At 42.1% G+C, this 72,089-nt stretch overlaps 2 long non-coding RNA genes across 3 annotated transcripts; one reads left to right on the plus strand and one right to left on the minus strand.

Annotated features, from left to right (window-relative positions):
- Positions 1-5,582: 5,582 nt before the first annotated feature.
- LOC111092217 lies at positions 5,583-45,062 on the minus strand. Of its 2 annotated transcripts, XR_005377847.1 has the most exons (8): positions 44,992-45,062; positions 30,617-30,698; positions 28,246-28,308; positions 24,227-24,368; positions 11,444-11,968; positions 10,316-10,422; positions 9,710-9,886; positions 5,583-6,603 (listed from the first exon to the last, which is right to left on the minus strand). It is a non-coding gene; the product is annotated as an uncharacterized LOC111092217 (long non-coding RNA). The 2 variants fall into 2 exon arrangements; XR_005377846.1 differs by lacking the exon at positions 11,444-11,968.
- A 3,360-nt stretch (positions 45,063-48,422) lies between these two features.
- LOC119865547 lies at positions 48,423-53,568 on the plus strand. The gene is made up of 3 exons (XR_005377382.1): positions 48,423-48,592; positions 53,055-53,177; positions 53,451-53,568. It is a non-coding gene; the product is annotated as an uncharacterized LOC119865547 (long non-coding RNA).
- The last annotated feature ends 18,521 nt before the right edge of the window (positions 53,569-72,089 follow it).

Here is a 72,089-nt window from a genome sequence, read left to right on the forward strand (position 1 = left end):
AAATAAAATCTTTTGAAAAAAAAAAGAGAGATGACAAGCACTTACGAGTACTGTCACAGAGCTACGAGGGCGTGGATGCTGGGATGAGGTGGTCTGGGCTCCAATCCCACCTCTGCCACTTGGCAGCCACATGACCTTGGTTATGTTATTCAACCTCGCTATGTTTCTGTTCCTCATCTGTCAAATGGGCACTCATCAGAGATCTGAGGGTAAAACAAATTAATGTAAAGTACTTAAAACAGACACTGGCATATAGTAAGGGCTATTGGAAATTGTTGCTGTTTTTACTAGATGCCAAGTGCTGTGCCAGGATATCTCATTTTGCTTTTCAGGCAACCTTGTCAGGTGACTTGATCTACATTTGAAAGACAAACTCAGATAAGGAGAGGCTGAGCATCCAGGAGGCTGGGTGTTGGTAGGAATGAACTCATGTGAAGACAAAATCTGATTTGGGCAGGCAGAGGGTCTGTAACTGAAGCTTATGCTGGAGAGGTTTGGAGGGTCGGGAGTAAGACAGATCCTGCATCATGGGAGGATGGAAGGAGGTGACCCGAGACCGTCTGGGGCTACAATCTGCCTCTTTATTTTTTTTAACCCTACTGTGTGACCTTGGGAGTATGATTTAAGTGCCTTGAGCTTCAGTCTCATCGGTAAAATGGAGATAAACTGACATATTGCCACGGTTTATTTTATGTTTGAGTGCACTTATATGTAAAAATCATTTATCTTTATAAGTGTAAAAAGCATTTTTACATGTGCGGCTTTGTACATGTTACGAGAATCTGTCTGGTTTGTATTACGTTTCTTCAACTCTAAGCCGCTGGTACTTGTAGCGCCCACCATCGATTTAACAGCAGGTGGTTAGAGGCCAAAGAAATACTGCCACTTTAAATGTAAATGTTACATTTAAAATGAATCCTTATTACAGAAATGATCAAATATAAAATGAGAGTCCTTCTAAGAACAGAGAAATGGAGTAGTGGAATCTCATTACATCCTCTCTCCTCCGTCCCTGCTGGTAAACTCTCCTTCTAAATGACAGACCTCCTCTCTGGGGCCTAACCCACAGCCCTGGGCTTGCCCAGACTCCGCCTGTGGTGGCCCCGAAGGCAAGGTCTGCAGCGGAGAGTGGGATCTCATGGTGATGCCGCAAACAGACCAGCCCCAGGGAGGTGGAGACTGCCGTAGGGGTGCATGAATTCCTCCGCTTTGAAGAACTTCAGAGTTAAACATCATTAAATCATTAAACAGTCCACCCAAGGGGAGTTAATACACAGAGAAGCAAAGCTAATTTGGGCTCTCAGGTGACTAACTCAGAATTGCCCACTTAAACTCTGACCCTTTAATTCATAGAAATATGTCCTAGAATGTATTTCTCCGGAGAAGACTTTTCTTGCCTGCTTCAAAGTCTGGTCCTCTCTGCTAGCCAGGGTAGAGGGCTGAGGTAGCCTCACTGGAGCTGGTCTTAGCATCCAGAAAAATCTCCATTAATAATCTGCACAGCGGTGGGCTCTCTTGGTGAGAATACAAATTATCAGCGACCTCTGGGGACCCCTCGCCAGCCTCCGATTGTAATGGATTTCAAATGCAGGTCTCTCTTGTCAGGACATCCTGAGATGAGATTAAATCCACCCTTCCCATCTGGGGGTGATCTTGCTCCCCTATTCTGCCCCAGAGGACATTTGGAAAAATTTGGAGATAGTTTTGGTTGTCTCTTGACTTAGGAGGGAGGCTGCTACTGGCCTCTGGTGGGTAGAGGCCAAGAGTGCACAGGCCAGCCCCCACCAAGTGTCAATAGTTGCTGAAACAGAGGAGCGCTGGGTTAACCGCCAGAAGGTGACCTCTTGCAAGGCCAATCTTCTCCATAGGCAGAGGGATGTAGAAAGCCCCCACTCCCTTCATCTCCAATTTTTGCCCCTGAGAAGATATGGAGAAGTGGTATCTGGTTCTGGAATCTTGAATCTCTGCTCTGTGACTCAGTAGTTCCAGGACTCTGGCAAAGTCCCTTCATATTTTTAAGTCTCAGTTTTCTCATCTGTAAACTGAGGGTGAGGATAGTCATCACTGGGCTGGTGTGGGAATTGACCCTCATATAGTGAGAAGCACTGAATAAATGTCTGCTGTTACGGCCATCTCTGGACGGAAGCATCCTTGGTTGGGGCAAATGTGGGCTTCATATGCTACACCGGACACTGTGTATATACAGTCAACCTGAATGTGCGTCCCAATTGGCACAGACTTGTCGCGAGGTCAGGGACTTTTAACCCCAGGCTCCTTTCCCTGTCCCTGATCCCGCTACACTTCCTCAGCCTTGAGCTTCTTCCACCATGACCATGGCAATAGGCTGCATCTCCAGCCTTCCCGGGGTAATCAGAATGTCTGCTGGAGTGAGCTATTGGAAGTGACAGTCTGAACAGATTACTCTCCTGCTGAGTCTGGCCACCCGCCCCCAATGCCTGCCTGCAGACTAAAATTTCCATTTCTTACCATGCCCCCACAGCCCCCCACACCCTAACTCATACTATTTGCTTTGCCCCAAGTCCATCTGTACCCACTTTATACTGTTTCCCTAATATATTGGCCTGCATCTTCTTCTTAGCCTTTGCTTGTGACATCTCCCCCGTCTGCTGTGTGCCATCCTTTAAAAAATTTTCCCATTATGTGCTTATCATCCAAGATTCAGGCCAGGGGTCACTCAGCTGGGACTCCTTCCCCAAAGCCCAAGGCGGTCCAGACTTCCTTCCCTTGCACGCCCCTGGCACAGAGGGCATGCTGCCTGCCCCCCGGAACTCCTTATAGTGCTGGATTTGAGGGGAGGTACGTGTTTCACCCACTGATCGTTCCAGAAAGGCATTCTCCTAGAAAGAAACCACTGACACCAGACTCTCCTAGCCCTCCAGTTTTGTCAGGACCAGTCATTGCCGTGGGGCATCCTTGATGGCCGGCCTCATTGTCCTGGGGTTCAGAAGCCAGAGCTGCAAATCTGCAACTTCCCAGCTCTGTAGCCACAAGCCAGTTACCTAACTTCTCTGGGCCTTGGTTTGTGGAGTAATAACATCAGCCTCCCCCTCCCCACCAGGTTTCTCTGTGCAGATGAAGTGAGATAGTTTACCCAAGAGCCTCAGCGCAGTGCCCGGCACTAATGTACAATGGCAACAGTTGTTCACGTTGCGGGGCGCCTCGTCCTTGGAGGGAGCAGTAGACCAGGCATTCACGTGGGAAGCAAGGTGAGCCTGAAGATCTGGAGGTGGGATCCCCAAAAATAGCTCCATCAGTTTTCAGCCAGGAATATGCCAGGCTCAACCACCTGGGCCCTGGGGTGTGTGTGTGTGTGTGTGTGTGTGTGTGTGTGACGAGGGGTGGCACTGTTCAGAGTCAGAAACAGCATTTAGCCATGGGCTTCTGCCCTGACAAGCACTGTGAAGCATTGCTCTGTTCTGCAAAGCTCTGAGTGCACCAAAGCCAAGACAGGGGTCTCGACATCAGAAGAGATGGTGGGGTGCAAACTGCCCCCCCCCCCCCCCCCCCCCCCCCCCCCCCCCCGCCCCAGGTTGGCTCGTGCCTCCAGGCAGCACAGGAAGCCTTGGAGAAGCATGAAGGCCCTTTTGTGACAAGCCCCAGGGAGCAAAGGGAAAAGCTAAGGCAGAGTCTAAATCTCCCCCTGAGCCCTAGGAATTTGCCTCAGGGGAGGGTCAGGCGAAGGAAGGTTTTTTCTGCTGGCAAGCTCTCCTCTAAAGATCATCCTGACCTCCTACTTCAGTCTGTAAGGGCCTGAGGGATGTAAGGCAATGGATGTGTCACCAATCAGCCTTGGTCCTGAGCCCAACGGCTGCTCTGTGTGTTCTTGGGGAAGTGTCCCCTACCCCGCTCTGCTCTCAGAGTCTCCATCTCCACAATGCCATGGCCATGCTGGCTGGGGATCTGCTTCTGGATGTTTCCACATTTGTCTCATGAGATCTGGGTCAGAACCCACATCACCTTAGCCTTGTCTAGGAAGGGCCTCTCTTCTGCAGGCCTGTAGCTCTCCCCCTGACTTTCTGCACTCCCTGCCCCTTAAGGGAGCCCCACAGGACCCAGGGGCCCCCAGCTTCTGCCCCATTGCTCTGCTTGCGCCCTGTAGACCTGCTCCCGGCTTGTTTCAGGAACACATCAACTTCATGCAATGGTTAAAGGTGCAAACGCCGTGGTCAGACATGTAGAGTTCTTTGTGGGATGTCCTTGGGCAAAGAACTGAGCTTCTGTAAGTTGAATTGAATTATCAGGTGGGGATGATAAAGCTTTCCCTTCCTAAGACGGATGCAGCCACGAATGGTGAGATCACAGGAGCAGCACTTAGCTCAGCACCCGGCTCATTGTAGCTGCTCAGTACTGGGCTGTTTCCTAAGTGACTGTGTCTGGTTTAGATCTTTCCAGAACTGCTGTCACTGAATCCTCAAGTGCCAGCTTTCTCTTTCTTCTCCATCAGCCTGTAAATTCCTTGAGGGATCAGTGCTTGGCACATAGTAGACACTCCAGGCTTAGCAATGTCCCTCCCTCCTCCTTGCACACGGGGACGTGAGCTTTAACCAGTGACCTCCGGGGTTGGAAGGACATGGTGTGGTCCTCTCAGCTCCACAAGAGACTTCCACTCCTCCTCCACCTCCCTGTGTGAGAGACCCTATCTGGTCATTCCACCAGCTTCTAAAACATGTTCCTCTGAGTCCCTTCAAAGTTCCAGGAAGCATGTCATGTGGCAGGACATGGAGACTGGGGCTGAGGTCCCGGGGCACACCAGTTCCCAGCACCAGGGCAGTGCAGTGCTGCACACCCCGGGGAGCCTGTTGGGGCTGCCTGGCACGGTGAGTGGGGAAAGATCACAGGTGCCCTCTCACACCAAGGAAGTGAGGATGGGAGGGGGAGGGGAGAGTTACTGGGGAGAAGGGCATCCGTTCAGGATAAAAGGACAGGAAGTAATATTTGTCAGGGAGACTCTTCAGTCCATAAGCGGGTCTGGCGCTCAGTGAGGACAGAGGTCAGGGCGGTGGGGCAGGAGGAGCCATAGAGGGCAGCGTGCTTCTGACAAAGCTCAGGCCAAACCCATCAATGGGGAGTTTCAGCACCAAAGTTGTCTCTTAGTGGCGTCCAGAAGGCTCTATCCCAACACTCCCTGCCGCTGGGTCCTTGGTCATTGACTGGGAGCAGTGCAGGGATTTGGCCTGACATTAGGGACAGAGGGCCTCACAGGTGTGGCAACTGGATGCTCTCAATCACCTGTGCTCCCTGCAGCAGGTCCCCAACAGGGGAGGTCTGAGCTGGCGGCTCCATGGCAGCCACACCCGAGATGACTTCTTTCCAGAAGCCTCGATCCTGAAAGCATCTGTGACAAAGCCAACGGCCTCCCTTTCTAATGGAGACACACACGTTTATTCACTGTGTACACATGAGCATTCAGACAAGCATAATGCACACACAGGTTCACATACCTGTAGTGTGTTGTGCAATAAGCACTGAAGGTCAGCTAGTGACAAGATAAATGACCTTGAAAAAAAATCCCCTTCCCATGAGCTTAATTTTTCACAACTATAAGATTAGAGGCACCACCCTTTTGATGCCAGCATTGTAGGAGTTTATGCATCGCTCTTATCACCAAAAGCAGGAGAGACAGTGAGTATTGGTGAATAGTCCCAGCAAAGAAGAACCACTCATTCATTCATTCAGCTCACATGGACTATCCAGAGACGGCTGGTGTTTCCAGTAGGTTGGTGTGAACAAATGATTCGGTTCTTGTCTTCTAGAGCAATATTCAAGTAGAGACACAAGGAAAAAAAGAAGGAGGAAATAAACAATGGGAGACACTTGTAGGGGATAAATAAGATCCAGTGTCAGAGAACCGCCTCGAATGAGGTCTGCTGAGGTATGCCGCACACTGTCCATTTGTCCCCTGTGACAGGTGATCTATCCTGTCCACATGTATTTATGGGTCATTTCCCGCGTGCCAAGCATGGTGCTATCTGTTTGGTTAAGTGAATTCTTAGTCAAGACCATGGACAAAGGCCTTCCTTCTGGACATTTTTCCAGACCCGCTTGGCTTTCTGTCAAAACGGTGCTTGTCACAAACTGGTCGGCATCTCTCATCCCAGTTTTATTTTCTTCCCTGGAAAAAAAGGCAATGTGAAGTGGCCGGGGGACGTGTCTTTGGTGGAAAGTCAGGGGGTCAACGCTTGCCCTGCTCTGCTGGGTGCCGGGGGCAGCTGGCACCGTCCCGTTTCTCACTCTGCGGGGTGGGGTGGCAACACGACCCAGACAGATGTCTTCCAGCTCCTGGGGGACTGCACCGAAATGCTGGCTTTTCTGTGGAATGGAGGCAAATCTTTTGGTTTGATCAATTCGTGAGCTTACTCGGAGGTTTCCAGGCTTACTTGGATGTTTTTGCTTCGTCCAGCAAGGACTTGCTATTTATTACCCTAACACTGGGACCGTTCTGTGGCTCCACTCTGAATGTCTCTATGCTTTACTTAATCTAAATAATCAACGGTGGGCCCTTTCCCCTACAATCCATGCTTTAAGAGTCCAGGTGTAGGTGAAGATTCCAACTCAATAACTTGGTATCATGGATCTGCTTCACTAAGGAAAGAAAAATCAGTATTTTCTTTAAGGCCGTAACGAGCCCCAACCCATCCCTCCCAAGAAAATATGCTTTCAATTCCTCACTACCACGGTGGCGCTCTGCGGCCTCGGCCACTTCACCTACTTCCTTGAATCTGTTTCGTCCCTGAGATGATGGTTTGGGGGTATATCCCACCTTCTGTGCTTTCCCTCTCAGGAGGAATTTTGTCTTATTTGGAAAATCCAAGGAAGGGCAGTGACAAGAGCCGAGCGGCCCCTCCATCCATCCATGGGTTCTGATGAAATGAGGTTGCCCTGTTGGGCATCTTTCTCTTGCTTTGGCACCCTCAGCCCTCGAGATTGCAGGAAAATCGGGTGACTTTTGTCAAACAGCTGCACTCGGCATTGTGTTGGAGGTCACGGTGCTCCGTCAGAGGCGGAGGTAATGTATTTATTTGTCACTGCCGCCCGTCCCCGCCGCCGCCTTCCTTTCCGTTTGTTCTGCCCAAGGCCGTTGGGGTCCGACAGAGATCAACAGTGTTTCTACAGAGATGAAGCTGCTCGTCCAAACCTGAATTAGATGTTAAATCTTTTTGAAGTAGGGAGGAGGTAAAGGAGGGAGGAATCATATTGTGCTAAGAATTTATCCTGTGTTGCTTCCTGTGAGATAATGTCCCCGGGAAGATTTGTTACCCGGCGAGTTGCAAACTGCTGTTTCAGGCTGATACGTGCTGCCAATTCATTCTGATGAGTTCCGCCGGTCGGAAAAGTAGCTTTCCCTCCTTTGATTCGCTGGGGCTGGTTGGAAATGGATGATGGGTTCAAGAGCTGGGACAGCGTATGTGCCATGCCCGGGACGCCTGGAATCCCAGATGCCTCGGGTCACACTCGGTGCTACAAAGGAAGGCCAGACCAAGACCATTGGGCTGAAAATTGCTCTCGGCTTCCAGTTCATGTGCCTCTTTTCTGAGTCACTTATTGGGAAACTATTTCCCTACGGATCCCCCATTCACACACACCCTACTCCTGTTCTGCATCCAGGTTCCAGACAGCCCTAAGGTCCTGTCTCTGCTAGGCTGGGAGGAAGCTCAGGGAGCCAGACTCCGGAGGCAGGCAGATCTGGGCACAGATTCTGGTTTCATTCCTAATGGGCTCACTTGGATAAATTGCAGTTGTCTCTGTGACCATCAGGTTCTTCACCTGTGAACCAGAGATGAACACGGTAGAGGTCTACCTCGCCACTGAACTCCACTACCAAACTTTTGCTCTCCAAATATGGGAACTAAACAGATTCAGATACCGTTTGTTTGTTTGTTTGTTTGAGCAAATTCCTTGTATCTGAACTCTTGCCACTCATGCCCTGAAACTCAGAAACAAAGTAGGGATGCTACTGTCAATAGGCTCACTGTCGACTTCAGCCCCATCAGCCCCTTTCCGAACCACTCCATGTCTCTTTTGCTTGTTTCCAGCTTCCTCCTAGTGGCTTTGCAGCTATGAATCAATAATCTCTGGCATTTGCTTCAGTTCTCCCCAAGGAAGCATCTTTCAGATTGCCTTTAATTGGTCCTCAACACAGGGGCACTTCCCTGTGACCCATCCTGGCCTTTGGTTACCGCCAGCAGAATGCCAGTGCATCCTGGTCCTGTTGTGCGCCAGGATCAGCTTGGCATTTTGTTCTCAGGTCTATGATACTCCTGTGGAAATATCTTGTCAGACGGATCCAGCCGCCTTCTCCCGGATGCCTCTACCACATCTCCACCACGTTCAGGGGGTCCCTTCTATTTGTGGAGCTTGTGAACTCTTGAAAATGTTTTTCAGAAGGAAAGACATGTAGCCTTCTACAAAGCTTTGGGATCTTTCCTGACTCTGGCTGCAAGATTCACATAAGTCTTCTCTCTGGACCTCAGTTTACTCCTCCATCCAAAGAGACGGGAAGTCCTCAGGACACCGTTGCATTTTTCCAGGACCTCTGTCATCTTTGGGGTTACTTCTAGGGGATCTCCCTTGGAGAGGGTGGGGTAGGAGGAAGACCATAGGGAGGGCCTCCTGTTCTAGTAGGTTACAAGGTCAACGAGGGACACCAGAAGCTTCCACACTAGGCAATGCCACCCCAATCCACTCCCTTGGCTTTCTGCACTCAGCAAAGAGGAAGCCAGAGTGGCCCAAGAACCCACACCACCTAGATAGGTTCCCAGTCTCTCCCTCTCCCCCAAACCACTCAGTTCTCAGAAACCACCTTTCTGTGGTGATGCTTAGGCAGAACTGGAAAACTTCCCTGAACAAATGGTCAGTGAGAGAGTAACTGGTAATAAACATCAGCTGAAGGCACTCTGGGGACCTGTAAGGGGAGGACAGACAGAGATCTTCGCTTGCACAGTACCGGGGTCGAGGGAGCTGAGTGGAAATGACCTGGAGTCCAGTGGTGTGTGAATGTGACACTCAAGGATGCTGTCCATCATTTGGACAGGGCAGGGGGAAGCCTCCTTAGGATGCTTCTGAATACTTTCCCATATTCAAGAATTTTCCAGCAACCTTGCTTCCTCAATCTGAGCCTCTTCCATGATAACTGTAGGACACTTATTGGAACAAATGGATATTCTGTGTGAATAGATGTTTATCTGCACTGAAAGTGTTTCTCTCCTTCTTTAGAGTTCTACTTAGTTATAGAGCAGCTTGGGGACCAAGCTTAAGTTCCAAGTACATGGCACCAACTGCTTAACATTTTGTGGGGAGAAAGAGAAAGAAGGAGGGAGAATGGAGGGGGAATTACTCAAAGTGTGTCAACTGGAGCATTAGTGTCAAAATCACGTACCCCTGTTCAGATTGGACCTTTCTGGGAGGGTCCCAGGAATGTGAATTTGAATAAGCTGAGTAATTTTTAATGCAGACTGAAAGAAAAAAACCCAAAGACATAGATGACTTTGGTATTTGGCTTACTTGTCACTTATGAGCAACTCTTACAAAGGAGAGATAACTGGAAGTAATGGTCAAGTTCAGAGACTCCTGTGTTCAAATGCCAGGTGTACTTACCAGTGAATGACCTTGGGAAAGCTACTTTCTGCCCCTCTTCTTCCCAGCCTTGGTTCCCCATCTATGAAATGGGGATGTTGATAGCAGTGCTCACCTTACGGGGTTGTAGAGGAGTAGTTTTTTATATACAAAACACTTAGGAGACTGGGGGTCTTTGAAAGAAGTTATGGACAGATCCAGCACAGAAATACTTTTCCAGTAGCCTTGTTGGAATGATGGACGGAGAGGTCTCTAGTGTGGTGATATGAGGGCTCCTGCTGGGTTTCTTGGTCTGAGAAGTGAATGAAAGCCATTTACTTTATGGATCCACAGCACCAATGGGGACAAGGATGGGGCAGCGCCAGCAGGAAGGCCCACTCTATAACCCCTCTGACTTGACCTTCCTAGTAGACACTCAGCTGCTTTTCACCTCCTGGACTACGAAGAAACGTCTGGATTTCTGCTACACAAAAGGGGAGCCAAGATGGTCTGGAGAACCAACAGAAGCTCTCTATGCTCACCCATACTTTTCTATTAATTATGAGTGAACCACCTTCATGGTGGTGTGGGGACAGCCTACAAGGTCCCCTCCTTCAAGTATCCTAAGCAGGGTCAAAGCTGAGCAGTGCAGAGAGGAAAAGGAATCCTCATCTCCACTGTCTGTCCCTTCTCTCTTTCACAGCCCTCCAGGGTTGAAGAAGAAGCTCTCCTCCGTATTTACCTCTAATCCTCAAGGAAAGAATTAGCTGGCTTTCCCTTCCTCTTTATTCTGGAGGGAGACTACTTTTCCTCTCTCCAAAGAGGCATCCCTTGCCCCTTTTTCTGGAGCTACAATGATAGACAAAATACACACACAGAAAAATCATCTCTAAGACAGCACACAAACACAGGTATTTCAGACATATTATACTTGACACACAAATACATGATGCCCAATAAATAGTTATTGAATTGCACAGTATGGTTGAAAGAGCAGGGACTCAGAATTCAGGCTGGTCTAATCTAAATCTCGGCTTTGTCACTCACTAACTGTATCAAGTCAGGACTGACACAGTGGCTATGGGTAGCAACGAAATGGTTTGTGCCTCATCACTGTTGTGATTTAAGCAGAGCCTGTTCACTGTGCTCTCTACAGGCATGAACTTAAGATTTTGTTTTACAAGCTGATGATTATATTGGCTGTCAACGGAGCTTAAATCCTGGCATCTAGGAACTCACTTAAATACTTGTTCAAAGAATATCTGGGTCAGAAATATTCCCCTTTTCCTTCTTGAACTGTTAAAATTCAATAGGAAAGTGACCTGTTCAAAGATGAACTCTATTTTATAAAGATGTTTTCAGCGGGCCCTGGGTAAAAAATATTTCATAAACCAGAGGAAGCCACTAAATCAAGGAGTCGAAAAAGAAATAGATTTGCTAGAGCGGTACCATTTTGGTGTGGGAAGGTGATATATGCAACATTTTTTACTATATTTGGCTGCAAACTCCAGACAGTTGTTGCCTTGATCTATGACTGAGATTCTGTGGCAGGGCACCATTTGAACTAGCCCTCCTCAGGGCTTTTTGCTGTAACAAGAGATCATAAATGATGATGATTGGGTGAATATTTTGAAAATAGGAGAAGGAGGCAGTTTCAAGTGCAAAGTTCTGGTGGATTCATGGAGCTAATGGATATGTCTATCGAGGCACAAGGAAGACGGGCCACATGGACCGTCATTGGTAGAAGGTATGGGTGTGCCTAAAGTGGCTTCTGATAGGGCTTCTGCAGCCATCTGTGTTCCCTGGGATGCAGACTGAGACAGAGCTTAGCAAGCAGGGTGTTTACTAGCAATGCCTTTAGGATCCATACCTGTGGATAGGAGGTGAGGGAAGCAGGAGTGGGAAGCGGGAAAAGCCTAGCTGTGATGCAGATCCAGAGATAACCTTGGCTGAATCTGGAGCTCCAATTGTCCCCAGCTGGGCTGAGGTGCTGGGCTTTCACATTATGGCATCAATCAATGGATTCAGGGTGAGCTTGGGTGAGATGGGTCAGTGGGGCAGTTGAAAAAACTGCAGAAGGTCTGACAGGTGAACAATGTGACCAACAACCTTCCTTGTGGCTGAACCACAAGGCTTCCACACACCAATTTGGGTGGTGTGCCCCAGTGTTCACTGTTGCTCTTGCAGGGGGACTGGGGATGTCAGGTCTGTGTATGGTTGGTTGGAAGTCTGACCAGGGTTAATCTCCTAGGTTTCTCTAAATAAGAGCCAATTACTAATTGATCCGATAACTCCTTGCAGTGCCAGAGACTTGGGTGAGAGCCAGCACACAGCAGTTCTTGCCAGCGATCCATTCTGCTATGGAAACTTCCTCTTTCCTGCAAGCATGAGGAGTCTGTAGAGAGAGCATCTTTATGGTTGACATGGGCTTTGGAACTGGACTAACTTGCAAGCCGGGCTAAGCCACTTCCCAGCTGCCCAACCTTAGAACAATGGCTTGACTTCTCTGAACCCCAATTACCTCCCTGTAAAAAGGGAATAATTACTCTACATACCTTATATGTTGCTCTTTCCAAGATCATGCAAGCAGTCAAAGTTATTATTACTTGGGGATCAGTGGTATGTCAGAGAAGGGAGAAGATCTACCCATTTACCTTTTCCAAGCCTGATGTTAGCATGATGGCAGCAGAAGTCTTAGCCTGGTCTTTGTGGGCAGAGGTCCTGTCGGGGTCACACAGTGTGGTTCAATAGAGTCTCTGGGATCAGTTCCTCCTCTCAAAATCCTGGAGATGTGGGGATCCCTGGGTGGCTCAGCTGTTGGTGCCTGCCTTGGGCCCAGGGAGTGATCCTGGAGTCCCAGGATCAAGTCCTGCATCGGGCTCCTTGCATGGAGCTTGCTTCTCCCTCTACCTATGTCTCTGCTTCTCTCTCTCTATCTCTCTCTCTCTGTGTCTGTCTCTCATGAATAAATAAATAAATAAAATCTTAAAAATAAAAGTTTAAAATCCTGGAGATGATGGAAGCCACAAAATTAGCCTCCAGGTTGCCTTGGCATTGGGTGTCCTACTTGATTGAAACTGAAGGGAACCAAGGATCAACTCATATCAGGAAATGGCAATGTCAGGTGCTAGAGTTTCAGCTGTACATGTGCCCAGAGATGCACAAGGAACCATGTGGGTGTGTCTGAATGTTAAGCTCCACTCGTTCTCAAAGTGGATCCTTGTCCAAGGAGAGGCAGCATAAACAGAATTTGTTAACAATGCAATTTCTGAGTCTCATCTCAGACCTACAGAAACCCTGGTGAGAGAACCCAGGACCTACATATTAATAAGGACTCCAGGTGATTCTGATGCATGTTTCTGTTTGAGAATCAATGGTGTAGATAAGAAGTCAACATATTTTTTTTCTGTAAAGGACCAGATAGTAAGTATTTTTGACTTTGCAGCCCATGCGTTCAGGCTGTCAAAATGACTCAAATCTCCCCACTGTAGTGCAAAAGCAGCGATAAACATTATATAAATGAATGAATGTGTGTGTGCTCCAGTAACACTCTACTTTACAACAGGCAGGCTATGGTTTTTTAGTGTCTGGTATAGGCACCTGTAGGATCACAATTTCTTTCCTTAAGGTGACTTCTCTCCTCCACCAGGACATGCTCATTCCTTTATTCATGTATTCAATAACTCATTTTATTTCTCTGTTGTATACCGTCTACATGCTAGGAACTCTGCTAAGGATAGGAAATGCAACAGTAAATAAGAGACACCATTCCGCCATCATGGAACTTAAAGTTTAAGGAGAGACCTAAAAAGCAATTCCAAATAACTATTAAGATAATACATGACACAGAGGAGAGAGAATTCGAAGGGTTCAGAGGTGACCTAATCTAATTTGGGGAGGGTAGAAAAGGACTTTCTAAGAAGTTGTCTTTATTTTTTTTATTTTTAATTTTTTTAGAGAGGAGGAGAGAGACAGAGAGAGATGGTGGTGGGTGGAGAGAGGCAGAAGGAGAGAGAAAGAAAATCTTAAGCAGGTTTGCTGCTCAGTGCAGAACCTGACATGAAGCTTGATCTCACAATCTTGAGATCATGACCTGTGCCAAAATCAAGAGCCAGGTGCTTAACCGACTGAACCACGCAGGCAACCCTAAGGAACTGCCTTTTAAGATGGAATCCTGACAATAGTAGCTAGGTTCTGATACTTTTGTAAGGACTTTGTGCTCATAGCTCATTTCATCCTCCAATAACCCACAGAGGGAAGTACCATTTTTATTCCCGGCTCATGAAGAAGAGAGTGAGGCCCAAGAAAGATGCACAGTGTGCCCCCAAATTCGAGCCCAGGCAGTTTGGGTCTAGAGGCTGTGTTCCCAACTACAGCTTGATATCACCTCGGTAACAGGAAAGAGAAGAATATTCTAGGCAAAGACAGAAATTTACAGTCTAGTGAGGTGAACAGTCCCTACTTTAATAATTTTATTTTAGAGACTATTATAATCTAGGTATCATGTTAGACATCAAGGGTGCAGCTGGATAGAAGTCAGAAAGGCCTTCATCGAGCTTATAGATGAGTCCAGAAGACATATGTTGCTAAAACCAGGGGAGAAAAAGCAGAGGGGGAAGTGGGGCGAGGAAAATGTACACAAGAGTTTAGGGGATGGTCTGAGGCTTCATTCAATACTAAGCAAAGAATGGGCAGAGAGATTAAGACCAAATCTCCCTTCTTGACTTTTTTGTCCAGTGACATCTCTAGAACTCTTGCTGGTTAAATCCAATTTCTGGCCATAGTTTTATATTTATATATATAATTATTAACATAATAAATATATAATATATCTAAATACATATGCAATTTTTCATTATGTAGGGAAGAGAAGGATAAATCATTAGTTGGTATGGGGTTATTTGATTAGTGATTTGTTAATAAAACAAAGTAAATGCTCACTTAATACCCTATCCCCCCCAAAAAAATACCCTATCCCCAAATACTATATTCTAGATGAATTAAATAACTAGACTTTATAACAAAATTCTATCCTAGTATAAATAACATAAACATCTTGACATACTTAAGTTTAAAATCCCTCAAAAATGTTGTTCTGTCAGAATATATATTCAGAAGATAAGAAGCAAAATAAAAATAACACCACATGGAGATGAATTTGCATTGAGTGTGGCAGAAAGAGAATTACTATCTGTGCTATAGAAGGAATTTATATAAATACCAAAGGAAAAAAGTCCATAATTCTGAAAGTTAAATGTGAACATAATTTCAAAAGACATGGATAGGACCTAGAGCTCACAATATAGAAAATAAAATTGGCTAATAAACATGGACAGTATTTAATCTCAGAGGTAACCAAAGAGATTTGAATACAAAAGCAGAGTGATACAGTTTGTCAGCTAAATTAGCAAAGTTTATAAAAACAGTTGTATTCTGGAGAGATTAAGTTTGGAACGAATACTCTCACTCACAGTTAATAGAGTTCAAAATCAGCATAAAATTGGGGAAATTTTGCAACCTGGCAAAACGTATCAAGACCATCAAAAATATTTACACCTTTTGACCAAATATCTGCATTTCTGGGAATTTTTCTAAGGACATTGTATTCATTTCCTAGAGCTGCTGGAATGAGGTACCACAAACTGGGCATTCCAGAACACCACAGAAATGCATTGTCTCACATCCGAAGGCTAGAAATCTGAGATCAAGGTGTGAGCAGGGTTGGTTCCTTCTGCGGGCTGGAAGGGAGGATCTGCTCCATGCCTCTCTCCTACTATGTGGTGATTCGCTGGCCATCTCTGGCATTCGTGGTTTGTGAGCATATCACCCTGAATTTTGCCTTCATCTTCACATGATGTTCTGTGTGCATGTCCATCTTCCCCCTTCCACCTGTCCTATTGGATTTGGGCCCAATCCTTTGGGATTTTGGCTCTTGTTAACACTCTCTCAGGACATATTGCAGGAGCTAAAAGATCATTTAAGTGTCCAAAGAGAGAACTATGTTAATTCCCCATGGCATTTTCCATTTGCATCAGGAAAAAAAAATTACCATTGATCTCACTATTGTCTTCTGAGAAAGGATGCTTCTGTTAAATGAGAAGCTGCTTCATGAGCTGATTTTCTTGATTCATTTAGCAATCCAGATACACAAGTAGGAGTTAGCAGGTGCGGAACAGCTCACCAAGGTGTAGGAGGAGTAATTTGAAGTCTTTTGGGAAGCGGAGAAAAAGACAGTAAGAGTAAGAAGATGGGAAGAAGAGAGGAGGCAGCAGGCATTGGGCAGAGAAGCCCAGGGCAGAGCTCCACATGGGTGGCTCTCTTCTAGCAGATAGGAAAACCTATCATTTTTGAGTTCCTATTGTGTTATCTCTTGGTGAAAACTCTAGCTTGGTATGAAGTTCACTACATTTAAAAATGCCGTGAGTGAGTGATTTCTGTTCTTTATCTCATTTGTTAATAATATAGTTGATGAAAGCTTGGTCTTCATCTCACAATGAAGCAAGCAGGAACCCCAGAGGTAGAGGAGACAATGAGATTAAAAGGATTAGGAGCACCCTGGACTTTGGAGACATTTGGGGAGGCCCCAGTCTAGATAAGTGGGGCTCAAGAAAGTTGTGCCTATATCTCCATGTCTCTGAACGCTCCAGCATACCTATGGGTTACACAAGCATGACCAGCTTTGCCCTCTGGTAGGAGCGGACCCTGGGATGCCTCTCCACCAATCTCCCTTCCTCTTGGGCTGCTGCTGCCCTATCAGCTGTCCCCGGGCCTCTTTTAAATGGGAGGAAGCAAAGCCTCCAACCTACACGTTTTAAAGGACTTTTTTTTCTTTTTAATTGAGGAAAGTTTGCACAATGCAAATAAACAATGGATCTCATTTCCAGCCTCTCCCAGGGGAGGAGGGGAAGGGGCTGCACTTTGATTGATGCAGGAAGGAAATTGAGGCTCAGCTTTCCAGAAACTAGTGCTAGAATGAGGAGACCAGCTTGAGATACGTTGCAGAAGAGGAAAGCCAAAACTATTTTCCAATCACTGATCTAAAGCTTTCCAATTTCAAGCCCTTATGGGATTTAGTATTTTAGGGGATAAACAAGGTAGCCTTGAGGTTACCCAGAGAAACATGAACCATCTGAGCATTTTAGACACTGGGCTTACCTTTGGATGAAGAGAGAGGGAATAAACATTCACTGAGCACCTGTTGTGTAGTAGGCTCTGCGTTGGGCACTTCAGTGTTTTCTCATTTAATACCATGTTACAATATCCCTATGAAGCATGTGTAATTAACCCACTATACAGATGATGGATGGAGGCTCAGTAAAGTGACTGTCCAATGCCACATGGCCACATGTGCCAAATGCTGTTGACATGGTTTGTAAGTGATTGGTCTGGGAAGATGATCTGGCTGGCAGCTCCTGTATTGAATAATATAGAGATAAAACATTGCCATCACTGCAGAAAGTTCTACTCTAGAGAGAGTAGAACAGGTTGAAATAGTTCCAGGCAAAAGGAGAGGGTATTTGTAAAAGTAAGGGATTTAGTAGGAGTGAAGCAGAGCATCCTTGGGACTCCAGGAATTAGTTGGAGCTCCCTAACTTAGACTCTGCAAAGAGTAGATATGGAGGATTCCAATCCGGTAGCAGAATCTATGACCCTTCTCCAAGACTCAAGGAGCACAGATTGGAGGACGTCACATGGACAGTGCAGCTCAGCGGGTTGGGCTGCAGAAAGTAGATAGATCATGTCTACACCTTGAAGGTGGTCACTGGAGACCTGACATAGAGTCAGCTCAGTCCCTAGCTAAATATAGGGCTGGTACGGTTGTGCCTGATGAATAGGGCAGAGCTGTGGCAGATAGAGGCTGACAACAAAAACCTTTAGCACATCTTATGTCCACATGCAGACTGCACACATAAGGGTGTGTGTATGTGTGTATGTGTTTTGGGGGGCAATTAAGCATGCTCCGTTCCTTGACAGAGTAGCTCATTCTCTTGCATATCGTGGAATTCAATTTGAGTCTCGAGAGCACTGACATTGGAAATGAGATCTCGGAGATGTTTCAACACCCAAATAACTTTCTCCCCTCCATCTGTGAGCATCTCTTTTCAACTCTTGTCCACTTTGAGCTTTCTCCCTATGGGCTTGAAAAGATGAGTTGGCTCAAGCTGTAAAACAGCTTTCTCTCGTGTGTGTGTGTGTGTGTGTGTGTGTGTGTGTGTTGGAAACGTCTGTCTAGCTCATTCATAACTATGCACACTCATCTGGAATAAATAGACAAAAACTGACTGATGTAAAGGACTTCCATTCCAGAAAGGTCTGTATTCGCTCAGCAATAATTGCAGCAGAAATGTCTCTGCCAGCTTAGTCTCTTTGCCATCAGAATCAGGTCCTGAGATATCTCTAATAAGCAGTTAACCACCACTGATGTTAACAGTCCCCCAGTATAATTGCAAATAGAATACTCATATAAGATGCTTCTGGTGGAAAGAAAGGGGGGTCTCTGTTAAAACCTTACTCTGAGCTTGTGTTGGAGATCTGCAGTGCACTAACAAAGGCTTTGAGAAGTTCTGCAGTAAAGAAACCTTTACAATTTTGTTTCAGCCAGAATTTCCCAAGCTAGTTTAGAAAGCCAGCCTTCTTTCCTTCCTCCCTTTTTCTTTTCTTCTTTCCATGAAGCATTTGTAGAATAAAGCTCAACGGAACATATTTTGGGAAACACAAGCCTAAATACAATTGAATCTTGACGAGCACGTACATGTGTGCATGTGTGATGTGTGTGTGTATGTGTGTGTGTGTCCCTCCACACTGCCTTTCACTCTCTGGGAGTCTGAAACAATGATGGTATTTGAAGGAGGTTGTAATATCTGGGCCTTTCCTGAGAAGTCTGGGGATAACCCTCATAATTCTGTGATCCTTTTTAAAGTCATTACCTACATTTTATTGTTAAACATGAATTCTACATTTAACTGTTTATTTATTAGTTCAGTTTCAAATATACCAACTCCATGATCACTACAGGCAAGATGTTACCTCCTTTTTTTAAAAAAAGATTTATTTATTTATGTATTTATTTATCTATTTATTTATCTATCTATCTATTTATTTATTTATTTGAGGAGAGGAGCAGAGGCAGAGGGAGAGAGAGAATCAACAAGCAGACTCCCCGCAGAGCCATGGAGTCAATTTTGGGGCAATTCCAGGACCTTGAGATCATGACCTGAGCTGAAACCAAGAGCCAGCAGCTTAACTTACTGAGCCACCCATGAGCACCAAAACATTATTTTCTTAATGCAATCTTCAGAGACATTGTATCTAATCCTTTAATAAAAATTATGGCAGACAGATGTGGTTTGATATTGCATTAGTCTCTTACCATCTCTTACCTGGTATGTCCTCTTCCCTTCCTCACAATGTCACCTGAGCTCTCCCTCTGGCTCCCTTCATCTCACCATGACAAAGATTATTATATACAAGATTGCCCCACTTAAACCACATCATCACTCCCCACTGCTAATAAGGTAAACCCAAACCAGCTTCTCTGTGCTGTGCTTTGCCAGTGCTGTTCCTCTTGATATGCCCTTTTTTCTCACTCATCTGGAAAATTCCTAGTCATCCTTAGGTTCCAGTACAATTGTCATGACTCCTAGGGAGTATTCCTTGGTGTTTGCAGGAAAAAATTATTTGTTCCCTCTACTATATTCTCATTGCATTTTTTATTTACCCACATTCGTGGCTTTTGGCTTTGGCTTTTAAGATAAAATGAGAATTATGGGAAGGAAGCATGTATCAAAGAGAATTTTGAAAATAAATATATTGAACTCAATCTTCCCTGTCTTCTAGACTTCTTTGATAAACTGACACCATTGTCATTATCTGCAACTGTCATGCTCTCTAACCTCTGGACAATATGTGTTATATACATTATCTCTTTGATCCTTAAGAGAAAAATGTGTATTTTGTACCCACTCTACAGATGGCTTTATTCAAGGTTGTCTGGCTCCAAAGTTGGTGCTACATCCATTGTGTAACATTGTCTTTTGGGTACATGATTATCCATATCATGTATCCCTCAGCACACTCCATGTTTATAATAATTACCTGTAATTCTCAAATAAACTTTTTTTAAAGATTTTGTTCTTGAGAGACACAGAGAAAGATGCAAAGACATAGGCAGAGGGAGAAGAAGGCTTCCTGTGGGGAGCTTGATGCAGGACTTGATCCCAGGACTCTGGATCATGACTGAGCCAAAGGCAGATGCTCAACCACTGAGCCATCCAAGTGCCCTCAAATAAACTTTTCAAGACAATATTAGTATCCTCATTTATAACCAAAGAAACTGAGTCTTATTTGCCCAGGATCATCAAGTAGGTGGATAAGAGATTAAAATCCTGTATTCTTTCCAGTGCACCACACAACCTGAGGTTTCCATCATTTAGAAGATAGAAGCTTGAGATTTAGAATGGAGATCAGGAAGCCCTATTGGATCCTTAGTCATACAAGTAGACTCAGGAATTATAGTTCATGGTGGAATGATTAACCATTAAGAACATATAGGAGAAAGAGGAACATGCTAAATAACACCACAGTGGTGTATTACAACAAAATCCAGCCAATGATCCTTATTCTTCAACTGACAGATTGCAAGGAAAAGAGAGGGAGAAAGAAAAAGGGGAGAGAGAGAGAAATAAAGAAAGAGGGGGTACCAAGACAAATGCTTATTTAAGAGAATTAAGTGATATGCCAAGAGTTGCAATGTATGTATCTTATTTCAATCTTGATTTTTGCCAAAAAAAAAGAAAAATCCAGAGAAATAAACTATAAAGAGATCAAGGGAAATCTGAATGCTGATTGAGGGTCTGATAAAATTAATAAATTACTGTTAAATTTTTCGGTAATTATGCTTAAAAATGAAGTTCTAGGGGTGCCTGCATGGCTCAATCAGTTAAGCATCCACCTTTAGCTCAGGTCATGATCTCAGGGTCCTGGGATTGAGCCCCACATCAGGCTCCCTACTCAGCAGAGAGTCTGGTTTTCTCTCTCCCTCTGACCCTTCCTGCTTATGCTTCCTCTCTCTGTCTCAAATAAATAAATCAAGTCTTTAAAAATGTAAAATAAATAAAAATGTTCTATTTTACATAGATGAATATGAAAATATATATTGGTGCAGTGATAGATATCTTGGATATACTTTAAAACAATCTGGGAGAGAGGCCAATGGTAGTAATATAGATAAATCTAGGTTGGTCATAAGTTTATCATTGTTGAAGCTGGATGATGGGAATTCAGGAGTTTACTTTATTACTCTGTCTAAATTCAAATTCCCAATTATAAAACATCACAAGTAAATGATTAGCCAGATATGCCCATCCCATGAGCTGAAGGATTGATAGGCATTTTGAGTGTTTTGTTATCAATAGATTAAGAAATCAAAGCAGAAAACATGTCTTTGAATCAGATTCATGTTCCCATAGCCAGTTTGCTAGGTCTACCCATTTGGAAATGAATTACTGGGAATGAGGAGAAATAACAGCATTTCTCCTGTGCTCTCTGTTACTTACTGTCATGAGAGCCTATATTTTGAAAATGGCTTTGGATTTACCTTTTGAATTATTAATATATGTGAATTTGTGTCCCAGGAACAATTTTGCAGTTTTATGACATGTGATCAGTCTAGAAGATTCTAGGAGAGAACCCATGTTTGCCAAAGTGACATTGGTGTGCTAAAATTAAGTTTCCATAGCAACTCCTACTTCAATGTTGGTTGGTCCTAGAAGAGGGCATGCTGATTTCCCAACAAGAAGGAGGGAGTGAGGTGGAAACAGCAGGAGTTAGGCCGTGGGAGGGACTGTTTGCTTCAGGAAGAAGAAAGTCACTTTTAAAGAAATATATTTTTAAGTAATCTCTGCATACAATATAGAGCTCAAACTTAGAACCCCAAGATCAAGAGTTGCATGCTCTACTGAGCATGGTGACTGAGCCAGCCAGGCACCCTGAGGAAAGTCATTTAAATCACTGAGACCAAGAGTAAAGCCAAGTCAGTTTCCATCTGGGGTAAGGTTGATATGCAAGAAGTCTTATTACAATGGTGGGCAATAGTGGCAGAGAGGGATTTGGGTCTTGGCAGAGTTTTCTTCATTCTATTGAAGTCAAGTTCGCTCAAGTCAGGGTGTGGATGTGGTAGGGTTGCTCAAACAGGTGTTGTGGAGGGAGAGTCTGGGTTGGAGGCTATGATTCTTTCTTAGGCTACATTACCCACGGCATCAAGAGTAAGAATCAAGAATAAGTATAGGAGACCACCAGCCCTTAGGCAATATATAGGAGCTTGGGATGAAAAGATCCATACATGGCACGTGGGTATGTGCTGTGTTCTTTCTTACCCCATCTGTGCTGACTGTCATATAGAGAATGTAACTATTTCTGAACTGGCTTTCCTGATGGGCAGGGACACACTGACATCTTTCTGAACTGGGTCATCATTGCCTATTCCTGAGGAGGGCTAAGGCGTCTGGGGGCAGTAGTCAGCATTCACAGCTGTGCTGGGAAGGGCTGGGGCAAGTGCAGTGAGCAATTTTTCCAGCTGCATCTTTGCTGGACCATGAGGAAATGCAAGACAGCATTGCCTGAAGATGAGGTCTGGCCTCTTTGCCAGCCCAGTTTCGAGCTGAGCCTGAAACTAAAGCTATAGGCCCACAGCCATTGACCGTCATGTGACCAAGGCTTCCCTGAGTCAAGGAGCCTCCAATGCTGCAATCCACACTCCACACTGTGCTGTTTACTTATCTGATGGAGCTGTTCTTTTGGAAAGCTGTGTTAGTCCTGTAATGCAAAGTGACAGAGAAAATAAAAACACCCAGCTGAGAAAAAGCCACAATGTTAATGTGAAACACAAACTTTCTGTTCATCTGAATCGTAGTTTATTTTAAAACAGAACCATAACAGCTCAGATTCTGGGGACCGGGAGGGGCTGTGGCTGCAGCTGCCCAGCTCTCAGATCCTTTCCCCAACTCGCCTTTTGGTCTTAATTCTTGGCACTTCTCCCAGGAGTCAAAGTGGTGTGATGTGGGTTTGCCCTCCCTGAATATGACTCCAAGACCAAGGAAGAGTGAGTTCTGGAGTTTACAGTAGATGAGCCTGAAACTAATGTCACCGTGCTCTGCCCACTAACCCTGCAGTCTCTCTGACTAAATAAAAGCTTGGCCCTAGGTCCCCAGGAGCTTTGTTCTGGAGGAATCTGGCTTTTGTGTTTCGTCTGAACCAAGTTTGGGGTCTGATCCCAAACTCTTACAGCTGGCACTGAGCAACATCTGGTTGGCATCTTCTCTACCCTGTTTCCTGGTGTTTGCCTGCATTTTTTGGAATTAGCTCAGTTTTCTTAATATTTTTTTGTTTCTGAATGTTTTCTGAACAGTATTATCCATATGAGAATGTTAGCCGTACAAAAGCCCAGGGGAGAATCTTGCTATGTAGGCTGCTTCCCGTCCTCATTCCACCTCCAAACTGGAAAAACAGGAGCCCATGGTGGAAAATGAAGAGAAGCAGTCCAAGTTTAGAAGAAAAGCAGGAAATTATCCCAGAGGAGAGGCTTTCAATGAAGCAAGGGGAGGCAAAGTGCGTCAAATTGCACCTGAGAAGACAGATCAGAAAAATGGCCACTGGGTTAAGGGTTGGTGTCTTCATGTAGGGCTGTGTTGGTCAAAACCAGAATGCAATAAATCAGGAAGTGTATAGGAGTGAAGAAAATGGAAAATTAAATTGCCTTTTCAAGAGTTTTGCTCATGGGTATCAGTTCTCCACTGGGGATGCACATTAGAATCCCCTGGAAAGCATTTTAAAAATACTGATGCCTGGGCTCCTTCCCAGAGATTCTTATTTAAATGGTCTTTTGAGGGGATTTTTTTTGCTTATTTTATTCTATTTTTAAGATGAAAGCCAGGGGCACCTGGGTGGCTCAGTGGTTGAGAGTCTGCCTTTGGGTCAGGTCATGATCCTGGGATCCTAGGATGGAATTCCACATCAGGGTCCCTACAGGAAGCCTGCTTCTCCCTCTGCCTATTTCTCTGCTTCTCTTTCTGTGTCTCCCATGAATAAATACATAAAATCTTTAAAAAAAGATGAAAACCAATGGAATTGTTTGTAGCCCTACTGTAAGTAGTCAGTACAGAGGAAGAGATTAAAAGTACAAGGTGGATGATGGACCAATGATGTCATGAGATTGCCCAAGAGGTAGCAGCTGGAATCAGCCTATAGCTTTAGTTTCAGGCTCAGCTCGAAGCTGAGTTGAATTTAGACCTGGGCAGGTAAGCTCAGAACACAAGATGGCTTCTTTTGCCGTTGTGTGTTCTCACTTGATGGTTTCCAGTCCTTGACAGGGGACACCAGGTTATCTTCTGAGGTTTGTTGTTGTTGTTGTTGTTTAATCAAAGCAGAGTGTCTGATGAGGTTTAGGCTTGGTTTACTGACACTACTACCCTCAAGGAGACATAGCAAATGGTATGGGGAAACTCCTTCCTTGTGCTTAAGTATAATTTTAAAGGCACTTGTGGTAGAGGAAAAAATGTTAGAAACTGGGGGTGGGGAAACTATAGACAATAAAAACTAGTTACTAAGGGTAAATACTGACTTGGGAAGGGAAGGGTGGCTGTACTTAGACACCTACCTGAGCCTCTCCATGACAGCTTCTGAAACTGCAAGGACAATTCATTCCAGATCCACTTGGCTTCATCTTAAAGTATTTTGTTGGAAGAAGCCCAAATTCAAGCTAGTGGTTTGTCACCATGAGTCAGTTTTTATGTGCTGTGCTAGAAAGAAGGAGATAAATTCAGACTAGAACAAACCAGTAAGCCAGGGAGACCGAGACACAGTCAAGTGCTGATACCCCAGATGAAAAGGCGTGAAGACATCGTGGCAGGTCAGGCAGACAAGGTCAGGAGGGAGAATAGGCTGCCAGTGAGGAGGGGGGCAGGCAAGAGGAGGGGGGCCAGGCAACAGGGTGGGGATGTCCCTGCCAATGCTTGTTGGAGGCTTTTCCCAGCTCTGTCATTGCCTTGGCAGTGCAGTGTGGCCTGGGCAATAAAATGACAGGTAGGGATACCTATCGTCAGGCTCTATAATCACTGATTCATGTCTATCATACTTGATAGAAAATGTATTTTTTAAAAAATTGTTTTTGTGTAAAGATCAGATGTCCAACACACAGAGATACACATCAAGTGATCTAACACGTATAAAATAAAAAAGCAGAGTATCTCTCTTACCCTCTAAAGCCTGCTCTTCAGAGGCAACCATCATTAATATATTCAGGGTATGAATTCTTCAATGGGCACTTTTTAAATGCCATTTTTAAGGGTTACACTAGATAATTGTATAATATTGTGATAAATAAAAGGAAGAAGTGTTGCAAATTTCCAACATGGTTGCACAGGGGATGCTCTCTGACAAGCTCAAGTTTTTGAATAATGTCTACCAATGGTGAGGAAAATAGGCTAATTTTATCGGAGTGATTTTCGAGGAACAGTGGATAAAAGGAAGAAATGTAGACAGACAAAGACAGTCCCATTCTGTAAAGGTGTATAAAGAGGGATTATCAAATTTTGCAGCAGTCATTTTACTGGCTCTGAGGCACCATTGAAGAATGGATGGCTAAGGAGATCATTTGTGTGCGTTTAGACAGGAATGTTATGCTCACTGGGAGCCAGGACTCACTTGCTAAAATAAATCAGGAATTAGGTTAAACCACCATTCATTCTTTTAAAAATAAGGTCTTCAGGTTAGTAATTCAAGGAGAAAGAAAAGAAATCTTGTGCCTGAAGTTAATCAGGGCCTTGAAATGTGATTTCCTGATATCCTTGGGGATAAGACAGAGGCACATGTTCTGGATAGCGTTGAAATCGGGATGGTTTTTAGCTAACAATGCCAAAGGATGCTATAAAATAATCAGCCTCAACGGAAAAATGGAAGGAGCTGCATTGTAACTCCTGTCTTATTTTATGTTTTATTTTCACTGCCTTTTGTGAAACATATATATGGTATCTGGTACATGATAGATGTACACTAAGTATTTGCAAGAGATGCAATGTGAGAATGAGTGCAGGAACAAATGAATGGATGATCCAATGAATCTGAAAGGGACAGATAACTAATAATCTGGGTGATACATTTAAGAAAAAAAAAGAAAAAGAGCCTCTCGGGCAGGGGACTAGAATGATCATCAACTTGACATGCGGTAGGTGGGAATGCAAGGATTCTCAGTTTCTAAAGCACAGAGAGGAGGCTAGGTGGCTGTAAGAAAACTTTGCCATTCCCTGAGCTTCTTGGTTCCCTAGCTTCATGCTGTTTGAACATTGTGAGGTTTTTGCACAGAAGCTTGCAGAGCCCTCTCCGCTCCCAGAGAAGGCACGTGGTGCACCAGTAAGACTTTATTGGTTTCCTACCTAACAGTCTCTGCACTGTAGAAATTCTCCAGCGTCTTGTGGTAGCAATCTGAGGACTACAAGAAGGAACCTCCTGCCCCTTGGCCTCTGGGTTCATTCCTGAGACGATTTTCAGTCTCTTCCTTTGCCATCCTTGAGCACACAAGTAAGATTCCCTTCACTATGTTTTGGAGGAATCTGAACTTTAATAGTTGGTTCAGTTTGTGAGTCTCCTCTTCTCTTATCCCAGCTCCACATTATCCTCTCACATATTTTTGTCCTTCAGTGGTGAAGAGGACTTTTAAAGAGAGCTTTTAAGATCCATTCTCTTAGCAACTTTCAAACGGACAATACAGAATTATTAACTACAGTCACCATGCTGTACATGACATCTCCAGGACTTATTTATCTTAGAACTGAAGTTTGTACCTCTGGGCCACCCAACCCCTTTGGGCTCGCCCCACTCCCACCTCTGGCAATTACCAATCTATTAATTATACCTCAATTGAAAAAAGAAAGAACTTGCATCACTTTGTGAAGAAGTGGCCCTGGTGGACATGAAGGGGACCACCCTGTCAGGGAGGCCAAGGAGGTACTGGTACTTAGAGCGTCATCTTGTTGCTGAGAGCACAGTCTCTGATTCATCTCCTATCCTTTATATTCTTGTTACTTAAAGTGTGGTCCAAATTTCCTAGGAGTTTGTTGGAACTGCAGGCTCTCAGGCTCAGCCCTAGATCTAAGGAATCTGATTCTGCAGTTTAACAGGATCACTGGTGATTCATGGGCATGTGAATGTTTAGAAGCACCGCTCTGTAGCCCCCAAGACAGAATGGTGAGGAAGCAGTCAGCTAACACTTGTTCTGTGAGTCGGCAGGGAGTCAGAGGAAGGGAGCGAAGGGGAGGGAAGGGAAAGGAGAGAAGATGAAATCATATGAATCAATGTGAGGTGAAAACAGACTGAATTTGTGGCAAGTATGACAGAGAACATTGCACCTAAGGGCATGTGGTAATACAGAGCAATTGCTACAAGCTTTTCCCACTTTAATAAAAAAAAAATAATAAAATAAATAAATAAATAAATAAATAAATAAATAAATAAATAAATATCACATGCCCTAGGAGGAATCACTTGCATATTCATATTTCACTTCCTGTCTTAGAAAAGGGTTTCTAAAGAGGTTAAATATCCCCATGCTTCCTTGGGCCAAGGTTTTAGAAAACTCTTCATAAAAAAGAATTTCTCCCTGGATGAGGAGAAAGTTGGGGAAACTTTCTGGATGTATCCAGATGTATCCACTGGATGTATCCATCTCTGCAGCTGGCATGGCTTGAAAAATGTACAACTGGTATCAGGGAGCTCAAAGTTTAGTGTGGGAAGACAAGCCTATAAACACGCCCACTCCAACAGCGTGATACATGTGCTCCATCATGTGCTGTTACAGCCAAATGCTCTGAACTTCACGGGAGCTCAGGGAAAGAAAACTGGTCTTTGCTGAGACTGGGAAAGGGGTTGACAGGAGCTACCCCAGAGGGTACAGTACTTAAGGTGAAACTTGAAGACTAGATTGGCATTCACCAGATACTCTAGAACAAGATGGTAGTGTGCACTAAGGTGGTAAAGAGGAAGGCATGTCTTGGGGACTGAGGTGGTGTGGTGTGGCTGACACGCAGGGCATGGGGAAGTAGGAAGCCAGGGGACAGGAGGTTAGTGAGGTGGGTGTGGCCAGATTAGAAGGGCTTTGAATGCCAGTCTAAGCAAGGGAAGGTGTGAGTCAATGATTTTATTTTGGTAAGACAATTTGAAAGGCAGTCTGGGTGATAGACAGGGGTGAGGATGGAAGGGGGAAGTAGGGAACAAAGGTCAGAGCAGAGGGTAATCCTAGAGTGAGGGGACCAGTGAACAAGGCAGCTGCATTGCTGAAACAAGACCAGATGGTCCCGAGGGAGGGACTTCAGGCCGTGACCCGCCATGGAGGCAAAAGGACTCAGGAGTATTTCAGAGAAATTCAAGAAAGATTTAGGCTTCGTTGTACCGTGACTGGTTTATTTATTGGCAAATGATCCACAACAGTCACAAACCTGGCTGCCGAGATTTCAAGGCCAGCAGTGGGAAGGACAAGAACACTTAGAAGTCCAGAAGCTGTTTTCTATCATTATCATGTTTTGATTTGCTTTTTAAGTAACTCTTTCCATTCTGCGAAGCTCTGGAGGAAACCCCAAGTGCCTTTTACCACCAGGATAGACGTTTCTCCAGTTAGTAACTCACAGTTATGAAGAATCTGAAGTGAACTTCCAGTCAGCCTCTTCCTTGTGGGTCCATGGAGCTCCCCTAAAGGCACATCAGTAAGGTCAGTGAGTGGAAAAAGAAATACGGGTAATAAGGTGGGAAGGGAGGCTTTGTCAAATATTTTAAAGAGTTGACAAGAGGCCAAAAGTCTACTCTGCTAAATCTAAATATTTAAACTCAGAAGCAAATGTCACTTGGCTTTCGCAAAGCATGTGCTCAAGGTGAGGGTGGGGTGGAACACTTGTAAACTCTTCTATTTGAATTTCTCTGATCTTTTCACTACCCACACTTTTTACAGCCAGGACTGCAACATGACCCCTCTTCATCTTCCCCATATGCCAGAATTTCCTAACTGAGGCTCTGTGGTTCTCTAGAGTCTTGGAATATCTTGAAATTGAATGTGAACTTGATGTGTATACATATAGCTTTTTGAGGTTTTCTTGATATTGAGTCATTATATGAGATTCTCAAAAGATTCATGACCTATAAGATAGAAAGAATCGTAGCTCTACACATCACCACCCTTAACCAGCCCTGAGTACGCACATCATCTCCCTTTCCACTAGAATGAATTCCCAGACATTCTCTCCAGTTGCCATCGCTATCCCGAACCCTGAACCATGGTCTCTATTGCTTGTTTGGCTGCTTAGAAGACACACAACAATGAATGCACCTCAAACCTGATCGTATTATGTTCTCTTCAAACTTTGCCACCTCTTTGTGTGTGACAAAATGCCTCGTATTCCCTTCTTACCATCTGCAGCCAACCCATCACTAACTCCTGATAATATAACCTCTGTCTTTGAAAGTTTCCTTCCATTTTTGGTTTTCTGTTACTTAGAAAACAGAATTTAAACTTGTAAACAGGTTGTAGGAGCCCTTGAATGAGTGATCCTGCCTCATCTCCCAACATCACGCCAGCTAGCACTCCTCCTACACTGTGCACATGTTCACAGTGCAAGCTGGTCCCACTTCCTGGAATACTCTTTCCCCAATTGGATGCATGACAATCACAACTGCAAGACTTAATTCAACCATTTCTTCTCTCCAGTGTCTTCCTAACTACAAAGCTACCTCCTCCTTTCATGTATATACAATGTCTTTGGTGTAGCACTTAATCCAGTGGTCCTTTTCTTCACTTCTGTGCCCATCTCTCCAGCTAAGCCTTGTGTTTCTTGATGGCAGTGACAGTGATTAATCTGCTGCTGAATCCATAGTGCCTAGTGCAAGAGGGCTCGGGACTCTGTAGGGGTCAAACAACAAGCATGTACTTTGAATTGTATGAACTCAACATTACTCCATGTAACCATGCTTTACACTCATCTGATTGATAGAAGATAAGGCTCCTGAGCCCATGACCCAACAGGATCTTAATTTGGAAGGTGGTGTTTACTTGAGTAGGAATCCTGTGTAGAATATTTTCCAACAAGAATTCTCCTTGGGTCAAATATCACCAATAAGTACGAATCATCTTGGGGGGAGAGGGATTTATTTATTGATTATTTCTTATCAGAGACTAGTAGTTCTCTGGCACATTAACCAAAATTTATTAAGCTAGTACTAGGTGCTAGTTTCCTATGGTGTATACTGGAAGTACAGCCATAAACAGAACAAGTACATGCCCTGCCCTTATGAGTTTATATTTTAAGGTGGCTCTCTAGTCTTTATTTTACCATTTGCTTCCAGATTTTAATCATGTGATCATTTCTGAACTGATAAAAATATTTGGTTTGGTTTTGTTTTTGCTTTTGTTTTTTGAGGCATATCCTACATCTACTTTCAGGTGTCCTATTATAGTTAAAATGAGACTGGTTTTAAATTATAATAATAGGAACAATTACGATTATTGTGAAGAGCTGTTCAGTAGGAAACTTCCTACCATTTCTGAGGCTTGGTCTTATTTAAAAGGTGACAAGGATTAAATGAGATAATGCATATAGAATGGAACATGGTAAGCAACTGATGAATATTTTTATTACCATTATAATTATTAGAGATTTTCATGTAGTTTCTTCTATTCTAAACCAGGCTGCACTCAAAAATAATACTAATTGACACAAAATCCAGAGTTGCCCAGTGTCACGAGAGAGAAATGCCCACTAGAAAAAACAATTAATTAAAATGGCTGTAATTTCCAGAGTTCCCTCATGCCTCCTATTCCTTTGCTATGTTAATGAGTTGTAATAACCCTTTAAAAGAAAACCTTTTAACATATTTTCTGTTTATCTCAAATATTTCCTTCCTTTGTCCTCAAGGTTGGGCAGTAGTAATTAGACAAAAAAAATTGTATTTTCCTTTCTTTCTCAGATCCCTCTCAAGTTGAGCAGGCCCTGGCTCCTTGCCCACCCACCTTTATTCCAGATGTTACCCTGGCGAACCTCTCAGGCTGTAACCAGGCAACCACTGGGAAGAGGGCCCTCCTGGCTCAGGGCCTAGAAACAGAAGAAAAACAAATAGGAGGATGTCTTGAGTCTTCTACTTACTTTGGTTTTCCAATCTCATTTCCCTCGAACTTTTATTATTTTAGTAATGGAAACTGGGGGTTGGTATCTGGGCTGTCTGTTCACACACCAAATGTCCGGTCTGTTCTGGAGTTGGGCTAGATCTGGGCTCTGGTTGGATTTGATCCTATTGGTCCTGATTTGGGACTATGACAGCCAAGGAAAACATTCTGACACCCCCTCTCACCATCCTGGAAAGGAAAGCATTGACCATGTAGCTTTGTAGTGATGAAGTTTGGGGCCCAGAAGAGAAAGAACTCTCAGGCAACCCAATAGCTTTGTGCAGATAAACTAGGCATCCAACATGGAATTTCTCTGCCTTGTTTTAAGTCCAAAAAACATCTCTTCCAGGCACAGAGCTCTTGCCCTCTGTGGTTCTTGCCTGGGCTATGAATTAGTCCTTCCTGTGGCTTCCCTTACTGTGCGTGGCTTGGAACTCCAGATCTCCCTTCCTGATTCTGCTGGAAAGATCATTTTAGATACAAAAGTAATGATATTATGACCTTATTTAAACTATGCAGTGGCTCTCCAGAGCCTCTCCAGGCTCTACTGCCTTATTTCTTAAAGTCTGGAACCCTGTCTTTGAGGGTTCATTCATTCATTCATTCATTCATTCATTCAACATTTATCCCCCGAATACTATCCTATTCCAGGCATTGCCATTCCTCTAGGTGCTTTGGATGTTCCTTGTAAACAAAACAGAGATGGACCCTTGACCTCATGGCACTTGCATTCATGTCATGGAGGGAGATAATACATTAGCAAGTAAAAAACATGATATGTCAGATGGTATGGAGTGCCATGAAAAAGAAAGCAAAGATAGTGGATGGGGATATAAGAGTGAAGGCAGTCTGTGAGAAGCTCACTGAAAAAGTAACAGCTGGAAGAGATCAATAATTGGTGGCAGATCAAGAGGGAGATATCTGGAGGGAGGACATTCCAGGTAGAAGAAAGAGCAGGTGCAAAGGCCCTGAGGTGGAGGCATACCTGAAGTATTTGAGTTACAACAAGATGGCCAATGTGATTGGAACGGAATGAGGTAGGGAGAGAGTAACAAGATAGAACAAGTAACTTCAGAGAGGTAGCAAGGAAGGGGGACATATTTTACAGATTCTTTAGATCATTATATGGACTCTGCTTTTCATAGAAGGTGAGACAAGAATTCATAAGAGGATTTTGAGCAGAATAGTGACATTATCTGACTTATTCTTAGAAGCATCATTCAGGATCCTATAGATTTCTTTTTCTTTCTTTTTGCTGAAAGGCAAGACCAAAGCAGGGAGATTTGCTGGGAGACTCTTGCAACAATCTGATAAGAAATCATCGGTGGGAGAATGGTCAGGGCAGCGGTGGTTTTGCTCAAGCCTTTTGTTTGATTATTCTTGCCAGACATTCACTTTCTAGTTGAATTCTTCTAGCCACAGAAAACTCACTTCCTACTGAGACTATCTGGACTGCTCTGATGATGCTTAGAGTTTTAGTTATTTTTTTTAATGAGCTGGAGTCTATCTTCTACAGGTTCCTTTCCTTCATCATTTTGGATCCACTGCTTGCATTCCTTATAATCAAACCTTGATCCTCTTCTTTGTGACCATGTCCTCTTATGCCTCCTCTTCTCCAGAATCAATATCCCAGTTCTTGATTCCTTCATCATCTGCATTGTTCCAGCAATGCCTTCCCATTCTGGAAAATTTTCTGTGAAGGTTCTTTAGCTGGGAGTGCTGTATTTTCACCATCCTGGCAGTCTGGGGCCATAAGAAAGCAAGACTGTGAACTGAGTCCCTGCCCTTTTGTAACATTTCACCATTGATCTTTCCATGCCTCTATCTATCTATCTATCTATCTATCTATCTATCTATCTATCATCTATCTATCATCTATCTATCTTACAGTGTAGACTAATTCATTTCCATCATCCTCCTTTGGGGGCCTGGTAAGAGTTAACTTCCAAACAAACTCACACCACTCTGCAAATGAGAGCAAACACCCAGTGTAAAATTATCTTTATAAAACATATCTTTCCATAATGTGGTCCAAAGCATAGAGAATATTTTTACTAAATCTAGCATTTCCTGCCATTAACGTTTTCCTTTTGCAATCTTCAGATAGTGCTATGACTGAGTTTTGTGTTCTAAAAAGCTACATAAACACTTTCACCTCATAATCCACGGTAATGGCATTAGTTAGACCACCACAGGCCTTTCTGTCTTCTCTGCCTTTGCTCCTAAGTGTAACAACAGGAAAGTGTTATACCTTTCAGAGCTGGTTGAGATAATGTCTCTTAAGAATGAGCTGTGAGAGGTAGAGAGCATTACACTGACACTCTGAGAGCAAAATGGGTGTACAAAGCTTGGCAAAATTCCTATTCCAGTTGGTAGCCAAGAAGCCATCAGACGTGCATTTCTGTTGGAATTACTTTATTAATACAAAAGTTTACTCCAAATAATGGTATAACAGGTGAATTTGGGAGTAGCAAAGATGAAATAATTTCTTTTCTATAAATTGTCATGGAGGGGTGGGAGCATATGCTGGACAAAGAGGGACAAACGCGTTTTAGATCTATAATCATTTATAAACTATGAAATGTCTATCAAAACAATGGACTGGGCTCTGTACTTTGCTGTAAGGGTAAACATGAGCTCAGTCCTTGACGGACTTTAAGTGGAGAAGAAAAAAATGCGTTCAGATATTTGCAATACTAGGAGATGCAAAGCAAATATATAGTATAAAAGGAGACATGGATTAACACCCTGAAAATTGTTTAGTAGTTCTCCAAGGATGTAAGTATAAAACATATGAGAAGGCTCTAATGACACAGAATCAGCATGAGCTTAGTATAAAACAGGCTTAAAATCTTGAATCTAAAATATAACCCTTAGCATAAACTTCTATGTCCTACTCAATACCCATTTTTTCTTCTTCCTTAGAAAAAACAACAAAAAAATCCCAATTTCATTTAGGCTGACAGTGCCCAGCTAGAAGTAGACATTTTCCAACTCCCTTATATTTTGGTCTGGTCATGTGACTAATTACTGCCTAAAGAGAATACACCAAAAGATGATGTAGTGGCTTCTTAAAGAGAGCTGACACAGCTGGAAGGTGCCTCCCTGTGCTTCATTCCTGTTGTCTGGAATGCTATGGTGATAGATGAAGCCCCAGCAGCCATTTTGGAGAGTAGAAGCTGCATGTTAAGATGGTAGGGGTTAAGATAGAAGTTGTGTAGGGTCTCCGATGAGTCTGTGGGGTAGTTATACCTGTCCTAGATTGCCTACCTATGAACTTCTTTACCTGAGAGAGACATGGTCTTCAATCTCATATATATTCTTTATTCTAAGTCTTTGTCACTAGCAGTGAACAAAACTCTTAACCCATATATCCTACTTACTGTTAAATGGAACATGGAAACTCGCACACAGAAGGCATCCAGTAAGCATATTTTCTCTTTCATCTATCTACCACTCCTTCTTATAGGAAAACTCTTAATTTGGAACATAAGAAAACTTAGAGACAGTTATTAAGGAAACATCATTTTAAAGTACGAGAGATGACGTTCGGAAGGGAGCTCTCAAGAGGACAATTATCTTTTTGTGTGTGTGAAACATTTGTTTCAAGTAAGAATTGAAGAATGAAATTTTGAGAAGTTTAATTTTTAAAACTTTTTAAAAAAGATTTTATTTATTTATTCATGAGAGACAGACAGAGAGAGAGACAGACAGAGACACAGGCAGAGGGAAAAGCAGGCTACTCACAGGGAGCCTGATGCGGGACTCAATCCTTGGACTGGGATCACAACCTGAGCCAAAGGCAGATGCTCAACTGCTGAGCCACCCAGGCATCCCTGAAATTTTGAGAAGTTTAGAGCAGATGTGAAGGACTCCATATTGCTCCTTCCCTGTCAAGTCACTTGTGGTGCTCCAAGGCCACATGGAGAGGTTTTATAAGGGTCTCAATCAGTACATTTTTAAGTCATTAGTCAGGCTTGCATAATGGGTTGGGGGCTAGGCACCGGAAACTAAACGGAGTGTCAATGAACGACAGGTGATCAGATGTCAATCATTAGAGTTAGAGGTATATAGAGGTCAGTTGGATCTGGAGGGTCTGATATCCTGGAAGAGTAATATAGCATTGCAACACTAGAGGTCAGGTAAGGGCAGCAATAGACTCCATAGGAGGGTGGCCAGAGAATGGACTCTGGGTTCCAGTTAAGGATGATGCCCATTTCCTAAAAGTGAACTTGTCTTTGGGTAGCTGAAACTATATAAAAGAAAATGTTAAATAGATCAGAATTGAAGACAGCTAAAGTTTAAATGGAATGTGTGTAGAAAAGGATTTGAGAAAGACCCAGCAGGTACCAGCAACTCATTAAGTCAGCTCTAGTCAGTAGTGGAGGCTGACAAGGAGCTGTTTCCAGCTGTCCTCTTAACTGATTTAAGAACGTCATCAACAATACATGCTCCTTCACTCCTAAAGACACAATGCAGGGGTACCAAGGCTAAGCTTCTGAAAGAGGGCTGTGCTGTCGATAGGGCTCCTGAGGATGCTTAAGCAGGAAGCCTAATCAGGAAGGAAAGCATCAAGTCATCTTCAAAAGGTGAGGATCTCTAGGTCCTAAAACAAATGTATCCATGAATTTTTATAACAGCACCCCCATGGTGCCCAAAGCATAATAGCTGAGGTGTCCATCAGTGGAAGACTTGATAAAAAGTTGGTGGAATATTCATACAAGGAATACTACTCAGCAACAACAACAACAAAAAAAAGAAGCATTGGCACATGCACCAACAAAGGTGAGTTTCAAAGCTCTAATCAGTGAAAGAAGCAATGCCCTCACTCCTTCCCAGCCATTCCCTTCTCCACACCATGAGGGGCAACCTCCATTCTGATTTAGTTTTCTACCACAGATTAGCTTTGCCTGTTCTAGAGCTTCATATAAATGGAACATACAATATGTACTCTTTGGGGTAAAGCTTTCACTCAGTGTGTTTTGAGATTCAGTCATGCTGATACTACATGCATCAGTAGTTCATTTATTTTTACTATTACTCCTGAGTAGTGCCCCACTGTGTGAATAAGCCATGGATTATTCATTACTTTTCTGTTGATGGACACCTGGGCTTTCTCCAGCCTGTGTTGTTTTTTTTTAAACAACTTTGAGTACAGCTGCAATGAATATACTGTGCAAGTCTTCTTGCTGGCATATATTTCATTTATCATGCAGAAATAAATAGGGTAGGTGATATTTAATTATATAATAAAGCAGTAGATATTGCCCAATGGTTGTACCATTTCATATCCTCACTAGCAACATAGGAGATTTCTGATCACTCTGTATATTTGTTAGCATTTGACGTTTTTAATCTTTTATTTATTTTTTAGTTCTTTTGCCATTTTGGTGCGTGTGTAGTGGTATCTCACTGGGGAGAACACCATTGTTAAATACATGAAGTAAAAATACATAGATTTATAAGGAAAAGCGTTTATCTTAAAAAAGATGAAAATGTTAAAAGTATTGGAAATACAGTACTGTGTGAGTTTCCTTATTAACATTAAATAACAATATCTATCATGGGATCAAATAATTTTCATTTTGAGGCCATAAGGAGAATACATAAGATGTTAAGACAGCTGTGATCATTACATTGATATGAGCTATCTGTAATAGATATTGGTGATTAAGTTCAAGATAATGAGCAATACAACTGTAATCATTGCTTACAGTCATAATAGGAGGAAAACGAAGGTGTAATATTTTCCACTGAAGTTTACAGACCCCAGGTGAAAAAGCTCTGGTAGGGAGGCTATAAAAACATTCCAGTTGAGAGGATGGTAAGATTAGGGAATCTCCTGGGTGCTATCTAATTCTGAGATTCTAGCTGTCATGACATAACCAACTCTAAGGTCAAAGTATCAAGTGAACTAGATAGAAATGAGAGCTTGGGAGCAATTATCAACGAGGAAGGTTAGTATCCAGAACAGCAGGTGGATAGTAAGGGAAGAAGAGGCAGGGCAAAAAGGAAAGAGGTTGAAGCAGTTGTGGGAGCTACATGAAGGAGCACAAATCTCATGCTCTAACTCAGTGGCTCACCACCATGTCCGCTCTTCAGAATCATCTATGGTCGTTTGAAAAATAAAAATAAAGTATCCTGGTTCTACTCTTGAAAATTTTGATTTCATTTTGTGTGGGGCTTGGAAATCAGTATTTCAAAAAAATCCATTGGTGGGTTAAATGTTAAATGAACAGTGATAGTTGGAAACTATCATTTTAATAGGAGGTTTGAGCTGTGGTATAACTAACATGTTTGTGGACATGAAGGAATGGGATGGATGGGACAGGCTGGTGGGGTCAGGGCTGGGATTAAGCCAGGGAGCACATGGTTGATAGTGGAGGGGCAGGTAAGAGGTTGAGAGATAAGCCAGGATGAGAGAGGATTGTGGGCTCATTAGGAGGGTTCCTTAACAGTTTTGGCTGGGCATGCATCTGGCTAGACAATCCAAGTCAGGGATTAGCTTCACTGTGTGATATTTATGTGCAAGTGGATATGAGCTTCTATTAGTCAGCATTCTCCAGAGAAACAGAACCATATAGCATATGCACCATACAGCATATGCAGAGATATATCTCTGAAGACTTAAACAAATTGGCTTACGTGGTTATGAAAGCCAAGAAGTCCCATGATCTGCTGTCTATAAGCTGGAGAACCAGAGAAGCTGATAGTGAGTAATTCAGTCCAAGTCCAAAGGCCTGAGAATCAGGGGACTGATGGTGTTAAGTCTGGATGTGAGTCTGAAAACCTGAGAACCAGGTGTGCCGATGTTTTAGGGCCAGAGAAGATGGAGGCTGTCTCAGTTCAAGCAGAGAGAGAGCGAATTCATCCTTCTTCTGCCTTTTTGTTTTATTTGCTCCCTCAAGGGAGTAGATGACGCCCACCACATTGGAGAGAGCCATCTGCTTTGCTCAGTTTCCCAATTGAAAGGCTAATCTCTTCCTGAAACACCCTCACAGACACACCCATAAATAATGTTTTACCAGCTACTCTGGCATTCTGTAGCCCAGTCAAGTTGACACAGAAAATTAACTATCACAGAGCTTCACAGCTGATGGAGATTTAAAAATAGACAGCTTTTATTCCTTGCTTACTTCACTTATGCTCAATGTCAGGTGCTAAAAATCTCCAGTGTTCAGAAGCACCCAATTACCAATAATGGTATCTAGATGTTTGTCTTTACATTCTGAGTCTCAGTTTTTTTTTCAAGGTTTGGGTGGAAATAAAACATCTGTGCTAACTGAATTCAATGGAAACATACACCAACGATACCAGATTGGCCTCTGAACACCGAAGTAGATTAGACTAAACATTTCACCACACCCTCTTAAACAGTGTAAGGTTAATAGCACATGTAGAGGTCCAGTTCACCCTATCTTCTATAATATTAAACATATTTCAATAGAAGTTGGTTTGTATGGAGAAGCATTCGAAATAGATGAAAAGAATATAAAATAATGATAGAGTTGTTTGTAATAAACATATAGAACTTATATACGAGAACATTATCCTCAAAACAATCACCTTGAGAAAATAATATATTAGACTTTCATTGTTCAACACATCCTAAGGCTCCTTTCTGGAAACTAACTCCAAAACTAGTTCAATCATCACAAATTATGATCAGTTTATGGGATCTGATATATGTCTCCTCCCAAATTCATTTGGCCTGCCCTGCTTGCTGAGCTCTATTTCATTTGCTTGATGGGAAACTCCACCTGCCATTCTCATTCCTGGCACTGTCATTGGCCTAGGCCTCCCTGACAAGGGTGGCTGGATTTTTGAGATGACCTCCACTAAACCTTCCACAGTGAGAGCCCCGGGCCAATAGGGCTCGCACTGGAAAGGCTATGGCTCCTCTATCTTCCTACCTGAGATGCAGTTCCCCATCACTGAACACAGGAGTTCATTTTCTCTATGCCCAGTGGGGCCAGATCATACAACTCTGAGGCATAAGCTGTGAGTATCCTGTGGGGAAAACTTAAGAGAAGTAGGAGACAAGAGGGAGTGGCCCATAAATGCCAGCCCCTTTCTTTATCCAATGGACTATTCCAAGGAATGGCAGATGTTTATGGCCTATCTAAGGATCTGTAGTAACCAGCAACCAGATGTGTTTTCTCATAATGCTTTGAACAGTGTATTAAAGTACTACCCTACTCTCCTGGCACTACTTCTCCTAGCAAAGCACTAGCACATAAGCTCTGTGTCAGGCTGTTTTCTAGGGTACATGGTCTAACACCACACAGGACTCAATTGTCTTTTTCATAAGACTCATCCAAACTCAAGGAGCACAATCTCCCTGACATTTAGGACAGTAAGAAGCATATTCCCAATATGCTGAAAGAAAAGTCCATAGGGTAGTTTCACCATAGAAAAAGTAGCAAAAGCAAGGTTTGGCCATCCCATTGTGTTGGGAATAAGACAATTTTTTTTAAGTGAAAGTATAATTAACACACAGTGTTATATTAGTTTCAAGTGTGCAATATAATGATTCAATAATTCTATACATTACTCAATGATCATCAAGATGTGTGCTCTTCATCCCCTTTACCTCTTTCACCACTCACCCCACCCACCACTGGTTTGTTCTCTGTATTTAAGTCTGATTTCTTCGTTTGTCTCTTTTTTTTCTTTGTCTATTCTATTTCTTAAATTCCACATATGGGTGAAATCATATAATTACTAACTTTCTCTGATTGACTTATTTCACTGAGCTATTATAATAGCTTCTAAGTCCACTCACGTTTCAGATGCCAAGATCTCATTCTTTTTATGGCTGAGTAATAGTCCATTATATATAGAGAGATGCACACACACACACACACACACACCATATTTTCTTTATCCATTTATTTATCACTGGACACTTGGGTTACTTCTATATTTTGGCTATTGTAAATAATGCTGCAATAACATATCTTTTTGAAAAAATGTTTCCATTTTCTTTGGGTAAGTGTCCATTATAGAATTGCTGGATCATATGGAAATTCTATTTTTAATTTTCTGAGGAAACTCTATACTGTTTCCTTCAGTGGCTACACCTATTTGCATTCCCACCAACAGGGCATAAGGTATCCTTTTTTTCTATGTCCCCACCAACACTTGTTATTTTTTGTGTTTTTCATTTTATGTCCAAAATATATAAAGAACTTCTAAAACTCAACACCAAAAAATAAATAATATGATTAAAAATGGACAGAGGATCTGAATAGACATTTTTCCAAAGAAGGCACTCAGATGGCTAACAGACACATGAAAAGATGCTCATCATCATTCATCATCATCAGGGAAATGCAAATCAAAACCACAACGAGATATCACCTTACACCTGTCAGAGTGGCTAAAATCTAAGACCACATATCTTTGGAATTATGTACTCTGAAATGTTGTTTAAAACAAACAAACACAAATTACCTGAAAAAATTTTATTTAGAACAATCTGCCACGCTTTTATTATGTTAGTTCTATTTTCCTTCATAGCTTTTATGAGTATCTGAAATTATATTATTCCCTCCTCTTTTCCCTCTCCTTAGCTTACTGAAATGAAAACTCCACAGGAGTCTTATCTGTAAAGTTTATGGCTAAATTCCTGCCTCTATGAATAGAGGAGCTAGAATCCATGTACTGCATGGTCAGAAGAAACTTAAGGTATTCTTAAACATACATTTATCCATTGATTTATTGACTCATGGATTTAACAGACATTTATGCAAACAGATCTGTTTTTTCAATTATCTCCCTTGAAAGTGTCTGGATATTTTCTTCATGAACATTTCTTGTGACTGAGAGCCCACCAGCCTTAAAGAACCATGTACTAGATTCAAGTAGAGCTGATATTCAGCTGATATGGACTTATTTAAATGCACCATTTGGCAAAATCATGAAATACTTTCATTTTAGTTAATAAGTACTTTATAGTAACTGTGAGAAACTATATGATTAATTTATATTATTTCTAATATGCACTCATAAGTTCAATTATGATATGTCCCAATGATAATAGTTAAATAGGTTTTCTGACACAGAATCATTTAAATGATTATCAAGATGTTGAATAAAAGAATATCTAGGATAGTAGAAAACTTTGAGTGTAATTATTAATTCAGCAGACGCAAGAAGAGGCTTCTGCACCATGTATAATATCATTTGATAAAGAGAATTTTCTATTTAATGATTCTGAAAGTATCCAATGATGTCGTGACAGCAGTGGCCATGAAACCAGGTCCTGAAGGCAAGTGAGCATGGATATTGGACAAACCCACTGGGTTCCTAATGACAGCAAGATGACAGCAGCCTAAGGGCGTATGATCTTTGTCTGTTGCTACAGATAAACCCAGATTGGCAATGGCATTGCGTGCAAAGTCCAGGCACTGTAGGTTTGGAGCATATGCAAGTGCTGACATACCACACTGGGCCCCACTCAGCGACCCACAGCTCCTAGGACACGCTCTCTGGATGCACTGAAGTGCTGGACATCAATAACCTGCATGGGAAAGTCAGTGGACACTTTTTATACCATTTTCCTATGTCAAATCATGGCTCAGAGAGAGACACCATTAGCTAGAGATCCACACCCAACGAAAAACTATGCAAGAAATTTCTCAAAATCAACATATGACTTGGAAATTATCATAATGCCTTAATGAATGCTTTGTACCATGCAGTCTATGAATATGATGATGTTTAGTCAGTAGAGTATTTGAAACTCTATGTGATTGTTGTTGCTTCTGTTGTCATTGCCCTTTCTCACTGTGCAAATCATTTTTAAAGTAGTTTAAGACTCATGAGAAGCTGCAAAAATACTGCTGCATTCCCGTATACCCTTCACCCAGCTTCCCCTAATAATAATAATGCACACAAGCACAGTGGCATCCAAATCAAGAAACTGCCATAATGTAATACCATTAACTTGAGTTCAGAACTATTCAGATTTCACCAGGTTTAACGTGCTCTTTTGCGCATGCGTGTTGGGGGCAAGGGGTTACCTCTATTTTTAAAGAGTCTTGCTTAGGGTCTCTATGCCAAGGTCTTGGAGTTTTAGCCATTGCTATGTGGAGGTGGAGGAAGAGCCATACATGAGTGCACTCCCACAAATGCACATTCCTTTCTCTTAAGAATATTCATCCCATATGGAGAAATAGACCATGTTTATTAATCACTCGAGAAAGTATGTAATTTCATTAGATTGAGCTCTGTCTCTGGGCATTGAGTCATAGGAGGGAACGGCTCCCCAGCGACCCACAGCTCCTAGGACACGCTCTGTGGAGACCGCACTTTGGGCCCAGCTGCTCGAATGCACTGCTGGAATCCCAGGCAGAAATGTGTAATGGCACGCCAAGGGCTGCTGAGCTGTCATGGCCCAAGCAGGGTTATTTGTGGCTTCCAAAGAGGGGCTGTAACCTTTTATGTTATCCACAAATCTCAGCCTTCAAGAGTCAGGGAGAAAATGCAACCATGCTGTTTGACCTAGCTGGCTCTTTCCCCACCCTACTCCCCTCCCCCTCCCATTGCCATTCCACTCCCAGCCCTGAGAACCTTGCATAGCTGTCCCAGGAGAAAAAAAAAAAAAAAAAAGACACTACCTTTACATTGTACCAGGCCTATGTGAAATGGCCAGATGTCCCTTATAATTAGATGAAGGAAGATCTAAGAAAGTCAGTGACAAATGGAAACTTTAATTTGAGGCCCTGAACATCCTGTGTTATTCAAAAAACAAGACAGAAAAGTCAAATTTCTTGACTGGGACACTTTGAATGGCAGTGTACCCTAGAGACAGTCAGGTCTGTCTGCACTCCTTTATCATTCATTAGATCAATCAGAATGTCGGAGTTCAAGAGTGTCTCCTGTGCTTTGCAGGGCATCAGGAGAGTCTTTGGTTGTCACTTGACATAAAAGCAGGGCTTTAATTACTTTTCCTCAACAACAACTTTGTTCTTGAGGAACTTCTTTCCACTTGTATATTTAGTCACTTATTTCATTCACCAAGGAGTCAAATCAGTGAAATGATTACAAACGATTACAAATGTGGCTCTGGAATCATACAGTCTTGGGTTTCAATCTTACCTCTAATATTTACTGGCCATGCAACCTTGGGATTAAGCTGGTATCATGGTTGAACTGTGTTCCCTCAAAATTCATCTGTCAAAGTCCTAACCCTCAGTACCTAAGAATATAGCTTTATTTGGAGATAGAATCTTTGCATAAGTAATCAAGTAATTATGAAGTCATTAGGCTAGGCATTAATTCAATATGACTGGTGTTCTTTATAGAAAGGGGAAATGTGGGCATAGACATGCAGAGAGGGAGGAGACCAGGTGGACATCAAAGAAGAGATTAGGATGATGGTTCTCCAAGCCAAGGAATACCAAAGACTGTCCATAATCCACCAGGATCTAGGGGAGGTGCCTGAAACAGACCCTTTCCTCACAGCCCTCAGAAGGGAACAACCCTGCCAATACCTTGATCTTGGACTTCTAGTCACCAGAATTATGTCACAATTGATCTCTGTTATGCAAGCCACTCAGTCTATGGCACTTTGTTACAGCCATCTTTGGAAACCAATATAGCTAGTTAGTCAACAATTTGAGATTTACTTTTTTTTATCTCTAAAATGCAAATGGTAACTTTAGCAATGATACTCATTGTGGTCCCTGGACCAGCAACATCAGTATCACCTGGTAGATTATTAGAAGTGTAAATTCTTAGGTCCCCACTCCAGATTTACTAAATCATAAATTCTGGACACGGGGGCTCAGAGTTCTGTATTTTAACAAGTCCTCCATGTGATTCCAATGCATGCTCAATTGTGAGAATGCATAGTATTATAGTAAGGATTATATTAGAAAATGTATTTAAAGTTCTTGGTATAGTGCCTGATATATAGTAAATATCTAATATATGATTAACTATATTCAGATCTTCTCAGACTTTTATAGAACACATAAGGTATTCTAGTTAGTAGAAGTGTAAAGGTATATAAAATATTGCTGTTCAATAAACTGGTGGAATTCACAACCATGGGAAAGGCATATATGCAATGATTAACAATAATGCTCTTAGGTGTTTTAATATCATTGTTTAAAATATGCTTGGGTAACATAGTAGATGCCCTGGTGCAGTGGAAAGTCAAGGCAGATATTGATAGGTGATAGATGTAATCGAGTAGAGGAGTAGTAATATCCAAAGTATGATTTATTGTTATTAAAATGACGTTTTATCTTTAGATAAGTTTATCTAAATCTCACAATAGATTTGTGGTATAAGATACTATTAGAGAAATAAAATTGGACCTAACTACTAAGGGCATAATAGTAATGCCTAACATATTATCACTGGGAAGATCAAATTATATTATGCATGCAGTGCTCTTAGAACAGGGCTAGGTATATAGATAGTTTCCACTAAATTTTGTTATCATTCTTATTATTATTTTCCTACATTGTTTTCATTGTTAATATAGAATGGAGGCTTGGAAAAACAAAATAACTGGTGCAAAGGACATATATAACTTGCTATAAAGATACAACCAAAGAGCCTCATTTCAAGCCCTCTGTAGATGGTTTCCCCATCTTTGTCCACTATGTTGTGCAGTCTCTCGTATTAGACAGGTAGGTTTCTCTCAGTCCTTGCTACAGTTCCCATGATTGTCCCACTAGAATGTCTGCTCCTGTAACTCATGTCCCCCAGTCAAATGACTATAATAAGGCATCGCACTTCAGTGTGCAGTGGCTGTGTGTTCTGGTGTTTCTGAGAAAACAAAAGTCAAGTCCTGGGATTATGATTTTTTGGGAGATCATCAGAATGGTGGACATTTAAAGTGAAAAAGATGATGTCAGGCTACAAAATTATCCAGACACTCAAGAACACATTTTGATGTTTCTCTTTTAGTTTGGGGCTGACCATCAGGCCAGACTTGCTATGAAGGTCCCATTGTGGTCCCTGAGATCCATGAAGGAGAACAGAGAACTTTCTGGCCATAAGAGATCTAGAGAACATGAACTCTGAGACACTATGAGGCTAGAAGTAGGAAAACTTTATCCTCCATGAACTGCTAATTTGAAGTTATTTGCCTTCCCACTCAAGGCCCTCTGACCTCTGGCCCTGATCTTTTACCCCAACATTACCTCCTGCCATGTTTTTGCAGATTCCTGTAGTTCCAGCCAGACTACATATTCACTTACCTACTTGCCTGAGCACTATCACACCAGGTGTCAGGTGAGTGCTCAGGCAGCTGTGTTTGACAAGAGAAGAGGCATTTTAGGCTGTTGTCACAACGGTTCCTGTGGCAACCTCTGCATCTTGCCCTAGACCATACTGAAGGAGCCTGTGGGGATGTATAGACTTAATGAAGTCTTTGTTTTTATTTTTTCTTTTCCTTGCCTGTCTACTTCTCTAATTTATTTTTCCAACTTTCTGCCCTCAGCGCCTTTCATGTCCCTCCTCCCTACTGCTCTTGACCACATGAGTGATGTTCAGGAAAAATGATGGGCATTGAATGATGCCCTGTCCTTCCTGCACCAGTTGTTCTGTGGCAGGGCTTGCAGATACATTGTGAGCACTCCAGCATGAGAATAGAGGGGATGGTGATATTCCTTTGTGTTTTAGAAGTGCGTGTCAATGTCTTTCCAGCCATATGAGACTCAGACCCAACCAATTGGAGCCAATTCTCCTCTAACATATCCAGATATCCCCATACGCAAACAAAAATTTTACCCAACATGCGCTTATTGAGTACCTATACTATTATGCACACAGCCAAATCCTTATGGATGTGACTATAAGCAAACAAAACAGATTTAACTCCTACCTTATTAATCTTGACCATGAGGAAAGCCATCCTTACGAATTCCTGGAAATTCCTTAAGAATTTTTGTTAAGCTGAAATACCTATCTCTTCTGATGGTCAGTAGTTTTTCTTCTGGTTTTTCTTTGAAACAATAGGGAAGTAGGAAGTAAAATGACAAGAATGTAGGAATTAGAAGACTTAACTAGGAACCCAAGCTCCTCCCAAATCAATTAGGTGATCTTGGCCAGCTTTTATCTATGGGTCAAAAGCCTAGATGGGGATCCCTGGGTGGCGCAGTGGTTTGGCGCCTGCCTTTGGCCCAGGGCGCGATCCTGGAGACCCGGGATTGAATCCCACATCAGGCTCTCGGTGCATGGGGCCTGCTTCTCCCTCTGCCTGTGTCTCTGCCTCTCTCTCTCTCTCTCTCTGTGACTATCATAAATAAATAAATAAAAATAATTATTAAAAAAAAAAAAGCCTAGATGGAAGGATTGAACTTTTAGGGAACCCAGTCATAGTTGTAGAGCATTATGAAATCTAAAGACATAAAGAAACCTAGCATTCATTCTTACCTCTTTTGGGTCAGCATTACAATAATGCTGGCCACTATAACTGATAAACACTCAGTAGTCTATCAAGACATGTGCATTTACTATCCACATCAAGTTCAACTGATGAAGGAACTAAAGCCAGTTACTCAGCATCCCAACTTGCCATGGATTTTTTTTATCTTTAAGATGTGAATATCAAGAGTACCCTTTAGTATCGACATGCACTCACAAGATGAGGAAATAAAGAGAATGGAAAAATTCATACAAGTGTTATAAGTGAGGCTGAAAGAGGTGTGCATCATTTGCCCAAATTCCATTGAATGGAACTCAATCTCATGGCTGCAGCTACATGGAAGACTAGAGATATAATCTATCTGTGTGTCTAAAAAGAAAGGGAAATAGATTTGCAAAATCTTTAGCAGCCTCTGCCATAGCCTCCTTAAGAAAGTTAAGACAAATTTGGACCTTTTATCCAGAAAATATATACCCAAACACATGAAAAGAAAATGGTAATTATTTCTAAAGTTTAGCACAATCCCTGAAGTTACAATCCCTAGGATCAAAACCAATGATACTCCAGCTCCTTAGAGGAAGGGGTCAGATAATGTGATGAGTACTTGCCAGCATCATTTGGGAGACTCTTTAGTAATAAACAGACATTTTTCAAAGCCTTTGAGAATTCATCTTTTAGAAAGTGAAACAGGGAGTTGCTGTTGACATCTGTGACATGGCAGTTACCTCCTTGGCTTCTCCAGATCTGGTACAAGGGAGATAATTTTCCAAGAAAATTTTGGCACATTTTCTTTATAGACCAATCAACAGAACAATCTACAAAGTGAAGAAGGAAATCAAATGGAAAAGAGCATGAGAGAAGGTATTTTATTTCCTGTATCCCATTTGATTCCTATTCCCTATCCCAGTGTTGAGCCAGTGAATGGAGAGGATACCACAGAACCTGGCAGTCATAGAAGGAATTCCAGAGCAGCTATGAGCTCGCAAGGTTTTGGCTGTAATGGTTCATTAAGTATCTCCATACTACGGGTCAAGAGAAGCTGAGTTTAAGACTGACCAAATGAAAATTTGGGAATATGGGATTTAGTCAGGGTCCTGCCAGTGAACTCCTTAAAGCAGACCCGAAGTCTTCCTACAAAAGAACATGGTGTGGTATATAAGGCATGAATTTTGCAGCAAGAGGAATTAAATATAGATTCTAACTCTGCTACTTCAACTTTAAAGTCTGTTTAGCATCTGTTAAAATGGGAGAAAAGACATTTACTCCTCAGAGTTGCTGTGAAGATTAAATCAGATAATTTTCCTAAAGCACACAACACAATGCCTGACCCACAGTGGGCATGTGATAAGTGTCAAAGGTGAGCTCTCTTCAGAGAGAAAAAGACACAAAGCGCTTCCTGCAGTGAGCACATATGCAAAACAATATAAACTCAAGGGCAATTCTGGTAACCAATAGAAATCTTTGGACAATATTATTATTACTTTTCTGGAATCCTTTGTCATGAACAGAGTTGAGTTTGAATCTAGTCTAGAATAGTCGGTACATATACATCTTTAAATGATCAAAAAATGAGATCAAGCTGGGATGAGGGCCCCATCACTCTCCCTCACTCCACTATAGTAGTAAAAAACCAGGGGCTGGAGGTTGTTGAATCCATAAATCTCATCAGCCACCTACTATGAGTCTCAGGAATTCCCCAGCCATAGAAAAAGAAGACAAGTTCCTTTTGGGAGAAAATATATCAAGATAGAATCCGAATCCCAGTACTACTCTGTCCAGAGGAAATCTGACCTCTCAGATCAAGTAGAATTTATGGGATATTTCACAAACCCCTTAATTAATGTGTCCTGGAAACATTAACTTGTACCTTCTTAACCCAGTCCCCCCATTCTGGGAGCAGAGAAAGAAAGTAGGGGACTTTCACCTCAGGTTCTTTATTCTTGTCTCTGTCATTCCATGCACAACATGTATATCCACACAGATTGTCAAGGGCGATTCTCATCAAGGAGAAAACAAATAAAATAACTAAAGGGGTCTCTTTGGCATGGTACAATTTGTGGATATTCTGATTCTCACTTTACAAAGGGAGACGAGTGTCATCCACTTGAAATTCTAAAGAGATTTATATAAGCATATTTAATTGAGGGATAAGAGAGAAGAAGGAGCTCCTTAAGTGAAAAGAGGATGTTGTATTATCAGATTATGAGCTCATCACCTATCTCTTCCTGCCATTGGGTGAGCTGGGCAGAGCATGATTCTTAGTCTAGAAATTTCAGGACCTTACTATCTAGTCTCAGACAATTACCAAATATTTTGAAATGGACGGCTTGAATACCACAGACAGTGGCATCTGGAGTTCTACGGGAAAGATGGACAGACCAAGGAAGAAAAATAATTTCTCTGCAGCCAACTAGAGGAGCCTCAGAGAACAGGTTAGGAAGCAGATGTGTATCTTAATTTCGGTTCCTTCATGATCCTGAGGCAAAAGCTTGGGTGCAGATAGTATACTTGGAAGATGATTCTAGAATTTATAGGCATGGACATGGAGAAAGGAAGACAAAGAAAGTAAAAAAGCCCATAATCTGTTTAAGAGCCTCTGAGAAACTGTAGAATGTATCTCAGAATTATCCCACTCCAGATGAGTGCCTCCCATCTGCCGTCAGTTGGAGCTTGCCCTGGGGTGTTAATTCTCTCACTTCACCACGCACTGCTGCATTGAGGCTGAGTGTGGCCGAGCAAGCTCTGGTGACCTGCAGAAAGACCTCAGACAGAGAAGATGAAAAAAATTAGGCACTTTTGGTGTAAAGCTGGGAACTCTGGTGGCCTAAGGGAATATGGGGATTGAGCATCAACAGCATCTACTAAAACAGAATTAAAATGCAAAGAGTTTACCTTCTCGAAATCTTCACAGCTAGTAAAAGGCGGAACTAACATTGGAACATAGGTCCCTTGGGCTCCAAATTATTAGGAGCTCTGAAGAAACGTGAGCTTGAAATAAAATTTAAATTCAACACATGAATTTCTGGATTATAGAAGTGTGCTATGACTCATTCTCTAAGATAGAAATTGAGATATCACTTCTATTAAGCAAGAAGAGATCGAGGGAAAACAGTGGAAGAGAACGAAAATTGTATGAAACAATTAAAATAATCACTGGAAGCATTAACAAGTAGAATTGACAGCGTGGAAAATTGAATTAGCTAAGCAGAAGCTAGGCCCAAGAAATAAATCAAGAACACGGAGATTAATACTAACAGAGAAGTGAAGAGAATCTTAGAAAATTTGACATTGAGCACAGTGTGTCAATAGGCATATAATAGAATCTCTTATAGATGATATGGGGAAGTGAATGATCAATACGATGGCAATAGAGAGACGTGATCAGATCTTCAAATATAATAACCATGTTCATAATGAGAACATAGATCATCACTCTCTAAGCTCCATTATGAAAGGCCTGTTTGAAGGATTTTGAAGCAGAGAAGACTGGTAGGGAAGACTGAAAACCAAATCTGGTATCTATAAATAAGAACACTAAGTTTTGAACAACTAATATAGTTATCAAGTGGGTTGATTTTGGTTTGGTATAACATAGAACTGTACACATAAAAATATATGCCTACTTCTGTTGTGCATACCATCTACTATAGCTTTTATAGTTGTTTTATAGTTGTTGCTCTGGTAAGTTGGAAACTTACAGAATTTCAGATATTTACTTTTCATAGTCAAATCCATTGCAAAACCATTCTCCTCAAATGAAGATTGATTACTCCTATTCATTTAAACGTTTTACAGCTGAGAGCCGTCCTTAGTGACGATAAGGACAAGTGTAGGAGGGTCATTCCCTGTCAACACCCTCCCCACCTTTATCACCTCCCTTACTCCTACACTGCAGATCTGCACCCCTCCAAATGTCTAATGCTTCAACATGATAATCCACACGCACGTATCTTTGGATTTGTTTTTTTTTTAAGTATTTTTTAATTGGGATACATTCCACATGCAGTAAAATCCATCTTTTATAGTGCAAACCCCTATGCAACCACCACCACAACCAAGATACAGAGCAATTTCATCACTCCAAGCAATGTCCTCGTGCTCCTGGCAGTCAATGCCTTCCCCTGCCTTATGCGCATGATGACCACAGCTCTGTTTTCTGTCCCTATAGTTTTGAAATTTCCAGACGTTTTTGTAGTTTTTGAATCTGGCTTCTCTTGTGTAGTATGATGCATTTGAGTTTTGTTCGAGTTGCTGCACATATCAGTAGCTGATTCATTTTATTGATGAGTAGTGTTCCATTTTATGTAAGTTCTATAGCTTGTCTGTCCATTCACCCATTGAAGGGTATTTGGATTTGGGGGAGAGTGATTATGAATAAAGCCACTAGACACGTTTTCCTTTTGTTCTGTGTAAAATTATGCTTTCGTTTCACTTGTGTAGTCAGGATGGAGATTGCTGAGCTATAAGGTAAGCATATCATTCATTGAATTTTACAAGAAAATGTTTATTTCCAGAGTGGGTGTGCCATTCTAAATTCCTCTCAGCAAAATTTAAGTTCTAGTAATAGTGTTATTAGAGTTAGTATTGTCTCCCCTCCCCTGATCCCAAGCTAGTAAGCGTGGTATCTTAATTTGCTTTTCCCTAATAACTAATGATATTGATCATCATTGTGTGTCCTTATTTGCCATTGGCGTATCTTTTGTAAAATACCTGCTCAAATCTTTTTGCCCTTTTAAAAAGTTATCTTCTTGAATTTTGAGAGCTCTTTATTTATTCTAGTTATAAGTTCTTTATTAGATAAGTGTTTAGCAAGTATTTTCTTCTAAGATGTGGCTTGTTTCATCATCTGAACAAAGTCTTTTGCCCCTGATGCTGTAAGACTGGTTCATGGGGATGTGGCTGGGGTTGAATTATATCCTCCCCAAAATTCATATGTTGAAGTCCTAATACCCAGTACCTCAGAATGTTGACCTTGTTTTGAGATAGGATACTTACAGAAGTAATCCTGTTAAAATGGGGTCATTAGGGTTGGTTTTAATCCAATATGTCCTTATAAAAGGAGGAAATTTAGACATAGACACACACACACACAGAAGATGATGTGAAGGCAGAGGGAGGAAGTGACCACCTGCAAGCCAAGGAGAAAGGTCTGAATAGATCCCTTTCTCTCCAACCCAGATGATACCTTGATCTTGCACTTCCAGCCTGCAGAACTATGAGAAAAAAAATTGTGTTATGAAGCCACCTCATCAGTAGTCCTTTGTTATGGCAGCCTAGGAATGCAATCTCTGATAGGGTTTCTTTTCTTTCTGACAGCAGTATCTCCTTCCTTCCCCAGGCATGTAAGATGGAGGTTTTCTCTAGATTCCTGCTGGGCCCTCTTCCTTCTTGTTAACATCCAGGGAGGCCCATGGAAGACATCCTGTGAGGGAGTGCAAACTCCCCTTGGGCACACTGCATGGGTACTGGGCATGCACATTCTTAGGCTAGTTCTCTCTCAGTCTTGAGCACTTTATCAAGAGTTTAGCTTCTTACCTCTTTGTATGGCAGCCCCATATACCTCCCGTGCGCTGCTCCAGCCTAACTGGTGAGCGTCTTTCCATGGAGGCACCTGCCTTTACTGAGCTTTCTGACTTGTTGTTTTCTCTGTGACCTCAGATCTTTGGTGGATTCGAGGAAAATTATGGATCTGTAGAATATTCAGCTTTTTCAAGTTTGTCAAGTGGAAGCAATCTTCTTTTTGGTTTTTTACATTCTAAGCAGAAGCTAGAAATCTCTTTGCATTTCAAAATCCTGTACACATGTCATTTTTTGTAGAATGCCCTTCTCCTGATCTGTGTATTGGGAAACTCCAACTCACATATTAATACTCATGGATTTTGTCACTTCCTCCGTGAAGGCTTCCCTTACTCCCATGGATATAGTCAGTGGATGAAAATCCGTGTATTCTCATAGAACACTGTGTACATCTCTATTATTCAACTTGTGTTACAAGTATTTATTTTTTTAAAAAGATTTTATTTATTTATTTGACACAGTGAGAGAAAGAGCACAAGCAGGGGGAATGGCAGAGGGAGAGGGAGAAGCAGGCTCCCTGCTGAGTGGGGAGCCTGATAAGGGACTCAACCCCAGGACTCCAGGATCATGACCTGAGCCAAAGGCAGATGCTTAACTGACTGAGCCACCTGGGTGCCCCTTGAAAGTATTTCTTAATACTCCTGCTAGACTGTGAGCCCTCTGAAGACACACCCTAGGACTTTTTGGGTTATCTTACCTCAGTCCTTAGCATAATCATCATTATGCCATAAGTCCTTAGAACACATCTAGTTCAACAAAAGATTTCTTGAGGAAAAGTGTTGAAAGGTTGGTCCTCCATTCCAATGGTCCAAAGTAACACTAAAGAATTTCACATGGAAGAGAGACTTTCTAGCCTTTTGTTTTTTAGATAACCCAGTTTTTTTCCCTTCTCTTCTCTCTCTCTCTTTTTTTTTTTTTTTTAACAATATATACCTGCCAGGTACACCCATAACCAAGAGGAGAAATGCATTGAGCCATAATGAGTGGTAAGACATAGTGGCTAAAAGCATGGGCTCTTAGGCTGCCTTAACATTTGAATTTTGGCCACAATACTCATCAGCTGGAAGATTTTCTATAACTAAATGGCACAAAACTGTTTCCTCGTCTGTATGACTATCTACTTCAGAGGGATTGTTGTGAAGATTACATGTCCCACTTGATGTAAGTTACTCAGCACAGGATAGATGCTTCACCAACACCTCGTAATATGAGCGATCTTGTCTAATTATTCCACAACATCTTCCCTACATGCCTGGGCCCAGGCTATGAATTCCTCTAATACAGTCATTTACTTTTGATCAATGACATCTTTTCCAGCAATCTCTATGACAATCTTCAAAAGCCACAACCAAGAAGTTCACTCCAGTAGCACTCTGAGAGTTGTGATGGCTCAATTTTACCTGTCACTGTGACTGGGGTAACGGGATGCCTAAAGAGCAGGTGAAACATTCTTTCTGGGTGTGTCTGGGAGGGTGTTTCTGGAAGAGATTAGCCTTTGAGTTGGTAGAGTATAGAAGACTGCCTTCCATGTGGGTGGGTCTCATCAGTTCTTTTAAGGGCCTGAATAGAACAAAAAGGCAGAGGAAGAGCAAACTCATCCTCTGCTTGACCTGGGACATCCATCCCCTCTTGACCTTGGATGTTGGTGCAGCTGCTCCTTGGACCTTAGGTCTCAGACCAGAACTTTCACCACCGGATAACTGTGGTTCACAGGCTTTTGGATTTGACTGGAAGTTACACCATCGGCTCTCCTGGGCCTCCAGCTTGCAGATAGCAAACCATCAGACTTCAGAGCCTCTATAATTATGTGAGCCAATCCCTCAGAATAAATCTCTTTTTACATATCTCTGTATATCCTATTGGTTCTGTTTTTCTAGAGCAGCCTGACTAATAAAAGAAGACACATTCATTGGTCACATCTTAGGAGGGAGCAGACTCACCGAGTATTACCCTGTGGTATGTGCCAAGTGCCCAAACCCACTATGACTGGTATAGGGTGATAGTCTGAAGCACAAGCTACATCGTTGGCCAGACTTGATTAGTTTTGAGGCTCAGCTCTTGCCACTTACAAATGAATGTGCCCTCAGACAAATCACATCACCCCAAACTGGCAAACTGTTTCTTCCTTTCATAGGACGATGCCAAACATGCTAACACAGGGCCCCCATGCCAGGTTCATGGCTCATGATTCAGAACTATTAGCTACTTACTTAGTCAAGATTATCCTAAAAGGTTGGCACTTTGCTGCCCACTTGGCATGTCCTGCAGCACATGGAGCCACCAGGCCTCTGGCTTTGCCCTCTCTCTTTTTCCCATGCCGGATGGAACTGGTTTTCCTTTCTGGCACACTCTCTACAGATGGACTTGGGAAAGGAACAAAGACTGAAGAACAAACCGGTCAGTTTTTCCACTTTTTAAAAGTAGCTCCATCAAAAGGTTGCCTGGAGAGGAGTTTGTAGCCATCGGCTAAAGTGGGGGCTCTCTTTTCCTGCAAGCAGACACCCCTGAATCCTACCCTCCATGCCAGTTTCCTGGCCGGGCAGACCCAGTATGTGGGCCCCTCCCTCCCTGATCCGTCCCTGGTATCCACATGCTTTGCCAACTCAGCACATTCCCCTTTCCATATTCTTCTAGAAAAGAACTCTGAGACTGGCACAGGGCAAAGCCAGCAGGTAGCCGGCAGCTAGTCTGGCACAATGAGGGGCGTCGTGCAGTTGCAGCTGCTGAGTGAGGTCTTGGGCCTGACAGGACAGATGAAGCCCTTTGTTCCTGCAAATGGGCCTTTGCTGGCAGTGATGGAGCTGCCTGCAGTCCTGCCCCGCTCCTCCTCTGCAGCTGTGGCCATTATCCTAAAGTGTTTCTATTGATCTGCTGACTCTCCATCTCCTGCTGCTCCCCCACTCCTGCTTGCTCCCCCCTCAGCACCCCATATTTGGGCTCCTGAACACTCCCTAGCTAGCCTCATGCATTCAAGGCTTGCTCTTCAGGGGTGAGCAGTAATTTTGGAGTTAGATTGTACAACCACACCTGTCTCGTGAGAAAGCTGCTATTCCCCTGGGGAAAGCGTTTTCAGACCGGCCAAGGGCCTGTCTCCCTTTCCCCATCATACCCTCTCCTGGATTTTAGTTTTTGTTGCTTCAAGTTTTCATATTGACTAGGAATATGGGAATAGGAAAGTCTGGTTGCCAAGCTTGCCTTTTGGCAAACTGTAGCACCTTTTGCAACATCATGAGAACATCTCATTTTAAACAGTTACCAGTCCTATTAATGTTAATGCAATTTACACGCAATCAACACAATGAAAAATCATTCCGCATTTTTGTATAAGATGTACTTACAAGTTGCTTAAAGGTAGTATTCTTATTTTATTCTCACCAGTCTTGTGAGATAACTATTTTTATCCCCCTCTTTAGGTGAGAAAAAAGAAATGCCTTGTAATTCATAAATCCATAGAAACATAGACGAGGCCAGAAGCTAGGCCATCTGACACAAAACCTTTTTTTTTCCATATGAAAAGCTCCATTTATGAGGACACCTGAGATTTCAGGCATGTGTCTGCTGAAGCCCTGCTCTATTGCAGGTGTGCTATATTTGATAATACTTTTGAAACTCGAGCACTCTTCGTCTTTTGGTGGGGAGTGAGGGGGTGAGGGGGTGTTAATCATTGTGTGCTGGCCCACCCTGAGGCATTTTCACTGAACTGTCCTCATTGAGTTCTACTTTGACTTTTTAACAATTCTGTTAAATGTTTTGATAGAAGATGGGATTGCTGTTCTTCAAAGAAAACGTGAAACCTGAGTGGTGATTTAAGCCTTGACCCAATGTCCATGAAGAAAGCCTGTCGAAAGTCTTTTTTCCCCCAGTGAGATAGGGAACCAGAACACAAACATGGCAACTCCCGGGCTCTTATCCTTGGATGCTCCAAGAGCCCAGCTCCAAGGCGGCGGGCTAGGAACAATAGGAATGAGGACGACCAGAGAGGCCAGGATGCTGTCGTGACCTTTAATTAAACTTATGATCACCTTATGTGCCAATGCGGAAGGCACATTTAGAAGAGATGTATGTACTTTCCATGGGCCGAGAATGAATTATGGCCTTGTTAGAATAAGAGTGAAGGGTGGTCTCTGGAAGAACCAGATTCTGATTATTGTGAAGGCAGGGAAATGGAGCATCAGTGAGACAATCCCTGTACATAATTATTATTTATTACTATTGAACAATACTATCTGCTGTGCACCAATCCGGTCTGCTGCCATATATAACATTGACATGCTCTTGGCCCTGCCAAATCAATACCTTCTATTGCAGGCTATAGAGATGACTTTTGTCCTTTATCTGCCCCCACTCCCCATTTTCAAAGTGGGTGATGTAGAGAGTGGGATATAATTTTCAGCTTTTTCATTTTAAGATTAGCTCCTACAGATGTTCTTTGCTTTACAGCAAAGTTTGGCTGTATTTTTTTTTTTTTCCTGTTCATTCACTTAAAATTGGCAATGTGTTTTCACTAGAAAAAAATAACAGCATATTTAGTAGGAATATGAAATGGAAAAGGTGCAGTACTGGGAGTCAAGACGTCTGGGATCCATTTTTAAATCTGTCACTTTATGACTAGGAGATGGGGCCCTTGTCAGGATTTTGCTCCTATAAGAGTTGGGACAGTTTATTTAGCAATCTTCCAGCCTTGGTTTTTACATCTGTACAAGGATGGGTTTGGACTAACTCAGAGGTGGCAAATATCTAACATGAACACCATCACTCACAATTTCCATGCCCAAAGCAGACATTGCTAGCCGATAGCATTTCTCTTCTGATCAAGCCAAAATACAGTTTCAGCACTCTTATAATAAATGAGGACTTTGTACTGACCAGAGTTAAAACCTAAAACGCTTGAGTTATAGGCTCTTCCAGTTTCTTTTCCAGCACAGGCATCCCAGGATCCTGAATAAAATAGTGGCCACATTCTTGCAGTTTACAGCCAGGACCCTTCCGTATATTAAGCATATCCTTTACATAATTCTCTCAAGTCATTTCAAAGAATGAAGGCAAGAGAAAAATGCAATAACAAGCCTATTAATGTAATACAAAATATTTTCATTAAAAGACTGTATTGCTAGAGCATCTTGTTCAAAACAACTCTTGTTCTACATCTATTTTTTTAAAAATATATTTATTTATTTTAGAGAGACTGAGAGAGGGACAGAAAGAAATAGGGCATGAGGGGGCGGGATAGAGAGGGAAAGAGACTCCATGCTGACCATGGAGCTGACACTGAACTCTCGATCTCAGGACCCTGAGATCACCATCTGAGCTGAAACCAAGAGTCTGATGCTTAACCGACTGAGCCACCCAGGTGCCCCTCTAGATCTATTCTAATTTGGTCTTCCTTCTTCCTCCTTGGTTTGAACAGCTCTCACATTCTGGTTCTCCCTGTCATTTAAAAAAGTGATTCTTAATAAAAATTCATAATTGTGGCAGTAGCCATGTCCTTATCACTTGGGGAGCTGATTTTCTGTAGGCATTGTATGGATAATGTCTACTATTTATTGCTTCACAAGGAAAGACCTTATACATGCGTAGCCACACAAATGCAAAGTGAAAAAAAGTTTATAAGTGATGACAAGCATTAATTCTACTGCCGTATTATTCTGGAAGTGGATGCTGAAGGACTGTCTTCGAGAAATGTTCGTTCTAGCATGCATTTACTTCTATTTGTTTTTATGAAAAAAATTAGGTAAATATACATGAATAAGTCATTCTTTTATGATGCCATCTTGAAAAAACATGCATTTTAAATGAAATTGGCCTGTTACTTCTAATGTGAAAGTTGTAACCCTCGGCTCCGAAGATTTTATTTATTTATTTGAGAGAGAGTGAGAAAGAGACCATGAGCCAGGGGAGGAGCAGGAGAAGGAGAAGCAGAATCCCCAAAGAGCTCCGGGGAACCGGATGCCTGGCTTGATCCTCGGACTCCAGAATCATGACCTGAACCAAAGGCAGATGCTTAACCGACTGAGCCACCCAAGCACCCACCCCCACCCACCACCACAAGGTTTCAATCTTAAGGAATATTTTTGTTTCACATTACATTTCATCAGTTACCTAAAAAGGGGAATGTTGGTTATCAGTGGCTGAGTTTTGAGTAAAGATTGTATAGAATTCATTCATTTTATAAAATATATGCACTCTTCCCCCCCATGACACACATTTTGCTCTTACAGTTATAGCTATTTGGGATCAGGTTATCCCACACTGAATCCATCACATAAAAGATCCATTGTCTTGCAAGGAGGGTGGGGCCTCTGAAGGAGGAATGTTGGTTCCTATGGAAAGATGAATGAATGAATGATTGAATAAATGAACATACAAACCCCCTGACTGTGAGGGACAAACAGTACAATAAATATAAGGAATCCAAGATGTGTGCTAAGGCAGGGTTGTTTTCACAGTTCCAACTGCCACTTCACTTGTGACCTGGAAGGATAAAACAGAGGAAGTATTTCTTTTCCTGTGGCTACACCTCTGGCCTTGCCCTCCTGCTCTAAGTATTAGCTCTACTCCTAAGTATTGAAGAGCAGAGAACTGGATTCACAGGACCACGATTTATCAGTGTGAAAAGGGACTAAGAGTTCTAGTCTAGCGCTCTCAAAACACCTTTGATTTGCTCCAATGTAGTAAGTTCAGCTTGGCAGGGCCTCCCTGCCCTCAGGGATTCTACATAACAATAGGGCAGGAATTGCCCTTTGGGGATGATTGGCTAAGGCAACTGTTAGATTTGGGGTGAAGATGAAGAAAGCCTTATTTTGACCTTCATTACAGTCCTCATCCTATAAAACCCAGATTTTACCAGAGGAACTTGCATTTTGGGTGTCTGCAGGAAAAAGGTGGTGATTGCATGCTTTCCTGGGTATTGATACAACAGAAGCCTTTGCTTGAGACACGGTCTGGCCCCAGTAAGGGGGTGTTACTCCTCAGGTACAGTTCTGCTGTCCTGCCCTATCTGGTGAGAATGACCGCCCTTCCACCCCAGTAATGAAGCCATGAAGACTTCATAGACTGGGGCAAAGACTGCTAAGGGATGCGTGCCCTCTGAATTTCTAGCCCATTCTCATGTCTCCAGAGACTTCCTTTTAAATTTGGGAACAAAACATTATATGGTCTCATTCATTTGGGAATATAAAATAGTGAAAGGGAATAAAGGGGAAAGGAGAGAAAATGAGTGGGAAATATCAGAGAGGGTGACAATACATGAGAGACTCCTAACTCTGGGAAATGAACAAGGGGTAATGGAAGGGGAGGTGGGCGGGGGATGGGGTGACTGGGTGATGGGCACTGAGGGGGGCACTTGATGGGATGAGCACTGGGTGTTATGCTATGTTGGCAAATTGAACTCCAATAAAAAAAAATATACAAAAAAAAAAAAGAAAGAAAGAAAGAAACCTTGGCTCTGGCAAAAAAAAAAAAAAAATTACCTGTAATCAAGGTGGCCAGAGATGACTATCGTCATTATACAAGTGTCTTCCCTTTGTATTGGCACAGCTATCCTACACTTTATATGTAGAGGTATACATATAGCCCTATAGTTCTGAAAATTTATTTTAAAAGTTGGCTGCAGCAGCCGAGGAAGATGGATATATTCACTTGAGATAATTGTTATTTTGTTTTGGCTGAGAAATGATTTTTCTCCTTTAAAATGTGAATACAGGGCACCTGGGCGACTCAGTCAGTTAAGTGTCTGCCTTTGGCTCATGTTACAATCTCAGGGTCCTGGGATCAAGCCCTGCATCAGGCCCCCTGCTCAGCAGGGAGTCTGCTTGTCTCTCTGCCCCTCCCCCTGGCTCGTGCTCTTTCTCTCAAATAAATAAATAAATAAATAAATAAATAAATAAATAAATAAATTTAAAAACCATGAAAAAAATAAAATAAAATAAATTTGGGAACACTTATGGGAGTCTCAGAATTTCTTGGGCTTTGTTCCTGAAATGCACTGCCAGCTTTTTGAATAAGGGATTGTTTGAAAGCCACCAAAGCTCTTTCAATTTTGCCAAAATGTGCTGTATTTGGCAGATAATAACTAGGATTTGTGGTGTAAATTTTGGGGTTATCTTTGTGCAGGTTTTTACAAATGTGCACTTTACACCGCCATATAGCCAAAAATTTTTTTTTTTTTAATGTTTGTTGAGAATAAGTATATCAGTTCTCAAAAACAAATCTCCTGTTGTGCTTTTAATACTTGAATTTTATTTTTTTAAAAGATTTTATTTATTTATTCATGAGAGACACACACACAGAGAGAGGCAGAGACAGGCAGAGGGAGAAGCAGGCTCCCTGTAGGGAGCCCGATGTGGGACTTGATCCCAGGACTCCAGGATCATGGCCTGGGCTGAAGGTGGTGCTAAACCGCTGAGCCACCCAGCAGGCTGCCCTAATACTTGAATTTTAAACACATCCCATAATTCATGCGGGGAAGTGGATAAGTTACTCCTAATCCTTAATTAGATTTGATAGTCTTCAGCAGCATTTCTAATGCTGTTAAGGGGGATTTAATGGCATTGATAATGAGTTACATACTCTGGCATGGGAAGGTGACCAGAAGAGGAAACTTCACCTAATGTCAGTTTGCATAGACTTTTCCCTTTTAATCATCATTAATTAGAAACAATAAGGGATAATGATTAGAAGGTAAAGAAGAAAATCCCTCATTTAAAAAAAAATATAGACTTTGCCACCAAAGTCACAGGGAGGCTGTGGGATTTGAGATCCATGAAGTCAGTATCTAGAACATGCTTCTCTCTCCCCATCAAGATAGATGGCTTGCAAGGAGCTGAAGGCACAATCATTAGCTTATGAGCTGTTGATGGGTGGTCTTGGATTCCCTGTGATCAACAAGAAGAGGCCTGAGAGGCAGTGCAGACCAGCCCCTGAGATGGCTCAAATTTTTATAATCAGTGCTCTTCGTATACTCAAAACCATAATGTGTATTTTCTCATGATGAGTCCCTAGGGTAAAAACCAAGAACTACTTAAATTTAACTATGTTAACCATGGGGTATGATGCTTTATCCATGAGAATATAGAAGCCAGAGGTTTCAAAAGGCCTTCCATAGAACCAAGGTTGTACCTTTCCACCCTCTCCTCAGACTTAGTTTTGCTTTCCATGGGATCTTGCACTTTTTATCCTGGCAAAACCAGGAGAAACTCTGGGATGCCCTTTGACTTATTCTTGGAGGCTGAGGACTTTATCAGGCTCCATTTAGTAGGCTTTTTGATAACAGAGATTTGAAATGTCCTCGTGACAGGAAATTCTCACTGTTATATTTGTGCTTTCCTGCTGGACCTAGTGGATTTTGTTTTCATATTATTATTTAATTTACAGACAGGAAAATCATTTGGATCTGGAGGCCTCTTGATAACACCGTTAATGCAATTGCCAGGACTTCCCTGTGTGACTGTCCAAACCTGGGGACCCTGAATGGCTGTCCTTTCAAAGATCCAGATGTTGGTTTCAACAGTGATCACATGACATCCCATAATCACATTTATGAAAGAATTAATTAAAAATACAGATGTCTTTGGTTCACAATACCCACACAGCTGAAATACTGATTAGGTTTTTTTGTTTTAATGTTAAAACTATATCCTCACCTCTCTCCAACAGAAAAACTAATAATAGATACCAAAGCCCAAACAGGAGGGCCCACGGCCTTCTTTCTCCCAATAAATGGTAGGCTTTACAGAGAAAACACCTACACTTGTGCAAATTGGTACTTTACAAAAATGCTTTTTTAGATGATTTTCCTATTTCAGGATGGCTCAGATTCACAGGGTTGTTGGTAAAGGGGCAAGACAGCTTTGAAAGGCTTGTAGCACAATGCTTCTAACAAAGAGCTGATGGCCATACTAAAGATGGTCTGTGGCCAAGAACAGAGAACCATGAAGGGTCATTCAATCTGAAAATGGTTCCTTATGCTGCAAATGTCAAGTTGTCTCGAACTCCTAGGACGCAGAATAAATAGAACTGCTGTCATATTAAAAAATGTCTTAGAGATCTGTGGATCTAAGAACTTTGCCCTGATGAGTGAAAAACCCTTTATAGACAGACATGTTGGGCTTGCATATGTGATGCAGGGCTAATGCAGTTCCCCTTTCTGGAAGACAAATACTTTAGATGTGAATGTCAACAACACCAAATTTATGTTCTACCAAAATAATGCCCTGTTAAGGTACAAAGATATCTTGGGGATGTTGATATGACCTTCTGTTAATTTCTTTCTTTCCTTCCCTCCCTCCCTCCCTCCCTCCCTCCCTCCCTCCCTCCCTCCCTCCTTCCCTCCCTCCCTCCCTCCTTTCCTTCCTTCCTTCCTTCCTTCCTTCCTTCCTTCCTTCCTTCCTTCCTTCCTTCCTATATACACAACGCCATTTTTGGAGAGCTTGCCAGGTAAAAAAGTCACAGTCTTGAGCATTGAGGGGATTATATAGATACGAAAAAAACTTTCCCTAGAGGAAGTCTTATGCCAACTGTAATTATATTCTGTGGTCAGTTTGGAGAGTGGACTGGAGAGAGTATAATTAGAGATCAGAAAGTTGGAGAAATGATCCAGATTTTTAGAAAATCCTTCTCTGAAGTTGTGGGGAAGATGATCAAACATCTTTGGGAAGGAAAGCTATCAACATTTTCACTGTCCCAGCCCCTTGAAATAAGAACGAAGACAAGGCACAGCTGGGAGTGGTGGTACCAAGGCTTCCCCTTGAATGGGATTTTCCTTTCTGGCTTTGTACCTCTGTCTTCAGCTCCCAGGAAAATTTCACATGTTTTCCTGTTTATTCTCCTCTTTTTTACTTTATTCATTCCACAAATATTTTTTTGAGTATCTCTAAGGTACAGGCACTTTACTAGGCATTGTGAGTTCACCAATGGGTAAGACAGATTTGGCATCCATCCTCATATGACTTATAAACCCTGAGAAACCACATGGTCCTACCCTAGACTTCTAATGTCAATGGCAAGAATTGGCTTTGGAAAAACAGAAAGGAATTTCTAATTATGATGCTACTTTCTAGTCTTTATTTTTTCTAAAACTTTTATCCTATCACTTTTCAAGTGTTAAAATATCACTGGCCTTTCTAGTAGAACCCACCATGGTGAAGTGACTCCCTATTAACCTTTTTTTTTTTTTTTTTTTTTGTCATTTGAACTGTTTCATGTTCACCATAAACTTATATGTGAATAATGTCAGTTAAATTAGATGTCCTCACAATATTCAATAACTGCAACTGGAGAATGATTTGTGGCTCAATATCCATGAACTAATCTGACTGTTCACCTCATATCCCCCCAGTTTTGAGTTGTATTTGGGAGGTGTCTATCCGTGATGTCTAATACAGTGGCCATGTGTGGATATTGAATACTAGAAATGTGGCGAAACTAAGAGGTATTGTAAGTGTAAAGTACAAACCAGATTTCAAGGATTTAGTATAAAGAATACAAAGTATTGTATTAATATCTTTTTTATTGGTTACCTGTTGGGTAGATGGTGTTATGTAAAGTATATCACTAAAATTAGTTCCACCTGTTTCTTTTTCACTTTTAAAACAGAGCTACCAGAAAACTTCAAATTACATGGCAGCTTCATTGCATTTCTACAGGACAGCACTCCACTTCTCGCTTACCATGCCCTATGTTGATTCACACATGAAATGCTATTGTTAGCTCTTTCGGTTGAGCCTTTACTCCCCTCCCCGCTTGGCCACATACAGCAAACATTACTGGTTGTTTACCAGGTCCCATGTATTGTGATGGTTGCTAAGCATACAACTATGAAGAAGAAAGAAAAAAAAATGTCTTCTGCTCCCACAGGGTTTTTGTGTTATAGGAATCCCTGATGGCATTAAGGTGAGCACCCCCTGCCCGCACACTTAGCTTTAGCAGTCCTCAGACTAAAACATTTAAAAAAATAATAATAAAATAAAAAAATAAGACATTTAAAGAAAAGTGCAACCTGCTCAAATGTGAGCCACCTTATTTGTGGTCCACAGCTCATTGTATGTCTTTTACAATCTTAGAGTCTATAGCATCAACAGCACACGCCTCTCAAAGTTCAGCAGAAAATGTTTGCGTTGGAAATTGATAGTTGTTCTGAAAAGAACCAAACAGAAAATACATCCGTGCTCAAAGGTGTTTGGGTCACTCTGGATTAAAAGAGACACATGTCTCTTTACTGCAAAACTTATCCAAGGACTTGCTCTTCCAAAGCATCTTTATGAATTAGGAACGGGGGGATACCACGTAGATTCCCTAAATGGATTTGACCACGGATACTGTTTCTGGTGGATTTTTTGCCCCCGGGGATAAAATTGTGCACAATAAACTTTCGAAGATAGTGTTCATTTTTTCATCATCCTTCACTTCGATGTATGTCCCCATGCTGGCCATGAAGCTACTGACTCTCATGGGCTCCACCCACCCTTGGGTTCTTTGTACCTTGTGTTGCTGGAGCTCAGTAACCACCTTTCTGCTTTACCACCTGGCTCCATGCTAGCCTCTGCCAGGCGGGGGAGCTAGAGAGAGGCCGGAAAAGTGGAAGAAGGCACAGGGGCTTCAGGTTTCTGCTTCCTGTTTCTCTCAGATATGCCCTTAGCAATGTTTCTTCACCCTGATAGCAGTCCTTTCCCGTCTTAGCCTCTGAATCCAGCTGGCAGCATTTTTTTGATGATGCTTATAGAATTAGTGTCATAACCCCTGCCAGGGACTGACTATGTTCCACCCTCCTCCCAATTCATGCATTAAAGCCCCAACTCCCAGTGTGACTGTATTTGGGGAGAGAGCCTGTGAGGGGGTGAGAAAAGCTACATGAGATCTCAAGGGTGAGGCTGTACCGCAATAGGGTTGGCACCTCTACAAGAAGGGTATCAACCAGAATACATTCTCTGTCCCCATTATGTGACGACACAACAAGAAGGCAGCTGTCTGCGAGATGGGAAGAGAGCTCTTACCAGGAATGAAACCTTGCTGAAACCTTGATCATAGACTTCTCAGCCTCCAGAAATGAGAGAAAATGAATTTCTGTTGTTTAAGCCCACTCAGTCTATGGTGTTTGTGATGGCGGGCCTAGTGACTATCTGCGCTGGCTGGCGGGAACCCTTCCTCACTAGCCTGTTCCAGCTCTGAGCTTCCCTCCTCTCAGTTTCTATGTTTTCAGAACAAATCTCTTTCCTTTGTTCCTGCAGCCCCAGGAGGGTAGCTATTTCCTGTATTTGCTACTTTCTGATACCCCAGGGTGTTCTCTTTGCCTTCCCAGTTCTTCACCATGTAGTTCGTTATATTAAATTTTCTATTGAAATCATCTGTGTGGTTTCTAACCCCTGACTGGACTTGTCTGTGTTAAACTCCTTCCTCTCCCCATCTATCTGCCCTCCCAATCCCCGCTTTCTAAGCCAACAAGCTGAGAGGTGAGCCAGAAAATTGTTCGAATGAGACAACACCAAACTGCTCCAACATCAGACCAGCCAGTGTCTCCTGGTGAGCTCTTCTTAGTCCCCAGGAACTAGGGACTAAGAAGAGGAGCTTCCATGGAAACGGACCTACCACCACCAGTCTACCCTTGCTGGCCTTTCCTGGTGTGCTCAGGCATGAACAGATAGACTTGAATCTGCTGTATTTGGTCTTCTCCCTTGAAACCTTGATCTATAAGCTGTGACAAAATTGCAAAGATAGTTTTTTACCACATTTCTGATTGTCCTGGAAATGCACAGTGTGGCTGGCCACTAGAGTAGCTAAACCTATCTGAAGAGTTGAAGCCTTCTAACTCAAGGAGTGTTTGGTTCTCAGTACCTGATTGTGGCTTTTAATTCATGTTCGTCTGCATTTGTGCATATGTGCACGTCCATGTGTCGTAGGTCCATCTGTGCCTATGTATGCACATTTGAATATGCATGAGCATGTGTTGTGAAGGTGTGTGAAGGTGTGTGCGGATGTGTTTAAGATACATGGGACTGGCTACTTTTTCCCACTGTATCACAAATGCCTAGTACAGAGTATGTGCTGATGAATGTTTAAACACTTTTGTTGAGTAAATGAATGGATGAATGAAGGAATGTGTGTTAACGCTAACACAAAAGAAAATGAAATATACGCATCGCTTTGGTTAAAGTAGATCCATCTAGCTCTACTAAAAATATCATGAAAGTCACACACATAGTTTAAAATTTTCTAGTAGCCACCTTGAATAAAATATAAAGATATAGGAGAAATTAATTTTTAAAATTTGAAAAAATTAACCACTATATAAAAATATCATTACTTTAATATAATCAATATAAAATAATTATTAATGTAACTGATAAAAAATAATTATTAATGAGATACTTATATCCTCTTAGAGTATATTGAAATCCAGAGTATATTTTGAAATCCAGAGTATATTTTATACTCATAGCACATCTCGATTAGGAGTAGTTATATTTCAGCAGCTCAGTATCCCCATGTGCCTCATGGCTACAGTATTAGTGTAGCTCTTGATAACATCCCGTGGGTGGTAGAGGGTAGTATGAGGCACTTTCTACTGTCTATATGGGAAAGTTTGAGGTTGGGAATCTTGGGAATTGGGGGATTATCTCTTGGATTTAGAAAATGTTAGTGGGGAATATGTGTCTCTGACAACCTTCAGATTGCAGCATGGTTTACACAGTTCAGCTCACAGCATCTTTCCTCCATTTCAGCACTGTAGGGTGAAAAACAAATAAGACCTTACTGTGAAGTCGCATTACCCTTTCCCTGAAACCTTTTCCCGTTGCCCTTTCTTTGTTGGAAACCTCTCTCCCCCCTGGAATTTGATCTCCTATTCTAGAATATCTTTCCCTAGAACAGTTTCAAAACAGTCTCTTTCCTAATTCATACTTCAAGTTTGACCACAAAGAAATTAAAAAAAAAAAAAAAGAAAGAAAACAGAAAATGCACGCACATGCACACATACACACACCAGGAAACATGATTGGCCCTTTACTCCTCTCTCATATTCTTCATCCTGTATCTCTCCTCATCACATCTTATATGAGCCATTTTATATAGGAGTCTGATTTTTTCTCCCCACTTTTGTCTTAAGCCAAAGATCTCCTAGGTTCAAAATCTCTTTACCCACCCCTATCAATACCCCATTTTATAGTTGTAACATCTATAGAAATCCACATGGCATTGGTGGAAAGCCCCATGTCTTCTCTTTCCCCTTCCTCATTGTCTCTGTCATTAGATAAGAGAGAATCTCAGAGATGGTTCCACTGGCTTCAGACCATCTACCCATTATATTCTTCTCAGTGTCTTTTTAAATTCTCTAAACTAGCATCATTTGTAACATGCAGGCAGTTAAACAACAACAACAACAAAAACCAAAAACAAAAATCCCCACACAAGCTACATATTTTTCATTAACGTATACTGTTAACTATGCCAGTAAATTATGGATAATTTAATTTAATTTAGACTTAATGGCAACATTTTCCTCACTAATGAAATGGTTATTTGTTATTAGGAAAATATTTATTGAAGTGGAATTGTGTGATCTCTCACATCACTATTAAACCTTGTTAACCATTTTTAATTTCAATTTGGGTTTAATTAAGATTCATTAAGCATTTTATTAAATCTAAATTAAATTGAAATGGAAATGGGTTTGCCAAGGAAAGATGGTGGTGCTCTTCCTTCACTCTCAGTTCTATCAAAGTGACACAGTTACAGAAGTACTTAGAAGGAAGTGGGGCTCCCTCATTATTGGTAGAAGAGAAAGAGCACAGGCTTGGTCACAGATTGATCAGGGTTCAAATTGAGGAACTGCTGCCAGCTCACCATGAGACCTTGGATGAATCGTATCATTTTTGAGATAATCAACTTACTCCTTTATAAGATAAGAATTGCAATATTAGAGTAGTTGTGGGGATATACGGGCAAGGATTAGGTACCAAATTGATATGTGCGTCTCCTTTTCCTATCTCAGGTATCTGTAGCTCCTTAGAAAATGGAAGGAAATAAATAAGTTCAAAGAAAGAAGAAGGAGGAGGAGGAGGAGGAGAAAAAGGAAAGAAAGAAAGAAAGAAAGAAAGAAAGAAAGAAAGAAAGAAAGAAAGAAAGAAAAAGAAAGAAAGAAAGAAAGAAAGAAAGAAAGAAAGAAAGAAAGAAAGAAAGAAAGAAAGAAAGAAAGAAAGAAAGAAAGAAAGAAAGAAAGAAACTGTGACTTTAGGGGCAGCTGGGTGGCTCAGTGGTTGAGCATCTGCCTTTGGCTCAGATAGTGATCCTGGGGTCCTGGGATTGAGTCCTGCATCAGGATCCCTGCGGGAAGCCTTCTTCTTCCTCTGCCTATGTCTCTGCTTCTCGCTCAGTGTGTCTCTCATGAATAAATAATAAAATTTTAAAAACAAAACAATAAAAAAAAACCTCTGTGACTTTAAAAAGTGGCAATATGCATGGAGTTGTCCATGGGAAGCCTAGACTCAAAAGAGGATGTAGATGGAGCAAAGGCAGAGGAGCCAATTATTTTATTATTATTATTATTATTATTATTATTATTATTATTTAGAGGGGCCAATTAAAGCTTGATGAGCTGGACCTTGGAGAAACCTGGACCAAGAATACAGGAGCTGGGACTCTGCAAGTCAAATGGGATAAGTCTTGTCTACCTGGAAACACATGAGAAAAAGGGTCTCCCCTTGGTTATGAAAGTAAGTGCATGGCCTTGACTTTGTGAAGGAGTTGTTTAAAGTGAAGCCTGAATGGCATGGATAGCTCTTTCCTGGCCCAATCCAGTGGAACTCAGAGCTACACTTTAGTCCAATGTAAAGTCCTTGAAATGTTCAAATACCAGTGTTCGTTTGTCCAATAGACTACTGCTGTGGACTTCCTGGGTGCCAAGCCACATGTTAGGGATATGATGGTCAACAAGACCTTCATGACCCAATGATAGAAAGAGACACACCAACAACACATTCCAAAGTAATATTGTCATACTGTGAACATGAATAGTGTGTTGCGTTAAAGAGGCTGTGTAATGTACCAACTATTAAAGACCTACTCTATGTGACATCAATTTGTGGTAGGCAGATCAAAGCAAATATCTGTTTTTTTCTCTAAGAAGGAGTCATTCAGGGGCTACTCCTTGCTCTGTTTGGCCTGTATGGATTATTGAGGATTTTTATTTCCTCTAAGTCTTATTACTTAGTGTTTGAAGAGCAGGGAAGAGTACTGGAAGTCTCCTCTGGGGTCATATGTGTAGAAACTATCTTTAGTTTCAATGAAAGGATGAGATATGTCAAAAAGAAGGACCTGTTCTTGCTTTTAAAGAACTCACTCCAGGAGAAGGAAGAGTCAAATCAAGGGTGAATGCTTCCATTTGAAGAGGTGCATCCCAATTATCTCACCTGAACAGGGGAAAATAGAGACTCATTCTAATAATGGGGCATTAAAAAGGGGGGGGGCTTTTTCTAGGAGCTTCAAGTGAAAAAGAAATCAAGGACTGGGTTGAGTCAATAGCTCAGTAAGGATTTAAAATGGAACTCAGAGACTCTGATCAGCCTAGCACATGCTCATGTTCATATGTGCACTTATATATGGGCACATAGGCACATGTACCTGCATATTCATTCTGCTGGGTAACTTCCATTTGCCCCTACAGATTCATTCTCTACCCATTCCCATCATGGTCTATGACCCAGAAATCTGATCAATATTGACAACTCTAGTGGGTTCTCTTGACTTCTGGTTTCTGATTAAGGGCAACCAATGGGGAGTCCCAGCAGGAAAGTTCAGAGGGGAAGGATGTGAGAGGGAAGCTTGAAATCTCTCATCTTTCTTTCTGTGAGTACCAAGGCTGGCTGCATCCACAGGCCAAGATGGCAGCTCCTCCTACAGGGTCCTTTCTCTCCAGAGGGCTGATCCCTGTCCTTATCCCTTCAAAAGTGTGGTGACAAGAGAAGTTTGCTGCTGCAATCCCCAGGACACTGCGCTATCCATTGTGGTTTCTCTGCAGCTTGACTACCCCTTTGTAAATTGTTATTTCATTAAATTTTTTTTAAGTTTCCCAATTTAGGTATGCTGAATGCTTTTTGCCATGGCCCTGACTGATAGGCACACATAGAAGCACTCAGATCAAAGGACTCACTCAATGTATAACTAGATTGCCTTTATGGAAGCCAGGAACACTGATTGTCCTAGTAGCCAGTCAAGGTGTCTCCAGCTGTGTGACTAGTCAATCTGAGATATCATAAAAGTGCTGGAAAGATCTGCAGGTGGATTTAGTCCTTTGCCAGGCCTTTCTGCTCCCAGGGGCAGGCCAGCCTCCCTGAGTTTCCAATACCTCCTTTTGTCTTCATTCCAGAAACGGAGTGAACCAAGAGGCCCAGATGGAAAGCAGAAATGCAGACAGAGGGTTGTGGAAGAGGAAACTTAAAATAACTGAGCAACTTAAAGAAAACAAGCAGGGATTTATTGGAAACAACTGCCTCAAAAGGAAGAAAAAATATTCCCGGCTTAAGAAGAAAGAAGATGAGAAGACACAAAAACAAGCCAGATGAAAATCTCTGGGAGGAAAACAAAAAAGAAGGAAGAAAGGGCACAGTCCTACAGAAAATCGGTCAAGAGAACAGACTCTGGGGCATCGTAGTCTCTGTCTTCCTTGCACCCAAGGACAGAGCCATTCTGCTGTTTTTGAAAACTACTGCCCTGAATTCTCTCTCACAAGGTCCTCACCTGGGGAGTATTTCCCCCTCAAAGCCCTGCCCTGTATCCTGTATGGATCATTGCATCATCCTATTACAATCCTAATCCATGCTGAGAGGGACCCACTATGAAAAGGGACTAGCCTCTCTCCAGGTTTCTCCACTCCTCCTGGAGTTCTGGGACAGGCTCTTGATTTTTCTCTGCTGCACTATTTTCTCTTACTTTTCAACCAGATCCATTTGCAGTAGAAAAAAACAGAAGGGGAAAAAAAGCTAAAGGTAAAACCTCCAAAAGGTACAGTATATTTATTTTTTAAAAGATGTATGTATTTCTTTGAGAGAGAGAGTGTGGGGAAGGGGCAGAGGGAGAGACTCTTTAAGCCGACTCCCCTAAGCACAGACCCCAATGGGAGGCTGGATCTCACGACTCTGAGATCACCAGCTGAGCTAAAACCAAGAGGCAGATGCTCCTCAGACTGTGCCACCCAGGCGCCCCCCAAAAGACATAGTTTAATTTAGTTTTGTGTTTCTTGGCAGTGGGTGTTCCTGCTAATCTGTCCATGTCTAGAACTCAGGTTGAATTTTGTTGTCAATATGATCATTGATAATAAAGACCATCTTTTCAGGGCAGTGAATCTGAGATGGCACCCCCCACCCCCTCAGCTGAGCGTATCTGGTAAAGGATGTAGAGGCCATGGAAAGGCCTCCTTCTGCCAAATTGGGCATATTCCTTTTCCAGCCCAGCTGAACCCTCTCATCTCTCCACTCTGATGATAAGCCCTGTTAAGGCTCAAGCTTTCATCTGCCTGGGTGGTATCAGGATTTAGGGGACATGTGGCCTCAGTGCTTGCATTTGGATGGCATGTGGCTGGGAGGCTCTGCTGAAGTAAACAGGTTTTATGAATAGACAAGGATGACAGTAAAGATAAAAATCATTAAAACTTGTTGTGTAGGGCATCTCCTCTGCTGTCCGTGGCTCAGGAACTCTGGAGAAATGATGTCTGATTCTCACAACAACCACAGGAGTTAGGGACCATTAGTCCATTTCACCAATAAGGAAGGAGGCCCAAGGAGCTGGTATCTTCCCCACGGTCACATGCCCTACCGCTAGTGAGAAAAAGAGCTGAGATTTCCTTTACATTTTGTGTTCTCTCTGTCTCTCCCTGTGTGTGTGTGTGTGTGTGTGTGTGTGTGTGTGTGTGTGTTCTCTTTTGAGTAAAATATTATGGGTGGCATTTCTCTCTTTGCCATGCATTAAGCACCTGTCAAGTCCCCAAGAAAAGGAAGAGAAGAGGCAAAGACAGAGATAAGACAGAGGTAACAGACTTGTCCTGTTGGGACTGCCTACTCCAGGAGAAATGGTCTCACACATTCTAGATGTGAGATCCAGGACACAATAGCATTGAGATAGCTCTGCACTCCTCCATCAAAGCTGTGTTTCCCTCCATTTATTCAACAAATATTCATTGAGTGATGAAGTGATTAAAAATCCAGGCTCTGGAATCAAATTGGCTGAGTATGTATTCTAGCCCTGCCACTTTATGAGCTATGTAAACCTTAAGTAAGATACTAAAGCTCTTTAGGCTTTTTATTTACCTCTTCTGTAAAATGGGGTTAACAATTGGTGAGTACTGTGAGGATTAAATGTGTGTTAAAC

The sequence above is a fragment of the Canis lupus genome, chromosome 24 (assembly GCF_011100685.1).
Source record: "Canis lupus familiaris isolate Mischka breed German Shepherd chromosome 24, alternate assembly UU_Cfam_GSD_1.0, whole genome shotgun sequence".
Classification (NCBI taxonomy): Eukaryota; Metazoa; Chordata; class Mammalia; order Carnivora; family Canidae; genus Canis; species Canis lupus.